The 70,397-nt window shown below is 37.6% G+C and overlaps 8 protein-coding genes and 4 long non-coding RNA genes across 13 annotated transcripts in view; 4 read left to right on the top strand and 8 right to left on the bottom strand.

The window, feature by feature from the left end:
- The window catches only part of LOC103524349 (COP9 signalosome complex subunit 2), a gene marked incomplete in the record, with an annotated part of 22,880 nt that extends 4,803 nt beyond the window's left edge, over positions 1 to 18,077 (bottom strand). Inside the window, 6 exon segments of the mRNA XM_026833475.1 lie at positions 1,118 to 1,292; positions 1,845 to 2,012; positions 2,258 to 2,383; positions 2,884 to 3,078; positions 4,027 to 4,230; positions 18,028 to 18,077. Coding sequence (XP_026689276.1) covers positions 1,118 to 1,292; positions 1,845 to 2,012; positions 2,258 to 2,383; positions 2,884 to 3,078; positions 4,027 to 4,080 — 718 coding nt within the window.
- On the bottom strand, positions 7,907 to 9,823 carry LOC113473934 (COP9 signalosome complex subunit 2-like; the record flags this gene model as incomplete). Its single annotated transcript, XM_026833463.1, has 4 exons — positions 9,791 to 9,823; positions 8,816 to 8,941; positions 8,281 to 8,448; positions 7,907 to 7,948 (listed from the first exon to the last, which is right to left on the bottom strand). Coding segments are annotated over exons 1-4 (369 nt in total), but the record flags the coding sequence as incomplete, so codon positions are not given.
- LOC103524362 (COP9 signalosome complex subunit 2-like) lies at positions 10,765 to 21,585 on the bottom strand. The gene is made up of 8 exons (XM_026833462.1): positions 21,418 to 21,585; positions 20,963 to 21,098; positions 20,504 to 20,571; positions 16,826 to 16,924; positions 16,637 to 16,756; positions 16,324 to 16,464; positions 11,773 to 11,843; positions 10,765 to 10,996 (listed from the first exon to the last, which is right to left on the bottom strand). The coding sequence occupies exons 1-8, from the start codon at positions 21,583 to 21,585 to the stop codon at positions 10,765 to 10,767; spliced, it is 1,035 nt and encodes a 344-aa protein (XP_026689263.1).
- Positions 18,394 to 19,459, top strand: LOC113473943. Its single transcript, XR_003395720.1, has 2 exons — positions 18,394 to 18,484; positions 19,329 to 19,459. It is a non-coding gene; the product is annotated as an uncharacterized LOC113473943 (long non-coding RNA).
- On the bottom strand, positions 18,905 to 19,554 carry LOC113473940. The gene is made up of 2 exons (XR_003395716.1): positions 19,473 to 19,554; positions 18,905 to 18,993 (listed from the first exon to the last, which is right to left on the bottom strand). It is a non-coding gene; the product is annotated as an uncharacterized LOC113473940 (long non-coding RNA).
- On the top strand, positions 19,559 to 20,962 carry LOC103524350 (ubiquitin-conjugating enzyme E2 N). Of its 2 annotated transcripts, XM_026833478.1 has the most exons (3): positions 19,559 to 19,779; positions 20,289 to 20,627; positions 20,806 to 20,962. In XM_026833478.1, the coding sequence occupies exons 1-3, from the start codon at positions 19,682 to 19,684 to the stop codon at positions 20,822 to 20,824; spliced, it is 456 nt and encodes a 151-aa protein (XP_026689279.1). In that variant the 5' UTR covers positions 19,559 to 19,681; the 3' UTR covers positions 20,825 to 20,962. The 2 variants fall into 2 exon arrangements, with proteins under 2 accessions (XP_026689279.1, XP_008487583.1); XM_008489361.2 differs by lacking the exon at positions 20,806 to 20,962 and having other exon boundaries at positions 20,289 to 20,780.
- A 3,111-nt stretch (positions 21,586 to 24,696) lies between the features above and the next one.
- Positions 24,697 to 26,147, bottom strand: LOC113473933 (amyloid-beta A4 precursor protein-binding family A member 2-like). The gene is made up of 2 exons (XM_026833461.1): positions 25,934 to 26,147; positions 24,697 to 24,747 (listed from the first exon to the last, which is right to left on the bottom strand). The coding sequence occupies exons 1-2, from the start codon at positions 26,078 to 26,080 to the stop codon at positions 24,697 to 24,699; spliced, it is 198 nt and encodes a 65-aa protein (XP_026689262.1). The 5' UTR covers positions 26,081 to 26,147.
- Positions 26,148 to 27,400: 1,253 nt separating this feature from the next.
- Positions 27,401 to 35,685, bottom strand: LOC113473939 (protein lin-10-like). Its single transcript, XM_026833477.1, has 4 exons — positions 35,556 to 35,685; positions 34,907 to 35,071; positions 33,439 to 33,621; positions 27,401 to 27,649 (listed from the first exon to the last, which is right to left on the bottom strand). The coding sequence occupies exons 1-4, from the start codon at positions 35,577 to 35,579 to the stop codon at positions 27,416 to 27,418; spliced, it is 606 nt and encodes a 201-aa protein (XP_026689278.1). The 5' UTR covers positions 35,580 to 35,685; the 3' UTR covers positions 27,401 to 27,415.
- Positions 35,686 to 46,810: 11,125 nt separating this feature from the next.
- Positions 46,811 to 47,367, top strand: LOC103524359 (amyloid-beta A4 precursor protein-binding family A member 2-like). Its single transcript, XM_008489370.3, has 2 exons — positions 46,811 to 46,850; positions 47,153 to 47,367. The coding sequence occupies exons 1-2, from the start codon at positions 46,827 to 46,829 to the stop codon at positions 47,360 to 47,362; spliced, it is 234 nt and encodes a 77-aa protein (XP_008487592.1). The 5' UTR covers positions 46,811 to 46,826; the 3' UTR covers positions 47,363 to 47,367.
- A 1,818-nt stretch (positions 47,368 to 49,185) lies between these two features.
- On the bottom strand, positions 49,186 to 58,136 carry LOC103524347. Its single transcript, XR_003395717.1, has 3 exons — positions 57,350 to 58,136; positions 50,758 to 50,800; positions 49,186 to 49,264 (listed from the first exon to the last, which is right to left on the bottom strand). It is a non-coding gene; the product is annotated as an uncharacterized LOC103524347 (long non-coding RNA).
- On the bottom strand, positions 51,279 to 52,212 carry LOC113473942. The gene is made up of 2 exons (XR_003395719.1): positions 51,951 to 52,212; positions 51,279 to 51,563 (listed from the first exon to the last, which is right to left on the bottom strand). It is a non-coding gene; the product is annotated as an uncharacterized LOC113473942 (long non-coding RNA).
- Positions 58,137 to 60,818: 2,682 nt separating the features above from the next.
- Positions 60,819 to 66,651, top strand: LOC103524357 (uncharacterized protein DDB_G0290685-like). Its single transcript, XM_017449574.2, is given in 3 exon segments — positions 60,819 to 61,064; positions 64,374 to 65,660; positions 65,662 to 66,651. Coding segments are annotated over 2 exon segments (2,193 nt in total). The 5' UTR covers positions 60,819 to 61,064; positions 64,374 to 64,457.
- The last annotated feature ends 3,746 nt before the right edge of the window (positions 66,652 to 70,397 follow it).

The following is a 70,397-nucleotide window of genomic DNA, read 5'->3' as shown; positions in this document are numbered from 1 at the left end:
CCACCGAGGTAGGTAGAATAGTAAGATTACAGAATAGAAAAGACAGATTACAGATGAAAACTTGACTCCTTTTTTTTCAATGGAGCAGTTGCAAATGGGTAAAAATTATTGATAAATGGTCGATTCCTATGTAAAAAGTTGTAAAAAATTTAAATCTGAGGTCAAAACTCCGAAAAAATAAATGTAAAAGCTCGAAAATTCAATTTTCATTTTCCGTTCAAATGAAAGAATTTAAAGATGTGTGACGTCAGACTTCAGGCAGTTGTCTCGCTAGGTAGCGCCAGTATGCAAGCACGCTGGCGGAGGAGCAGAAAGAAATGCGCAGAAACACAATAGTGTGCTACCTGCAAGGGAGCTTTGCTCGGGACAGTTGATGTGACGTCATCGTGTACGCGCGCGTATGCCGTGACGTTAGAGTTCAAGATTTACCGGTATATATTTTTTTTTTTTTAATCGAATTATCTCGGGATCTAGAAGTCGTAGAAGAAAAAGAAAAAAATCCGTTGTTCCTCATTTTTCCTGCTCTTTGACTTTAAAACATCACCCAAGTAAGCACAACTGTTCTATTAGGTTCGTCAACATTTCTGTGTCAATCGCGCCGATCACTCCTAGGTCAATTCTTTCTTTGAATAATGATGTGTGACGTCAGACTTCAGGCAGTTGTCTCGCTAGGTAGCGCCAGTATGCAAGCACGCTGGCGGAGGAGCAGAAAGAAATGCGCACAAACACAATAGTGTGCTACCTGCAAGGGAGCTTTGCTCGGGACAGTTGATGTGACGTCATCGTGTACGCGAGCGTATGCCGTGACGTTAGAGTTCAAGATTTACCGGTATTTTTTTTAATCAAATTATCTTGGGATCTAGAAGTCGTAGAAGAAAAAGAAAAAAATCCGTTGTTCCTCATTTTTCCTGCTCTTTGACTTTAAAACATCACCCAAGTAAGCGCAACTGTTCTATTAGGTTCGTCAACATTTCTGTGTCAATCGCGCCGATGACTCCTGGGTCAATTCTTTCTTTGAATAATCTTTATTGGGTCAATTTGAATCACTTCTCTTTTTTCCCTCAATTTGATTAAAAAAAGTGTTGCCCATTACGGGAATCGAACCCCGAACCCTCACCTCGGATGACACCCATGATGAGTGGATGAGGGATGGCAGACTTGATGTGTAGAGATTGCTCGTACAGTTTCTTGAGCTTCTTGTTATTTTTCTGTGCCGTGTACATTTGTATTTCCAGAGCATAGATTTCCAACAGCTGCGTACCTTTCTTCAGGTCATCTTCACCATCATCAGTCTGTGAGAGTAATATAAGACATTTGTTAGGCAGAGGGTAATACTAATGCTTGATTAAAAAGTAGGGCTCACTAAAAAAAGGGGCCTTTGTACGAAGGTTGAGATTCCTATTAAGCCTAATATCTAACAAGCAAATTTTGCTTTAGGTTTGAAAATGATTTAAAACCTAAAGCAAACAGCTGCGTACCTTTCTTCAGGTCATCTTCACCATCATCAGTCTGTGAGAGTAATACAAGACATTTGTTAGGCAGAGGGTAATACTAATGCTTGATTAAAAAGTAGGGCTCACTAAAAAAAAGGGCCTTTGTACAAAGGTTGAGATTCCTATTAAGCCTAATATCTAACAAGCAAATTTTGCTTTAGGTTTGAAAATGATTACCTACAAATTTTCATCAAAATCTGACTGATTGGGCAAACTTCAAAAGAGCTACTCAAAGGGCTCTGAAGGCTTAATTAGAGCTTTTTGGAGCCTGGCCTACAGGACAGGAGAAAAACAGAGCCCTGGTAAGATTTAAGTTCTACACCTTTGTTGAGATTCTATGCCCCTACTTACTTGACAAGATTGGTGCAGTTGTTTCAATATTCTTGACAGTTTGTTGAAGTCTTCACGATCAAAATATAACTTGCCCAGTTTGGTGTTGGTTTTAAACCAGAGCCTGTCGTTCTTAGCATCCTTGAGGGCTTCTAGAGTAGTTTCATAGAAATCTTGTAATAATTCCATCTGGAAGAGAAGAGAAAGTGGAAATTAATATTGCTGCAGAGCTTAGAGAAATAAAATCAAAATTTTGTTAACATTAATTCTGGTCAGAAATGTTATTTGTTGACTGGACTAAATTTTACAAACTCACTTGGACTTGAAGCAATGAACTCTGGATCCAAAGTCTATTGTATTGACTAGGCTGCACTAATAAGGTCTACCTATTACTAAATAAGGGAATTAAAATTGCAAGATTACAAATGACTTACATTTTTGGAGGTAGAAATATAATCTAGAATAGAATTGATTGACTTTTCACTATAGTTTCTAGTGACAGCACTCTTAATGTACAGAAGAAGTTGCTTGTAGCGGGACATCATCTCTTTGTAATTACTCTGTAACAAAAGGCAAGGTTTCAATTGTTTGTGAGATACTTCAGTTGTAACATTGTGAAGGTTATGTGTAGCAAAGTAGCAAAACTGTAACTGTTTTCTGGGATTTTCCTGAGAGAGCTTTTACACCCAACCACTATTGTTTTTCTTTCTTCAAGGAAATTATTTTCAGTGTGATTTCTCAATTATTTAGCCTTAAGATACCATGTTTTTCAAATCACAAGCTTTTTATTTTATTTCCCGTGTTTTAGTGTTAAATGTTACCGATATACGTGCTTTTTCGTTAGTGTTTCGTAAAATATTGACATATTTATCCACCTGATGATGATCCAATGATCGAAATGCGCATCATGTAATTGTAAGTAAAAAACATGGTATCTTAAGGCTAAATAATTGAGAAATCACACTGATTGATCTCAGGTACCATAAGCGTTGTACAAAACAATACAGAAATTATTTTACGAGGATTTTAAATAGTACTGGATTTTGTGGTTATGTCTTACCAATTTAAAATTGATTTTGATCATTTGTTTGAGAGCCTTGAAACCCCACTCTCCTCTCTCTCCACTCTCAAGGTCCAATACTTTCTGGAATGACTGTAATGCAGCTTTGGGGTCATCTTCTTTGAGAGCTTTTGAATTGTAGTATTGGTTCTCTAGATCAACATCAGGTTCCGAGTTACTATCTTCTGAATATTCCTGTGAACAAAACAAGATCAAAAGTTTGGTGTTGGATTGGAGAGATGCTGGAACTTGAATGGAACTCTTGAGACATTATTTCAGACACACACATTGGCTCATGAAATGTTTCCTTAATCAAAGCTGGTAAAGAAGTGCTCAAAAATAAATAAAAACTGATCGTGCAATATTTGTTTTGGTACATTATTATGCTATTACAACAGCAGTCCTTTGAGAAAGCAAGAACACCTTAACCCCCAAGACAGTCTCCTGTTCGGAGAAACTTTGAGCTTAGGTCCAAGGAGGTACAGCAGCCTTGAAATGTCTACAAATAGGACCAACATGGAGTAAAGATTTTACGAACTCTTCCTCTGAGCCTAGATTGTGAGAGAAGTAGGTATACGTTAAAGTGTTGCACCTATCGCTTTTAAAGAAGGTCATTGGTGAAAACAATTTCCTCTTCTCTCTACCATAAAAAGCTAGTTTTTGGACAGTGCAAAGTGTTTCTGTCATCTCCAAAGTGGTTTATGCTTGAAATGTCCACAAATGGGACCAACATGGAGTAAAGATTTTACGATCTCTTCCTCTGAGCCTAGATTGTGAGAGAAGTATACGTTAAAGTGTTGCACCTGTCAGCTTTTAATACAGAAGGTCATTGTGAAACAATTTTCTTTTCTCTCTACCATAAAAAGCTAGTTTTGGACAATGCAAAGTGTTTCTGTCATCCCCAAAGTGGTCTAGTTGTTCTGTAGTACCAGAGTTCACTTACCAAACCATAATCCTCTTCTTCATCGCACATAAAAGTATCCTCGCAGTCAGACATGGTTCACCACGAATTTTCCGTGATTTTCCTGATCCACCTGTAATAGCTTTTCCAATTTTCCGATGATTAAAATTCCTTCAAGAAGTTACGGGATTTCCGATTTTCTCATTTTTTGATTTTTCCGAGAAATTCCAGAGTTCACTTACCAAACCATAATCCTCTTCTTCATCGCACATAAAAGTATCCTCGCAGTCAGACATGGTTCACCACGAATTTTCCGTGATTTTCCTGATCCACCTGTAATAGCTTTTCCAATTTTCCGATGATTAAAATTCCTTCAGGAAGTTACAGGATTTCCGATTTTCTCATTTTTTTGATTTTTCCGACTTTTCCGAGAAACCAGAAATCACCTTATCGTCCCGAAATCGAAGAGAGAAGGAAGACAGGATAGGAAAAAGCCAGCCGTTCCGAGAACGAACATTATCCCAATCAGGATAAAATCCGCCCCGGGCGGGAATCGAACCCGCGGCCTAGCGCTTACAAGGCAGACGCACTACCAACTAAGCTAACTAGGCTGGTACACAAGACATTAATATTCTTATTCTTAGTTGTTTTATCATACCAAACTCAGTAAGATCGGTACTTTGTGTTAGTTTTTCCTTTTGGACCAATGGGATTTATAGGCAGCTTACAAAGATTCTTTGATATACCATGTACTATAACAGGACATATACATAGGTTGTTCAAAACTTTCAGAAGTTACTCTCAAAGTTTAAATCCTAGAACATGATGGTCTGAAATTGTAGCGAGTAAAACAACTAGGTAGCCAGCCTAGTTAGCTTAGTTGGTAGTGCGTCTGCCTTGTAAGCCCTTACTTTTTTACTTTCCTTATCCTATAGGAAGGAAAGTAATGTAATCGGGTCAAATTTTCGATGGTCAGTTTTTAGTGTCAAAATACTTTTTGAGGTCCCTAGAGCCTGATAGGAAGGGGAAGGAAAGTAATGTAATCGGGTCAAAATTTCGATGGTCAGTTTTTAGTGCCAAAACACGTTTTGAGGTCCCTAGAGCTTAAATCCAAAGTTTCAGCCATTGGTCCGTGTGTGTGTCTGTCTGTCTGTCTGTAAACAAAATATCTCGAGAACGGTAAGAGCTAGAGACTTGAAATTTGGTATGTAGTTGTCAAATGTGGCAAGGATGCGACACGAAACTTTTGGTTAAGATCGGTACAACGGTTGGCGGCATTTTACCGCTTTTTGGCGGTTTTCGGTGTAATTTAACAATATCTCGGGAACGGTATAAGTACAAGCTAGAGACTTGAAATTTGGTATGTAGTTCACAAATGTGACAAGGATGCAACACAAAACGTTTGGTTGAGATAGTTGCTACGGTTGGCGGTATTTTGTCCGCTTTTTGGCGGTTTTTTACCGTTTTTTGGTGGGTTTCAGCTATAGGTACCGACTAAACGGTTAGAGATATTGTAAAAGTTTGGCTATAAGGACAAGAACACCCAAAATAAGCATCATTCAATAGGATGAGGAAAGTCGTGTGATGTTCACACCAGATTTTTTTTAAATAGGTACAGAATTTACATAACTTCGGGACGATATTTAGCAAGGAATATAGAACTTACATATTAGCTAGGACCAGGTACTTCAAGCAGGTGGTTCTCCGCGGACTACCAGACTCATCATAGTTCTTGAACGCCTCAAAGAAATCCGTGTGAGCTTTCTCAAATTCTCCCTCCCTCAGATGCATCTTACCTCCACACTCTGGAAATTGAGAATGGTAAACTCATTATAGGTACCTTACACAATCATTAGTAATGCCATTATTTCCAAGTAATGATGATGAAAAATCAGAAAATCCGGAATTCCATCATTAGTAATGACATTACTAATGATCATGTAAGGTAGGTACCTATTAGGTTAGTATTGAATTCTAAATGAAACTGGTGCTACAGAATATCACGTGAGCTGATTCCATAGATTGAATAATAGAATAGTAAGATTACAGAATAGAAAAGACAGATTACAGGTAAAAACTTGACTCTTTTTTTTTCAATGGAGCCGTTGCAAACAAGTAATGATGATGAAAAATCAGAAAATCCGGAATTCCATCATTAGTAATGACATTACTAATGATCATGTAAGGTACCTACCTATTAGGTTAGTATTGAATTCTAAATGAAACTGGTGCTAAAGAATATCACGTGAGCTGATTCCATAGATTGAAGAATAGAATAGTAAGATTACAGAATAGAAAAGACAGATTACAGATGAAAACTTGACTCTTTTTTTTTCAATGGAGCAGTTGCGAATGGGTAAAAATTATTAATAAATGGTCGATTCCTATGTAAAAAGTTGTAAAAAATCCAAATCAAAACTCCGAAAAAATAAATGTAAAATGTTATGAAGTTTTGTACAAAAAGTTACACTATGTAATATAGTAGATGCTTCTGTGTTTAGGTACCTACCCTCATTAGACATAGGTAGATATTATTCATGTCATCAGTATTTGTATTTGTTGTGCATTCCACATTATACCTGTTGAAAATTTGCTACTATTTGGAACATATGTAGGTACTCCTATTATTTTGTTCAGTGGTGTTTTGGGCATTTAAGCTAGGGTAGCTGTGCTCAACATACATTTCTTTTTCCCCACAAGTAATACCTACTTATTGGGTTGGAGTAAAACCACCTTTGGAATTTTCATCATATTAGGGAATTTTAGGAAAACACAGACACCAAGGGTTCAAAAATGGTGTGATAGCACTTGTTTCAAGTTTAGCTACCTTAGATCCATCTTGCTATCTTCAGATCAAATTCAACGATTTAAGCTAGGGTAGCTGTGCTCAACATTAATTTCTTTTTCCCCACAAGTAATACCTACTTATTGGGTTGGAGTAAAACCACCTTTGAAATTTTCATTATATTAGGGAATTTTAGGAAAACACAGACACCAAGGGTTCAAACATGGTGTGATAGCACTTTTTTCAAGTTTAGCTACCTTAGATCCATCTTGCTATCTTCAGATCAAATTCAATAATATGGAACAAGCTGCACTTGATCCAATATAAAGTAATATGGAACAAGCTGCACTTGATCCAATATAAAGTAATATGGAACAAGCTAGACGTAAGGAGACGGAACGTATGCGTGACGGATAACTTCGTAAAGTTCATTATTAATCATTTCAGTTTGGATTTGTTATAAAGTTTGCATAAGGACATAAAGGGTTAACTTAACAATTTAAAACAAAGTCAGCATTGATTCATAGGGTTAACCAAAGCCTAGCTATTAACATGGCCTGAGACTGAGACAATCATGAATCTAATCTCATCTTGAAATTACCATTCCTAGAAGTTACATTACAATAAAATGGGAGCCTACCTTACAAAATTCCTACGTGTTTCGTTTTAACTTTTAAAACTGCCTTTCATTTTAACTTTTAAAACGTTGTTTCATTGTAACTTTTAAAACGTAGTTTCGTTTTAACTTTTTTTTGTCTCTTTGAGTTTTTTCTGTGGTTGTTCCAGCGTTCTATTTCCTCTCATTGGAAGAAAATTTCGGCTGGACAAGTAGATTTGTCAAAAGACATAGAGGTACATCAATCCACACGGCACTATAAAGATAGGCAGAAAAAAGATATTCTTTCTTTATTCTGCTATAACCATTCAGCTAGAGCTGAAGCTACAAAAACAACTCTATTAAGAACTGCCGGCCCTTATTTATGTTCAGCCAATATTTCTACCCCTTACATTAGGTTCAGCTAAGATTTCTACCTCTTCATCTTACATGAAAATATAGATTTTTTTTTACGATTCCTGGAATAGAACCTGGGACCTTCTGCTTATCAAGCAAACGGGTTCGTAGAATCAACCGCGTTACCACTGGATTATTTATGTCCCCTTCAATTTCATTCCCCTTGAACCAAAATTGGTGTCCAAAATAACGCCACTTCCGCAAGGTAGGGAAAGTCTTTCACGTAGGGAACATATCTCATTGTCCAGTGAGGTAGGGAACACATCAAATCATTCGGTTGTGTAGGGAACACAGTTGGTACGTCCTGTGCTGTAGGGAACATCAACAGCTGCGTACCTTTCTTCAGGTCATCTTCACCATCATCAGTCTGTGAGAGTAATACAAGACATTTGTTAGGCAGAGGGTAATACTGATGCTTCATTAAAAAGTAGGGCTCACTCGAAAAAAAGGGCCTTTGTATGAAGGTTGAGATATTAAGCCTAATATCTAACAAGCAAATTTTGCTTTAGGTTTGAAAATGATTACCTACAAATTTTCATCAAAATCTGACTGATTGGGCAAACTTAAAAAGAGCTACTCAAAGGGCTCTGAAGGCTTAATTAGAGCTTTTTGGAGCCTGGCCTACAGCACAGGAGAAAAATGGAGCCCTGGTAAGATTTAAGTTCTACAACTTTGTTGAGATTCTATGCCCCTACTTACTTGACAAGATTGGTGCAGTTGTTTCAATATTCTCGACAGTTTGTTGAAGTCTTCACGATCAAAATATAACTTGCCCAGTTTGGTGTTGGTTTTAAACCAGAGCCTATCGTTCTTAGCATCCTTAAGGGCTTCTAGAGTAGTTTCATAGAAATCTTGTAATAATTCCATCTGAAAGAGAAGAGAAAGTGGAAATTAATATTGCTGCAGAGCTTAGAGAAATAAAATCAAAATTGTGTTAACATTAATTCTGGTCAGAAATGTTATTTGTTGACTGGACTAAATTTTACAAACTCACTTGGACTTGAAGCAATGAACTCTGGATCCAAAGTCTATTGTATTGACTAGGCTGCACTAATAAGGGGACTAAATTTTACAAACTCACTTGGACTTGAAGCAATGAACTCTGGATCCAAAGTCTATTGTATTGACTAGGCTGCACTAATAAGGTAGGCTTGAGCCAAATTACTTGCTAAAAAAGTAAATCTACCTATTACTAAATTAGGGAATTAAAATTGCAAGATTACAAATGACTTACATTTTTGGAGGTAGAAATATAATCTAGAATAGAATTGATTGACTTTTCACTATAGTTTCTGGTGACGGCACTCTTAATGTACAGAAGAAGTTGCTTGTAGCGGGACATCATCTCTTTGTAATTACTCTGTAACAAAAGGCAAGGTTTCAATTGTTTGTGAGATACTTCAGTTGTAACATTGTGAAGGTATGTGTAGCAAAGTGAGCAAAACTGTAACTGTTTTCTGGGATTTTCCTGAGAGAGCTTTTACACCCAATATCCCATCAGGATAAAATCCGCCCCGGGCGGGAATCGAACCCGCGGCCTAGCGCTTACAAGGCAGACGCACTACAAACTAAGCTAACTAGGCTGGCAAGTATATCCTTAATATCCTATAGATACCTATCTAAGGTGATATTGCTACTGAATGTGATGATACCTTTGATATTTCCTTTTCGATAGCTTTTGATTAAGAACAAGTGGCGTAGCGTGGCCTTACTCCAATTGTAGGGCGGACACTAATTTCTATCACAATATCTATCTAATAAGAATACAATAATTTTTTAAAGTCAATATTTAAGGGTATTTGAGTGGAATTTTTGAGTGTATGGCCGCCATACACGCCCTACATGGACGCTACGCCACTGTTAAGAACTATTACTTGAACAACCGACCTGGTTGCTTTAGTAAGAGTTCTCAGCTTTCTGAACACGAGACAAACACGCCCTACATGGACGCTACGCCACTGTTAAGAACTATTACTTGAACAACCGACCTGGTTGCTTTAGTAAGAGTTCTCAGCTTTCTAAACACGAGACAACCAAGTTTGGGAACTAAGAAGGCCTAGCACCTAGGACTATTATAAAAAACTAGAAAAAGACTTTCAATATTTTTGTCAGGTATTAACGTCGTTCACAACGGTAGGTACCTTTTATGACTGGACTTGGACTCGAACCATTAACTTCCAAACCCGAGGTCCATCGCCTTAACCATTACACTCATAAGGTCTGGGACCATTGGATAGCTCATGGTAGTATGACACAAGGCACCTAGGACTATTATAAAAACTAGAAAAAGACTTTCAATATTTTTGTCAGGTATTAACGTCGTTCACAACGGTAGGTACATTTTATGACTGGACTTGGACTCGAACCATTAACTTCCAAACCCGAGGTCCACCGCGTTAACCATTACACTCATAAGGTCTGGGACCATTGGATAGCTCATGGTAGTATGACACAAGACATTAATATTCTTATTCTTAGTTGTTTTATCATACGAAACTCAGTAATATCGGTACTTTCTAGTTTGGTATTAACCTATCATTTGGATATCTATTGCACATTAATTTTGGTAACGAAGATCTTTGGATTTAGAAGAAATAAAATCGTTTCACTTCCCGAAGCATTTTATCTTATAATACTGGTGAAACACTCTTTTTTTTCAATCCTGGCTCTTCCTTAAATTAATCCTAGTTTGACCGTGGATTCCTTGGTTGTGGAATGTTGTCCTAGTCCTTAGAATACTGAAAGCTTACTAGTCCTTGGAATGATAAAGGTCCTTTTCAATTTGAATGAAGCAATGAAGACGTCTAAGCGTCTGTATAAGAGAGAAGGCAAGGAGGAAGAAGAAGAGCTATTACAAAGTGCGAAATTTTGTTGTGGAATCAGCCCAAGTATTATTCATTAGCACCAGCTTCCTCTAGGATTTCTGGGATTCAATTTTTAACCAGCCTAGTTAGCTTGGTTGGTAGCGCGTCTGCCTTGTAAGCGCTAGGCCGCGGGGTCGACTTCCGCCCAGGGTAGATTTTATCCTGAACGGATACTGTTCGTTCTCGGAACGGCTGACTTTCTCCTATCCTGTCTTCCTTCTCTTTTCGATTTTGGGACCATAAGACCTTAGCGGTTACAGTCCCCTTTATCAAACCTCTTGGAAAAAAAACAATAGGTACGTAAAACAATCAAACAAAGTCAATGATATAATACCTGGGTTCTAATATTTCTCAGCAAGTCCTCTATGTGTTCTCTAATGAAGGGATCGTCCATAATGTTCTGCCTATGTTCACGTAGGATAACTTCGAAAGCAGCGATGTCGTTGTTTTGATACGAGGATACCAGGTTGGTCATAGCCAAGATTTCCGGATCGTTCTTGTAGGGCTTGGCCTCTTGTGAGTCGAACGGGTTGATGCCAGACTTCATTAACCTGGGAGAGGGGGAGAAGAAAAGGACCAAACAAAGTCAATTCAAGAGGAGGATATTAATGATATCTGGTCAACCTTGTAAGCTTCGAGGGTAGAGCGCCAGTCTTGTACGCCAGTCTAGGTTGCGGGTTCAATTCCCATGTGGGGCTTTATTCTAAACAGATACGGTTCGTTCTCCGAACATCTAGTAAACTCCTAATCCTCTATCCTGTCCTTCTCTCTTCGATTTTTAGACTATAAGATGTCTCAGTAGTGAAGAAAAAGTACGGAAACAATTAATATAAATAAATAGGTACAGAATTTACATAACTTCGGGACGATATTTAGCAAGGAATGTTGTAGGGCTTGGCCTCTTGTGAGTCGAACGGGTTGATGCCAGACTTCATTAACCTGGGAGAGGGGGAGAAGAAAAGGACCAAATAAAGTCAATTCAAGAGGGTGATATTAATGATATCTGGTCAACCTTGTAAGCTTCGAGGGTAGAGCGCCAGTCTTGTACGCGCTAGGTTGCGGGTTCAATTCCCATGTGGGGCTTTATTCTAAACAGATAAGGTTCGTTCTCCGAACGTCTAGTAAACACCTGTCCTTCTCTCTTCGATTTTTAGACTATAAGACGTCTCAGTAGTGAAAAAAAAGTACGGAAACAATTAATATAAATAAATAGGTACAGAATTCACATAACTTGGGGACGATATTTAGCAAGGAATATGAAACCTAGAGGTTTTCTAGCTCGGTGTTTCTTTTACAACCAATAGAGCGGACACATATTTATATTTACCTTTCGAGAATTAGCACAAACACACATTTCGTATCACGTAAAAAGAAACAGAGGGCTCTTTTCTTCTTGAACTAAAACAGGAGAGAAACGTTTCAAAAAACGATAAAACACTTTTCAACTTGGATCACTAGGCCGATAGTTGGAAACTGAAAATTTCCCGACTGAAATTGGAGGATAAATAGGATCCAAACAGAAAATAACAAGCTTTAAATATGAGCTTTCTCAAGTGAAAAATTTATTTTCGTTTTGTCTCGTTTTGGGAAAAAATGGAAACTACACACTTTTGTTTTGATACGGGAAAATACGATGTTTTTTTTATCCTTCTTTTTCCTTTTTTTTTTCTTATATTTAAGGGTATTTGAGTGGAATTTTTGAGTGTATGGCCGCCATACACGCCCTACATGGACGCTACGCCACTGATAAGAACTATTACTTGAACAACCGACCTGGTTGCTTTAATAAGAGTTCTCAGCTTTCTAAACACGAGACAGGAGTCAACAAGATACCGGAATCTGCTAAGGAGAGTAGCACCTGTAAAGGAAACAGAAGGTGTTTTGTTAATGAAGCAGTGGACCACACCGTGCTCTCATATTTGGACAGCATTAAAAGAACCATCCGTAAGGGGAATTGCGTTTCGGATGGTTCTTTTCTGTTTAATGCTGTTTATTTCGACTTTTTTTGAACCGACCATTTTTTATAACCTTATCCAACGGTTGTTTTTACCCTAAATTTGACTTATTTTATCTTAAAAATACTCCGGAGATCGCACCTAGGACTATTATAAAAACTAGAAAAAGACTTTCAATATTTTTGTCAGGTATTAACGTCGTTCACAACGGTAGGTACATTTTATAACTGGACTTGGACTCGAACCATTAACTTCCAAACCCGAGGTCCACCGCGTTAACCATTACACTAATAAGGTCTGGGACCATTGGATAGCTCATGGTAGTATGACACAAGACATTAATATTCTTATTCTTAGTTGTGTTATCATACAAAACTCAGTAATATCGGTACTTTGTGTTAGTTTTCCTTTTGGACCAATGGGATTTATAGGCAGCTTACAAAGATTCTTTTATATACCATGTACTATAACAGGACATATACATAGGTTGTTCAAAACTTTCAGAAGTTACTCTCAAAGTTTAAATCCTAGAACACGATGGTCTGAAATTGTAGCGAGTAAAACAACTAGGGTAATATCGGACTTTGTGTTAGTTTTTCCTTTTGGACCAATGGGATTTATAGGCAGCTTACAAAGATTCTTTGATATACCATGTACTAAAACAGGACATATACCTAGGTTGTTCATAACTTTCAGAAGTTACTCTCAAAGTTTAAATCCTAGAACATGATGGTCTGAAATTGTAGCGAGTAAAACAACTAGGTACATAACTACATAGTTTCAAACATTGAAATATGTAAAACGAAGAATTGAAACCTAGAGGTTTTCTAGCTCGGTGTTTCTTTTACAACCAATAGAGCGGACACATATTTATATTTACCTTTCGAGAATTAGCACAGACACACATTTCGTATCACGTAAAAAGAAACAGAGGACTCTTTTCTTCTTGAACTAAAACAGGAGAGAAACGTTTCAAAAAACGATAAAACACTTTTCAACTTGGATCACCACTAGGCCGATATTTGGAGGATGACAATTTCCCGACTGAAATTGGAGGATAAAAAGGATCCAAACAGAAAATAACAAGCTTTAAATATGAGCTTTCTTGAGTGAAAAATTTATTTTCGTTTTGTCTCGTTTTGGGAAAAAATGGAACTACACACTTTTGTTTTGATACGGGAAAATACGATGTTTTTTTTATCCTTCTTTTTCCTTTTTTTTATATTTAGTATTTTAGGCGGGCCTTCGCGGGCCGCAAAAATGAGCTCGCGGGCCGCGGGTTGGACAAGCCTGACCTAGAGGGAAATTTTAAAAACGGAGGTCTTGATGTCCGGAAATAGAAGAGAGGAGAGCAAGATAGAGGAAAGAAAGAGTCGTTCCGAGCACGAACATTAACTGTTTAGGTTAAAATCCGCCTCGGCCGGGTGGGAATCGAACCCACAACCTAGCGTTTACAAGGTAGACTACCCTCCAAGCTAACTAGGTTGGCTATAGAGAAGTTTGAGAGAGGAATATGTGTGTACTAACATTCTTATCGAAGATCTTATCGTCTCGAAATGGAATAGAGAAGGAGAACAATATAGAAAAAAAGTCAGCCGTTCCGAGAACAAACCTTATCTCAAACCAAAAGTAATATACAAATACAAAGAGCTTGTAGGGCTTGGCCTCTTGTGAGTCGAACGGGTTGATGCCAGACTTCATTAACCTGGGAGAGGGGGAGAAGAAAAGGACCAAATAAACTCAATTCAAGAGGAGGATGCCAGCCTAGTTAGCTTAGTTGGTAGTGCGTCTGCCTTGTAAGCGCTGGGCCCGGTCATGGCCGAGGTACTCAGAGTATAACATGCGCGCGCAGTCCATACAGGGTTACTGCAACCAAAGCATACAAAACAACATGTTACTAGAGGATTACTAGAAGTAAAGCAAAGGTACTTGTCATGATCAGATTTGAGAATAGGTCTAATGCTTTTATGTCTAGGACTCAAGGGGCACTCTCCAGAAGTACGCATGGCCGAGGTACTCAGAGTATAACATGCGCGCGCAGTCCATACAGGGTTACTGCAACCAAAGCATACAAAACAACATGTTACTAGAAGTAAAGCAAAGGTACTTGTCATGATCAGATTTGAGAATAGGTCTAATGCTTTTATGTCTACGACTCAAGGGGCACTCTCCAGAAGTACGTACCTACCTACATAGACATAATTATACATATTATTCTACAATAGCTGAGTCTCATAGGAAGCAATACAAAAGTTTCTTGTAATATTCCGTGTCTCCAAATAAAGTTTGGTACTTTAAAATGAACCCTTCATTCTACAACCACATAATTATCTACAGAAATTTATTACAGTACCTACATATTTGTACACAAGTTGTAAAGTCAAACAAGACTTCTACTTCAGCAAGAACTTGTAACAATAACAATGAAGGAAAACAGCTGGAAAGTATCGCGGAGACATTGAAAGAAATAATCAATATCCCAAGCATCACATCACGCACATGGCTGTAAACATAACTCATACAAATGCTTTGAAACCTTGTAATTTATTTCCCCATTCAATATTTTCCCCTCCTCCTTCGTTTTTACTTTGATTGTTTTGTGTTCTTTATGGAAAGCTGAAGATTACAGAATCGAGTTATCCTTTGAGATAAACCTGCCATTCCTTTGTTTTGAGGATTTGTTTTATCCGAAATAAAATTAACCAGAGTCGTGCTGACGAGAGATGTAGGCGAAAGACATAAACCCTTTCCTTCTTCCTGTTCTTCTTTTTTTGGAGAGTTTTGATAGAGGGAACTGTAACTGCCAAGGACTCTTATCGTCCCGAAAGCGAAGGGATAAGGAAGACAGGATAGGAGAAAGCTAGCCGGGACCTTCTGCATGGTAAGCAAACGCTTTACCACTCGCGGAATCCGACTCACGGAAAAATCTAACAGCCTAGGGTTAGCTTGGAGGGTAGCGTGTCTGCCTTGTAAGTGCTAGAGGTCGAGGGTTCGATTCCCGCCTGGGGCGGATTTTTATCCTAAATAGATAAGGTTCATTATCATTATCAGACGGTTGGTTTTCTCCCATCCTGCCTTCGGTCTCCCTTCTTTTTCGGGACGATAAGATCTTAGCAGTTACAGTTCTCTCTATAGAAACCACTTGAAAAATAAAATGAAATCAAAACACCCTTGATTATCTTTATGTATTATCTGATCCACATTGTCTTATTCTTCTTATTAAAGTGTCACGATCCTGTTCATAAAACAGTATAAAAGTAAGAATGACCGAATTACAAGAGAGGTAGCAAAAAATTAAAAAATCAATATTAGTCTGGTGTTTTGTAAACTTCTGTTAACAAACCTACTACGTCAAGTATATCCTTAATATCCTACAGATACCTATCTAAGTTGATATTGCTGCTGAATGTGATGATACCTTTGATATATATTATCCTTTTCGATAGCTTTTGATTAAGAACAAGTGGCGTAGCGTGGCCTTACTCCTATTGTAGGGCCTGCCTTTTTGGTTCTCCTTATCAAGTTGACCCACAGAACTTATATATAATGACTGCTGAAACCCTCCAAGAGAAAAACACCGATCCGCGATCCCGTCATATAAACACACAACTTCTGCCTTCACTTCTCAAGCAGTAAAGAGAGAAGTAAATACAGCAGGACGAGTAGCAGGAGACAGGGCTGAATGTAAATGAGGCACGGATGGGGAACAAAAAACTCAGAACATACATTTTCTTATAAATGGTATACCCACCCGTATAAGCAGAGCTTGTGCCACGGATGGGGAATAAAAAACTCAGAGCATACATTTTCTTATAAATGGTATACCCACCCGTTGTTACAGTTGTCTCCATTAAACTTTAACAGAAATCATCCCTAAAGGGGATCAAACTTCCTCCCTAAAGGGAATTTGAAACGTTTCATACCTGATCTATACGGCCTCGTACTGTGTTGTCTAGAATTAGAGAGACAAGTAGAGATTCCACATCTGAAGTCTCGATGTTCAACTGCCGGGAAATGAACGGGATGTGAATCCGAGTGTATGGTTTAATGAGCTTGATCAGGACCTAAGGGGAGAGAGAATAGGGATTCATTAAATAAATGCCAAAACCAAATATCAGCCCAAAGCAACCAAATATCAGCCCAAAGCAATCCCTAGGCCTGATTGAGTGATTAACAGACTGATAAAAACGCCGATTTGATAAGGAGAACCAAAAAGGCAGATATATTTTGCAGAACTTCAAAGATATTTTGCTTTATATTTTGCAGAGATTCCACATCTGAAGTCTCGATGTTCAACTGCCGGGAAATGAACGGGATATGAATCCGAGTGTATGGTTTAATGAGCTTGATCAGGACCTAAGGGGAGAGAGAACAGGGATTCATTAAACATTAAATAAATGCCAAAACCAAATATCAGCCCAAAGCCCTAGGGAGAGATTCCACATCTGAAGTCTCGATGTTCAACTGCCGGGAAATGAACGGGATATGAATCCGAGTGTATGGTTTAATGAGCTTGATCAAGACCTAAGGGGAGAAAACATGGAATCATTAAACATTAAATAAATGTCAAAACCAAATATCAGCCCAAAGCAATCCCTAGGCCTGATTGAGTGATTAACAGACTGATAAAAACACCGATTTGATAAGGAGAACCAAAAAGGCAGATATATTTTGCAGAACTTCAAAGAAGTTCGAAGTTCTGCAAAATATAAAGCAAAATATCTTTGATGTTCTGCAAAATATATCTGCCTTTTTGGTTCTGCTTATCAAGTTGACCCACAGAACTTATATATAATGACTGCTGAAACCCTCCAAGAGAAAAACACCGATCCCGTCTGTATAAGAGAGAAGGCAAGGAGGAAGAAGAAGAAGAGCTATTACAAAGTGCGAAATTTTGTTGTGGAATCAGCCCAAGTATTATTCTTTAGCACCAGCTTCCTCTAGGAATTTTGGGACTCAATTTTAACCAGCCTAGTTAGCTTGGTTGGTAGCGCGTCTGCCTTGTAAGCGCTAGGCCGCGGATTTGGTGTTGGATTGGAGAGATGCTGGAACTTGAATGGAACTCTTGAGACATTATTTCAGACACACACATTGGCTCATGAAATGTTTCTTTAATCAAAGCTGGTAAAGAAGTGCTCAAAAATAAATAAAAACTGATTGTACAATATGTGTTTTGGTACATTATTATGCTTGAAATGTCCACAAATGGGACCAACATGGAGTAAAGATTTTACGATCTCTTCCTCTGAGCCTAGATTGTGAGAGAAGTATATGTTAAAGTGTTGCACCTGTCAGCTTTTAAAGAAGGTCATTGGTGAAACAATTTCCTCTTCTCTCTACCATAAAAAGCTAGTTTTTGGACAATGCAAAGTGTTTCTGTCATCTCCAAAGTGGTCTACCTAGTTGTAGTTCCAGAGTTCACTTACCAAACCATAATCCTCTTCTTCATCGCACATAAAAGTATCCTCGCAGTCAGACATGGTTCACCACGAATTTTCTGTGATTTTCCTGATCCACCTGTAATAGCTTTTCCAATATTCCGATTTTCCGATGGTTAAAATTCTTTCAAGAAGTTACAGGATTTCGATTTTCTCATTTTTTGATTTTTCCGAGAAATCAAAAATCACCGTCCGCCGGCTAGGATACAACACATGCGCAGTACGAATGCGCAGAACTTTGAAATAGATTGCGCAAGGAGGATAAAAGTTTATGGATAGCTGGAAGAGATGGAAAGTGAAGCTCAAAGCAGCGTCCACACTTTTTGGTCGATCGACAAGTCAACATTTATTTTATTTTTCAGGTGATTTATTTTGTATGAAAACCCGTATTGTGATAGTCTTTAAATACTTGGCACATACCAGTACTGTATATTTTGTAGATAAAATCAAGCTAAAACTTGGAACTTACTTCGTTCGGTTTATTTGGCTTCACTTTAAGTTTATCCACCCCGCAGAACTTTGAAATAGATTGCGCAAGGAGGATAAAAGTTTATGGATAGCTGGAAGAGATGGAAAGTGAAGCTCAAAGCAGCGTCCATACTTTTTGGTCGATCGACAAGTCAACATTTTTTATTTCATTTTTCAGGTGATTTATTTTTTTATAAACACCCGTATTGTGATAGTCTTTAAATACCTATTTGGCATATACCAGTACTGTATATTTTGTAGATAAAATCAAGATAAAACTTGGAACTTACTTCGTTCGGTTTATTTGGCTTCACTTTAGGTTTATCCACCTCATGTATCGTCTATTTTTCACCTCCTCGAGAACAAAACAGGGTGGCCAACAAAAAAAGGTTTTTTGTCTCTGTTTGGCAAGCCTGCTTATTTTTCTTTTTTGGAGAAAGAAAAACGAGAAAAACAGAAGAACGCGGCCAACAAAAAAAGGTTTTTTGTCTCTGTTTGGCAAGCCTGCTTATTTTTCTTTTTTGGAGAAAGAAAAACGAGAAAAACAGAAGTCAGAAGAAGCCTTGAAGAAATCCAGAAGTGAATTTTCTTTTCTTTTTCCTTTAAAGTTCAAAGTTGTCTTCAAAGTTCACTGTCCTTTTCTTTTAAAAGTTTAAAACAGAAGTTTCTCTAATGGTTCAGCTTCACCTGGCCAACAAAAAAAGGTTTTTTGTCTCTGTTTGGCAAGCCTGCTTATTTTTCTTTTTTGGAGAAAGAAAAACGAGAAAAACAGAAGAAGTCAGAAGAAGCCTTGAAGTAATCCAGAAGTGAATTTTCTTTTCTTTTTAATGTTCTCTAATATAATACCTGGGTTCTAATATTTCTCAGCAAGTCCTCTATGTGTTCTCTAATGAAGGGATCGTCCATAATGTTCTGTCGATGTTCTCTAATGCATTACCTGGGTTCTAATATTTCTCAGCAAGTCCTCTATGTGTTCTCTAATGAAGGGATCGTCCATAATGTTCTGCTCACCTGTGTTTCAGTTTCTGCAGATAAAGCAAACTTGATGTGTGTCTAACTAGCAGGAGTAGAGAAGTTCCTAGGTTCATTTTGTTTCACTTGTGTGATAGTAATACTGATATTAGATTAGAAAAACATGTCTGCTCTACCCAGAAGAATAGCTTCACCTGTGTTTCAGTTTCTGCAGATAAAGCAAACTTGATGTGTGTCTAACTAGCAGGAGTAGAGAAGTTCCTAGGTTCATTTTTTCACCTGTGTTTCAGTTTCTGCAGATAAAGCAAACTTGATGTGTGTCTAACTAGCAGGAGTAGAGAAGTTCCTAGGTTCATTTTGTTTCACTTGTGTGATAGTAATACTGATATTAGATTAGAAAAACATGTCTGCTCTACCCAGAAGAATTATAAAGGAAACCCAACGTCTCATGCAAGAACCGGTTCCAGGGATTAGTGCTGTACCAGATGAAAGTAATGCCAGGTAGGTAACAGAAGAACAGATAAAGCATGTTCCAAACAGGGAACAAAAGATAACGTACAGAACCACTCTCATTCATAGTAAGTTTGTGAGTGAAGTGAACTATATTTATGTAGTCATCTGACCAGGGATTAGTGCTGTACCAGATGAAAGTAATGCCAGGTAACAGAAGAACAGATAAAGCATGTTCCAAACAGGGAACAAAAGATAACGTACAGAACCACTCTCATTCGTAGTAAGTTTGTGAGTGAAGTGAACTCTATTTATGTAGTCATCTGGCCAGGGATTAGTGCTGTACCAGATGAAAGTAATGCCAGGTAACAGAAGAACAGATAAAGCATGTTCCAAACAGGGAACAAAAGATAACATACAGAACCACTCTCATTTGTAGTAAGTTTGTGAGTGAACTATATTTATGTAGTCATCCGGTACTCTTGTTGATAACCCCTAAAATATTTGCTGCTTTGATTGCAACAGTTCATCTATCATTCATTTAATTTCTTTTGTTTCAGATATTTCCATGTCATTGTCACAGGACCCGAAGATTCTCCGTTTGAAGGAGGTTTGTTCAAGCTAGAGTTATTCCTTCCCGAAGACTACCCAATGTCTGCTCCCAAAGTTAGATTCATTACTAAAATATACCACCCAAACATTGATCGATTAGGTAGAATTTGTCTGGATATTTTGAAGGATAAGTGGAGTCCAGCATTGCAGATAAGAACGGTACTATTGTCAATTCAAGCATTGCTGAGTGCACCCAACCCTGATGATCCTCTAGCGAATGATGTTGCCGAACTGTGGAAAGTCAATGAGGCGGAAGCAATTAGAAATGCAAAGGAATGGACACGTAAATATGCCATGGATAATTAAAGCTTAATTGATGAAACCAGGGACTATTCATTTCAAACAGAAAGGTTTGGCAGTTAATAATGAATTACGTATCAAAAGGGTTAATATAATATATCAAGCTATATGCTACTCCTGTGGAATTGATACATTACAGCTCACTTGATTTGACTTGAATTAAAAATATGCCATGGATAATTAAAGCTTAATTGATGAAACCAGGGACTATTCATTTCAAACAGAAAGGTTTGGCAGTTAATAATGAATTACATATTAAAAGGGTCAATATAATATATCAAGCTATATGCTACTCCTGTGGAATTGATACATTACAGCTCACTTGATTTGACTTGAATTAATTCGTACAGTTTCTTGAGCTTCTTGTTATTTTTCTGTGCCGTGTACATTTGTATTTCCAGAGCATAGATTTCCAACAGCTGCGTACCTTTCTTCAGGTCATCTTCACCATCATCAGTCTGTGAGAGTAATATAAGACATTTGTTAGGCAGAGGGTAATACTAATGCTTGATTAAAAAGTAGGGCTCACTAAAAAAAGGGGCCTTTGTACGAAGGTTGAGATTCCTATTAAGCCTAATATCTAACAAGCAAATTTTGCTTTAGGTTTGAAAATGATTTAAAACCTAAAGCAAATAGCCAATGGAAAAGCAGAATTTTGAATTTGGACGAATCATATTGAAATATGGAATTGTAAATACTTTTCCATACTTTGGTGATTTAGGGCACTGGTAAGATTTAAGTTCTACACCTTTGTTGAGATTCTATGCCCCTACTTACTTGACAAGATTGGTGCAGTTGTTTCAATATTCTTGACAGTTTGTTGAAGTCTTCACGATCAAAATATAACTTTCCCAGTTTGGTGTTGGTTTTAAACCAGAGCCTATCATTTTTAGCATCCTTAAGGGCTTCTAGAGTAGTTTCATAGAAATCTTGTAATAATTCCATCTGGAAGAGAAGAGAAAGTGGAAATTAATATTGCTGCAGAGCTTAGAGAAATAAAATCAATATTGTGTTAACATTAATTCTGGTCAGAAATGTTATTTGTTGACTGGACTAAATTTTACAAACTCACTTGGACTTGAAACAATGAACTCTGGATCCAAAGTCTATTGTATTGACTAGGCTGCACTAATAAGGTTGGCTTGAGCCAAATTACTTGCTAAAAAAGTAAATTTCATAGAAATCTTGTAATAATTCCATCTGGAAGAGAAGAGAAAGTGGAAATTAATATTGCTGCAGAGCTTAGAGAAATAAAATCAAAATTTGTTATGAAGTTTTGTACAAAAAGTTACACTATGTAATATAGTAGATGCTTCTGTGTTTAGGTACCTACCCTCATTAGACATAGGTAGACATTATTCATGTCATCAGTATTTGTATTTGTTGTGCATTCCACATTATACCGGTTGAAAATTTGCTACTATTTGGAACATATGTACTCCTATTATTTTGTTCAGTGGTGTTTTGAACATTTAAGCTAGGGTAGCTGTGCTCAACATTAATTTCTTTTTCCCCACAAGTAATACCTACTTATTGGGTTGGAGTAAAACCACCTTTGGAATTTTCATTATATTAGGGAATTTTAGGAAAACACAGACACCAAGGGTTCAAACATGGTGTGATAGCACTTGTTTCAAGTTTAGCTACCTTAGATCCATCTTGCTATCTTCAGATCAAATTCAGCCTTTAGATTTATTATTATTCATATTGGTAAATACAGAAAAGAGGATATTTGTGTTACCTGTTAAATATTAAATAATTATTATATTTAGGTAAGTAGGTACTTATTATAACAATAGCCCTAGCAGATTTCAGAATATTGTCTCTGCCTAAAGACAATTATTTTCAGAATACCAAGATGGATAGATGTGGGCTTTTGATACATCTGCCTTTTCCCTCTATTTATTCTTATTTTGTAAATAAATATTAAACAGCAGAGTATATAAAGAGAATATTCAAATAGATAGGTAATTATTATTTTTTACCATGCTTTGTATCAGAAATTGTTTTCACTTTCCTTTTAGATTGTGGAATGTGGTCGTTTGCCATTGGTTCATCAGCTTACTTTATGCAAGGAAGATACAAACTACCAGTCTGTTTTTGGTGATAGAAAATATCCTATGTTCATCAGCTTACTTTATGCAAGGAAGATACAAACTACCAGTCTGTTTTTGGTGATAGAAAATATCCTATTTACTCTAGCAAGAAAGCTCAATTGCTCATTTTAAAGGTCACAGTTTTACTCTCCTTTGTTAGCAAAACCCCATTTTTTCAGACAATGAAAGTCTGACCTGGACACGAATGTTGCTAATGGTGATGATCTACCAATTAATTTATTACCCATGCCAGGTCCAAATTTAACAGTCCATTTCCTTGGAATATCCTATTTACTCTAGCAAGAAAGTTCAATTGCTCATTTTAAAGGTCACAGTTTTGCTCTCCTTTGTTAGCAAAACCCCATTTTTCAGACAATGAAAGTCTGACCTGGACACGAATGTTGCTAATGGTGATGATCTACCAATTAATTTATTACCCATGCCAGGTCCAAATTTAACAGTCCATTTCCTTGGACCTTACCTATTGCTTCCTTGTTGATAGAGGAAAAAGAGTTTCCAGCATATTTCACATTCTTACGACTTCCCTCACTTTTGATCTGCCTAGCATTCTCTCCACTCTCTATTTCAATATTGTCAATCAGTCCAGAATTTTTATCTGAATATTTTGTCTCACAATTATTACCGTATGCCAACGCACCCCGTGCTTTTTTTCCTTTACCAAAAATATCCCCAAAAAAAAAAAAAAAAAAAAAAAAGCGGCTTTTAGACTCGAAATTCTGTATTTTAAACATTTTTTTTTTTTCCTCAAGATTCATACAGTGGTGTTGAATAAAAAACCAAATGATGGACTTTTTTTGTTGTACATAAATTTATGATTATATCTCTTTCTAAGTTATATTTTTAGTAAACTCAGTCTGGCGTGTTTTTATTTCCCATTCTTAGGGAATTCCGAGTGCCTTTGGCTAAGAAGAGTTTTTCATAGTTTTATATATCACAGGATTTTATCAAAAATTTGGAGCCAAGAGCCGAAAGAGTGCTGTGTGTTTCCGGTCGTTTAGAAGGTTTATGGATCACGGAAGTTAAGCAACGGTGTGTGTGGATGGTATCCAGGTGGGTGACCATCTGGGCAGTCTGCTGGCTTTTCCCGGTCACACTCATACTGGGTGAGGTTAGTGTGAGGTGGGTACACTCATACTGGGTGAGGATAGAGTGAGGCCGGGTAGCTTAACACTGAATGAAGGCTAAAACCACCGTCACTAAAAACCTTAATGGTTATACTGTGACTTCAAACCCTTCAGAAGAAGAAAAAAGAAAAGGCAAGAACTAATATTTTAAAAATTGCCGCCGGGACAGCTATCTCACGTCGTCCGAGCTCATCTCAGCCCTGTTCATAAACACAGCCTGACCCCCAAGAGAGTCTCCTGTTCAGAGAAACTTTGAGCTTAAGTCCAAGTAGGTACAGCAGCAAGAAAAGGCAAGAACTAATTTCAAACTCTCCACATGAGACAAGGAGAATTTTTGTTAAATAAAGGTTACTTGTTTTTTTATTGCAAATAAAATAAATAGGTAATTATCACACAGATAAAAAATATAAGAAACGAAACGAAGTAATCGAAAAAAAACTGACAAATGAAAAAGAAAAACAATTCAACAGATGACGAAACTTTGACCCCATTTCCACTGCCATTTTTGACTTGACAACTTTTTTCAAGAAGTTCACAGATGACGAAACTTTGACCCCATTTCCACTGCCATTTTTGACTTGACAACTTTTTTCAAGAAGTTCGAGAGAGAGAGAGAGAGAGAGAGAGAGAACATTAACAACGAAGGTTTTTATGGTCCCAAAATCAAAGAGAGAAGGACGGGATATGAGAAAGGAGGGGGCGTGAAAAAATGATAATATGCCCAAAGGGGGCGCCATGCAAAAAAAGTTTGAGAACCACTGATCTAGCGCTTACAAGGCAGGCGCGCTGTATCAAGCTAACTGGCTGTCTAGGCTTTAAAACAGCGAAGCTCGACAAAGTTTTACAACCGTTTGATTTTTGGAATTCTGAAACCAGACACAATGGAAAAAACAAGTTGTTAGAAAGTTAGAATGGACAATCCAAGTGAGATTAAACCCTAAAGCTATGTCCACACATAATCAACGACCGTCGATTGATGTCGACTGAAACCGTACACTGCCTCGACAGCATAGATTGATAGATGCACCTCGTCGATCGACCGCCGTCGACTATTATTGGCTCAATACAAGCAATAGAGGAGATGCAATTGGGAATATTTTAATAATAACAGGTTGATTCCTACGTAAAAAGTTGTGAAAAATTTAATCTGAGGTCGAAACTCGGAAAAAGTAACTTTGAAAGGTCCAAAATTCAACTTTTAATTGCCGTTCTAATGAAAAAGGTCGAAGAGTTGTGACGTCAGATTCCACGTCAAAATATATATGTTTATGTACATGACTAATGTGAGACTTGTACGTCACGTGCAAGATGGCGGCATTATGACGTCCCTATATTCTGTCACGAGTTAGGTCCTTTTCACTCTGCACTCCAAGTTCAGAAAAATAGTTATGATACTCCAATAGGACTGAATAGTCCATCGAATAGTCCCTTCATCTTAATAGTAGCCTGATAGTAATGTGGTCAAATTCTCAAATAGTATTGAATTTAGGACAAAATAAACTCAGTAGGTACCTCGTCTGCGAAAATGTTGATTTGAGGACGATATTCCTTGTCTGGGATTGAAACCAAGCTTTCCTGTTTACCAGGCGAACGAATTGAACGCTATATCACTGAGGCAGGCAAAACTTATTTTGTCAATTTTTCCTGAACGGGGAGTGCAAAGTGATCTATGGAATAGGCCCCCCAAAAATGTTGGACCTTTTAATATGAAATATCTGTTCTAAAGATAAATAATTTTTGTCTCTTCTTTGACCCTTCTTGCGCACAAACAAACGAAGCGGGAGTCATGAATTATGACGTCATCGCCTACGTGAGCGTATGCCGTGACGTCAAAGTTTACGATTTACCTGTATTTTTTAAATCGATCTATCTTGGTATCTAGAAGTCGTAGAAGAAAAAGAAAAATTCCGTTGGTCCTCATTTTTCGTTGGTCCTGTTCTATGACTTTGAAACATCACCCAAGTAAGCGCAACTGATCTATTCTTAGATTAAAGCGAGGGATTCTAACCTCAATACAAGTCCTAGTATACCTTAACACAGGTGATGATTTACCTTAATATAAGTCTGACATGTAGACAGAGGTAGACCCACTAGTGAGACTCCATTCACAGCTATTATCTGATCTCCTATGTTCAGTTGACCGCAGCGTGCTGCAGCTCCAGCAGGGGCGAGATTAGCAATGACGACAGTAGGGAGCATCGAACCCCAGCCTGACTCTACTATCACCACGCCCAGGATTTCACCCTTTGCCTTAGGAACTACCACCTGGAAGGGAGAGAAAGAAACAAATAATACAATTTCGGAAGTAACTGGATTCAGATGCAGCATTTCTGTTTGGATTATGTTTATGTTGTTTACAAATGTCGGGACTTTGACCATTAGGCCATTTTCTTAAAACTTCACGTATTGACACCTCACAATTTCTTCTCAGCTTTTTTCCAAGCGATTAGGCTGTCACTCTGTATAATACCAGCCACACACGCTCAGATCGTCTGAACGTGTGGCGGAAAAAGCATCAGACCGTCTGAGTCTGTTGAGCGTGAGTGGTTGGCATAAAATGATAATGCTGTTTATTTTATTATTGTTATTTTTTTATTTATTTATTTTTTTTTTTAGGTTCTTCCTCTGTAACATTTCATACTAATTTTTGCAAAATGCAAACCGTAAAGACCAAAATCTGCATCAGCCCTTGCCGAAAATCTACGACCCGACATCCCGACAACCATGCAGTCCTGGCACCAGTTACCATCCACTCTGACACACAAATTTCAACGCAAAACATGAATAAACAAAAAACAAACGTAATCAAAAATAATATTCAAAGTTCGAAAAATCATACGGTCTTAAAACTATACATACAGTAAAATAAAATATGATATATGTTTACGGAAGTAACTGGATTCAGATGCAGCATTTCTGTTTGGATTATGTTTATGTTGTTTACAAATGTCGGGACTTTGACCATTAGGCCATTATCTTAAAACTTCATGTATTGACACCTCACAATTTCTTCTCAACTTTTTTTCCAAGCGATTAGGCTGTCACTCTGTATAATACTAGCCACACACGCTCAGACCGTGTGAACGTGTGGCGGAAAAAGCATCAGACGGTCTGGTCTGTTGAGCGTGAGTGGTTGGCATAAAATGATAATGCTGTTTTTTTTTTTTTATATAATTATTTAGGTTCTTCCTCTGTAACATTTCATACTAATTTTTGCAAAATACAAAATGCAAACCGTAAAGCTTAGCCCTTGCCGAAAATCTACGACCCGACAACCATGCAGTCCTGGCACCAGTTACCATCCACTCTGACACACAAATTTCAACGCAAAACATGAATAAACATAAAACAAAAAACAAACGTAATCAAAAATAATATTCAAAGTTCATCGTAGAAGAAAAAGAAAAATTCCGTTGGTCCTCATTTTTCGTTGGTCCTGTTCTATGACTTTGAAACATCACCCAAGTAAGCGCAACCGATCTATTCTTAGATTAAAGCGAGGGATTCTAACCTCAATACAAGTCCTAGTATACCTTAACACAAGTGATGATTTACCTTAATATAAGTCTGACATGTAGACAGAGGTAGACCCACTAGTGATACTCCATTCACAGCTATTATCTGATCTCCTATGTTAAGTTGACCGCAGCGTGCTGCAGCTCCGGCAGGGGCGAGATTAGCAATGACTACAGTAGGCAGCATCGAACCCCAGCCTGATTCTACTATCACCACGCCTAGGATTTCACCCTTTGCCTTAGGAACTACCACCTGGAAGGGAGAGAAAACAAATAATAAATGTATATGTTTATGTACATGACTAATGTGAGACTTGTACGTCACGTGCAAGATGGCGGCATTATGACGTCCCTATATTCTGTCACGAGTTCACGAGTTAGGTCCTTTTCACTCTGCACTCCAAGTTCAGAAAAATAGTTATGATACTCCAATAGGACTGAAGAGTTCATCGAATAGTCCCTTTATCTTACTAGTAGCCTGATAGTAATGTGGTCAAATTCTCAAATAGTATTGAATTTAAGACAAGATAAACTCAGTAGTTACCTCGTCTGCGAAAATGTTGATTTGAGGATGATATTCCTCGTCTGGGGTTGAAACCAAGCTTTCCTGTTTATCAGGCGAACGAATTGAACGTTATACCACTGAGGCAGGCAAAACTTATTTTGTCAATTTTTGCTGAACGGGGAGTGCAAAGTGATCTATGGAATAGGCCCCCAAAAATGTTGGACCTTTTAATATGAAATTTCTGTTCTAAAGATAAATGATTTTTGTCTCTTCTTTGACCCTTCTAAAAATCATTACTGCACTTAGAACGACCAAAGTTGAAGCAGAGAAAATGATAATATTCTTGATAACTTACGGTGTCAAATTTAGATTTGGGTTTCAAATCAAATTATTCCACTTTATGTAAGTATTGTATAGGGTATCAAAGTTGTGTTGAGAAAGTAACGAAATAAGCAAAATATGTTCTGAACAAGCAGGCTGGCGAGCGATAGGCGTGCTGTGATAGCATTTCATTTGAGTGACCCAGTATACCAATTGTTATAAAGTGTTTTTAGCGTATCCCCAATTCAAGCTAGCCAGAGAAAAAAAACCTACAAAGCATAAATTCTGGGACACCCTTTACACAATATCCCATCTATAAAATCTGATATACATAAATCTATGTACGTAGGAAATGATAATATTGTCATACAAAAGATTACAACCTTGTTTGTGAGTACAAAATTTACGACGCGAGAAGATTTAAAAATATAATAAATCATTTGATCAAAACTCGTAGTCGCAAAATTTGAAATCCTGTAATAAAAATCACGTGTAGTTATAATGGCAGGGATCACTATCTGAGATTGAACTTGGTTTAATGTTAAACGATTTAAAGAAAATTGATTGGCTAATAAGTTTCAAATCAACAAATAGCTTAATCCAAGATTAACTTAAATCTCAAACACAAAAAGCTCACACTGAGGCTTAGGTGTAGGGGCAAACAGCCTTAAAGCTTGGGTTGAGCTTATACGAATCTACGAAGTAAAATCAATTTTAACCCCAGATTGTGGCCCCGACCAAAATTAGAGTAAAGAACAAAGCTTTGTCCAGCAGTAGACAAATTTTAGTGGAAATAATAGACTCAGTGGAAAATAACCACTAGGCGAGGTTAACACCTGAGGCGTTCTCTGCCACCTAACCTTCCGAGCTCTTTTCGCAACGTGACGTATTGAGCTGAATTTAGGAACCGTTTGAGTTTTAGATCCAAAAGAGAAAATGAGCTAAGGAGTAATTCAGTGATCGAGAGAAAAGAATGTAGAGTAGTAGTTACTCTTGGTAACAAACAGTATCTTTCTTCAGGCTATATCTAACCTTTTCTACATAAGGACATCATTTTTTCTTCTTTTTCGTACTCTTTTTTTCCCCCCCTACGCGTGTCTTTCCTGTACTTATAAAGGTTTCTTACTAATAAGAAAGGTAGGTAACAAAAATATTTCATGATCCATTTCGACATTTTAATCCTTTCGTGTACGGCAGACAGTGGGTCTTCCCACCTTTAATGTGATTCAGTAATCCTCATCCTTCTTAAAGTCCACGCACATTTATCTGTCACGGATATGTTCCGTCTCCGTTTCGTCACCTTACGTATAACTTGTTCCATATGACAGTCCATCTCCGTTTCGTCACCTTACGTATAACTTGTTCCATATTACCGTCCGTCTCCGTGCTGGATAAGAGTACGGTCGTGCATTTGATCCAATATAAAGTAATATGGAACAAGCTAGACGTAAGGAGACGGAACGTATGCGTGAAGGATAATTGTGCATGGACCTTTACCCACGATTTCAAAGGAAGATCTACTTCCCGCTGTACACGAAAGGGTTAAACAGGGCGATGAGAAACAAAAACCGAGTGAGTATTGTGAAGTACACCGTAGAGTTACTTCCCCACAGGGCGCGTTAGACTAGAATCGTATTGAGGATAGGTGACCCTGGTTAAATAAACACGGGGGTTTCCTGGCCTGTCAGTAACCTGAACATGGACGTAGGCATTGTCTTCATGAGAATCTGAAACGGGAAATAAATGGTAGGAAGAAATAATTAAAAGTTGAGTCAGCGCCAGCGGCGATAGCACTTTGAATGTGTTAGTTCCGAATAGATCAATCAAGTTAAGTTAAGCAACGGAGCTTGTGGTTAGTATCCGTACAGGTTATACTACGAGTATCTGCTATCTGGGCAATCACGAGCAGGCTGGATGAGGTTAACATGAGTAGGTGGGTAGCTTGTCGCCGAGTGGGGGTTAAAATCCCCATCACTTAACACCTTAGCAGTTATACAGTCACTCCCATGGCGTAGTGGTCACTGCGCTCGCCTTGCACGCGGGAGACCCGGGTTCGATTCCCGACGGGGTCAAGAAATTCGTATTATTCAAATGATTGATTCTGTGACTGGCTGTTGCGGGGCCCACTCAGCCTCGTGAGGAAAATGAGTAGCTATGACATATAAATGCGCATAGCGACCGGTGCCAGCATGGTAGGTAAACATTGGATTTTAGGATTATTGAGATATTGGGAAAATCCTACAATGCTGCAGTGAGCACCAAAGTTGTGGCATAATAACACAAAGAAACTGCATTTACATAATAAGCTAAAGCCCTAAGGCTATGAAATTTGGTGGGCCAATAGTATGGCGGAGTGCTTAAAATATATCAGCTGTTGGAAAAAAATGACTACAAAAAAGCCCTCATTTTTCGACCAAAACTTGGTATCAAATCCGGGTCTTCAAAGTCCAAGGCCGCTCACAGTGTTTTGCTTTGCTTCACCTTCACCAGAGTAATACCGCTCTGATTTTCGGCCAGTCAATTTTTCAAACCGCCCCGGTATCGAACCAAGGACTTCACACTTACCTCTCCCACTGAGGTTGCTAGTAGATTGACTATTTTCTCATGAGGTACCGCCACCACACTTTGATTATTGATCTCTATTATTCTATGGCCCACTCGTACACCCCCTCTTTCCGCTATGCCACCTCTTAGTAAACTACATATCTGTAATCAAATAATAGTTAGAATTAGTATAAATTCATTAGGCCCAACATAGGTTTGCTTTTTCAGGGGGGCACGGCTGGTCCAGTGGTAACGTGCTTGCTTGCCATGCAGAAGGTCCCGGGTTCGAATCCTATCATCGACAAAAATTTGTACTCATTTTTCGATTGCAAATATTTCAACGGGTTACTTTCTGGTGTTCTCGTGTTGACCCAGCACCTAAATGGGAAGTATTGTGTCTCTTCTCGCCCATCTGATGAGAGGCATACTACGGGATGGGCATGCTACGAACAGACCACAAGCGTCCAATGTAGCAGTTGTTTCATCGCTACGAAAAAAAAACGGGGGGGAAACACTCATCTTTAAAAAAAAAAAAAAAAAAAAAAAAAATTAAGCCTACCTACGTTTTCCAAATGTACAACAGTGCCTTATTCGTCACGGACATGGTCGCACATCCAATCAAAAAAGGTTTCGAAGCCCACGTTCTCCCTGATTGTGCACCAAGGCAGGTACAGGTACAGAAACTCGTTAATATTTATTAACCACATTATAAATGTCAACCTACCACTCAATTTGTACACTAAATCCTAATTGATATTTGGTATCAGTCGCTTAATTTAACTTTCTACAACGTGGAGCACAAGGAACAACCGTAAGTTTTACAACCGTTTGATTTTTTTTTGGAATTCTGATAACCAGTCACAATGGAAAAAAACAAGTTGTTAGGAAGATTAGAATGGACAATTCAATCGTGAGATTAAACCCTGCTTAAAGCATGTCCACACATAATCAACGACCGTCGATTATGCGACTGAAACCGTACACGCCTCGACAGCATAGATTGATAGTACACCTCGTCAATTCGACCCCCGTCGATCTATATTGCTCAATACAAGCAATAGAGGAGATGCAATTTGGGATATATTAATAACGGGTGACTCTGGCAATTCTCGTGAAAAAATTTAATCTGAGGTCGAAACTCGGAAAAAAGTAGACTTTGAAAGGTCCCAAAATTCAACTTTTAATTGCCGTTCTAGATGAAAAAGGTCGAAAGAGTTGTGACGTCAGATTCCACGTCAAAATACGCAGAAACGCTTTGCGCACAAACAACGAAGCGGGTGAGCATAATATGACGTCCATCGCCTCGTGAGCGTATGCCGTGACGTCCAAAGTTTAACGATTTACCACCTGTATTTTTTAAATCGATTATCTTGGTATCTAGAAGATCGTAGAAGAAAAAGAAATTCCGTTGGTCCTCATTTTTCGTTGGTCCTGTTCTATGACTTTGAAAACATCACCCAAGTAAGGCAACTGATCTATTCTTAGATTACAGCGAGGGATTCTAATCAATACATAGTCCTAGTATACCTTAACACAGGTGGTGATGATTTACCTTAATATAAGTCTGACATGTAGACAGAGGTAGACCCACTAGTGAGACTCCATTCACAGCTATTATCTGATCTCCTATGTTCAGTTGACCGCAGCGTGCTGCAGCTCCAGCAGGGGCGAGATTAGCAATGACGACAGTAGGGAGCATCGAACCCCAGCCTGACTCTACTATCACCACGCCCAGGATTTCACCCTTTGCCTTAGGAACTACCACCTGGAAGGGAGAGAAAGAAACAAATAATACAATTTTTTTTTTATTTGGATGTTTAAACGCATTAATTTTATGCAATTACATAAACATTTACATAGGTAGGTAGTAAAAATAATAAGAGAAAAAAAAAAGAAGAAAAAATGTTGTAAGATAGATAACAGAATTTTACAATGAAGTTACAATTAAGTAAGTTAGGCTATGCTAGGCCTACCTGGTCCCCTGTGAATTTAAACAAGACGGTCATGGTTCAAGATAATGGACTGACATTCAGGAATCAGGACTTAACATTCTTCTTCTTCGTCGCCTTTTCCCGTGTTCAGACGGGGTCGACGTTTTTCGTCAGGCCTCAATCAGCCCTGGGGTGATCGCTTTTGGGCTGACATTTGGTTTTGGCTGCAAAATTTACGCGCGGATGTCTTTCGCGCTCAACCTTTGCTATTTCTAGAGCAAGGGAAATTTCAGACTGGTATACTCCTTGTTTAAAGTCCCTCAACCAGACTAAGCTGGTCTACTCCCTGTTTAAAGTCCCCCGGCCAGACTACGTAGATATGAGTTTGAAAAGTGCAATCTAAAGAGAATTATCCCTAAAGGGGTTTTAGCTAAAAAGCACTAACTTCCATTTAAAGAGAATTATCGTTTAAAGTCCCTCAACCAGACTAAGCTGGTCTACTCCCTGTTTAAAGTCCCCCGGCCAGACTACGTAGATATGAGTTTGAAAAGTGCAATCTAAAGAGAATTATCCCTAAAGGGGTTTTAGCTAAAAAGCACTAACTTCCATTTAAAGAGAATTCTTTCGAGTATCAACTTCGGACAAATCAATTGTCGGCCCATCCAGTGGCTTAGTTTTCTACCACCACCCTCTTTCCCCTTGTATCAATCCCTAAAGGGGTTTTAGCTGAAAAGCACTAACCTCTTTCTGTAGCTCTTTCTTCGCGAACATCTGTAGCTCATCGCCAAATATCTCCTGTGAGTTGAGAACCTCCTGGTAGTCCATCTCCTTCACGAAGCTATGATCTTCTATACCGTTGGCTTTGAGAAACTCCATGTAGGCTACTTGGAATGCTTGACCTATTGATTGAGCAATGAACTGAGCCTGTCAATCAATAAATAAATAAATAAAATAGCCTTTATTGATGTTTTATGTATAAATATAAATAAGAATTTAGCAAGGGAAAAAATATTCAAACATCATTCAGTATATTAATAGCAAACAATACCTACAAAACAGTTCATCAAACTCTAACTACCTACACTTTCATAAATAGGAAACAATGATTCTATAGTTCATCCCTATAGAACATTGGTAAATGATTAGGGAGTTGTCAATCAATACGAGAACCAAATTCATTAGAACCAAAACACTTTGCAATTTGGACTTTAGAAGGTTCCTAGTTTGCTTGTGTTCTCTGATTGTTCTGAGGACAAACCTTATCCGCGTCCTATCGCTTACAAGGAAGGCGCGCTATTCTTCAAGCTCACTAGTATCTATGATAAAAAGGAAAAGAAGAAGAAGAAGAAGAAGAAGAAGAAGAAGAAGAAGAAGAAGAAGAAGAAGAAGACGACCAACAAGAAGAAGAAGAAGAAGAAGAAGAAGAAGAGGAAGAAGAAGAAGAAGAAGAAGAAGAGGAAGAAGAAGAAGAAGAAGAGAAGAAGAAGAAGAAGAAAGAAAGAAGAAGACGCCAAGAAGCAAGAAGAAACCAAGAAGAAGAAGAAGAACAAGAAGAAGAGAAGCAGAACGAAGAAGAAGAAGAAGAAAGAAGAAGAAGAAGAAGAAGAAGAAGAACGAAGAAGAAGAAGAAGAAGAAGAAGCAAGAAGGACAAACGTTTAGACATGACGAATAACACGTAAACGCAGAGAATAGGCAGGTCACGAAGGAGAGACGACGCAAAGAGAGGACCAGAACAGAACTACACACTTTTAAGAAGAAGAAGAAGAAGAAGAAGAAGAAGAAGAAGAAGAAGAAGAAGAAGAAGAAGAAGAAGAAGAAGAAGAAGAAGAAGAAGAAGAAGAAGAATAAGAAGAAGAAGAAGAAGAAGAAGAAGAAGAAGAAGAAGAAGAAGAAAACAGGTTTTCTTTAACGTCAGCAAAGTTACCAATTATGTCCATTAACGCATATTAACGGGTCAAGATAGGTGGAGTAAGTATTTGGCCATCCCATCTCTGTAGCCGAGTGGTCAAGAGCACTGACTCTTAACCCGGGGGTGCTGGGTTCGAATGCCGAACAGGACGGAAATTTTCTGATCAAACTTTTCTATTCTTGAATAGGCATGGATGTAAAAGAATGTGCCTCGAAGTAATGTAAATGTGGATCAGAGGAAGTGGTAACATAGGGTCAACATGGATGCAGTATTTGGTTCAGTTTGGTGTTTGGTCTTACCTCGTCGCTCTCAAACACATGGCATATCATCTTGGGTGTCCGCGAGATCTTGGGAGGTTCATCCGCTTCTTGTGATACAAATCGTCTCCTGGCCATCAACACTACAAGATCTCCTATATCAGCTATGTATGAGATCGTTCTTAGAGCATGGTCCATCATGATTTCCTGAGAATGAGAAGAGAGTAATAAGAAAATGAGAATAGCGGTAGCTCCATGTCGTCATAAATCGAAAAAAAAAAATATAAATTTTAATGGTACCAACATATTTTTCATATCTATTCAACTCGGAATTTAGAAGAGGGAAGTCGTGTTTTGTTCAGACCAGCTTTTTTATTGTGTGGCGCTCACAACAACACTCAACACAAATATAATCTTACATAGAAAACGCAGGTTCTCGTTTCTCCACAATTTCCATCTCTGAAGTTTAAATAACACTTCCAAACTCTTGGCCAGCACCTGAGAGCTATGTCTAACTGATGAGTTCTAATAAGAACGAAACGCGTCTTAGGCTGCTCACAGGTGTTACCGTCAGACAGACCCAAGTCGGCCATACCATGGTGTGTGGCGGTAAAAGCTTCAGACCTAGATGTGTCAGACAATCTGAGCGTGAGTGGCGAGTATAAGGGTCCTTATAGGTTTGGAAACATACCTTTAGGTCTGTGTTGAGGACCATGATCTTCTCTGTTGATATGAATAGGTCTACTTCTGTGCTAGGCTGAGTTTCTCCCTCGGGGGCCTACAAACGAGAATAATAGAAAATAGAACGATTAGATTATTAGAACAATTATTAGCAAATTCTGACTAGATATTAAAAAAAAAGCTGAATTCCGAACAGATTTACGGATTTTAAAAACGTGTGAGATGGGTGGTTCACATTTACGAATGACCCACGAATCCCACAATACAAACACGAAAAGAGAAGTTTTGCTTTTAAAAAGTAGTTCACTTACCAAAGCCTTTTTTAAGAGCCAAAAGCAGCAGGAAAAGAAAAAGCAAAGAGATCGTATTAGTTAAAACAAAACATTACAAAGCTCTACGAGGAAGCGGAAAATATGCAACAACAAATTATTATGTCATTGTAAGAAAATATGCAATTTGTTAATAGGTAATTAGAAAATATGCAGTGGAGGTGAACCATCAACTATTTTACGAATGACCCACGAATCCCACAATACAAACACGAAAAGAGAAGTTTTGCTTTTAAAAAGTAGTTCACTTACCAAAGCCTCAATCTGAGCGTGAGTGGCGAGTATAAGGGTCCTTATAGGTTTGGAAACATACCTTTAGGTCTGTGTTGAGGACCATGATCTTCTCTGTTGATATGAATAGGTCTACTTCTGTGCTAGGCTGAGTTTCTCCCTCGGGGGCCTACAAACGAGAATAATAGAAAATAGAACGATTAGATTATTAGAACAATTATTAGCAAATTCTGACTAGATATTAAAAAAAAAGCTGAATTCCGAACAGATTTACGGATTTTAAAAACGTGTGAGATGGGTGGTTCACATTTACGAATGACCCACGAATCCCACAATACAAACACGAAAAGAGAAGTTTTGCTTTTAAAAAGTAGTTCACTTACCAAAGCCTTTTTTAAGAGCCAAAAGCAGCAGGAAAAGAAAAAGCAAAGAGATCGTATTAGTTAAAACAAAACATTACAAAGCTCTACGAGGAAGCGGAAAATATGCAACAACAAATTATTATGTCATTGTAAGAAAATATGCAATTTGTTAATAGGTAATTAGAAAATATGCAGTGGAGGTGAACCATCAACCATTAACATAACTCAAGGCCGAACTTTCTTTTTACTCTTGTAGGCCAACAATGACTGCTACTCCATTGAAGTAGCTACTTGTTGTCCTCACGAGGCTCAGTGCCACTTTTTGTATTCAAGGACAGAGCCGAAAAAACAAACTGTGCCGGAACCCTACCATTGAACCCTGCCCCTCCGGTTTTAAAACCCTGTGTTATATCCACTCACCCACCAAGGTTCTCTCCTAAGAGCCCGTTCCCAACTGTCGTCAGTTTCATCCGATTTTTTTCCGAATGTCTTGTAGGTAGGCAATGTAATTTAAATGAAAGTGTTCCCACTACACACGACACGATTTTTTTCCTAACGACAAGTGGGAAAGGGCTCTTAGAAGAAAAGCAATCCTTGGGGATGATTCCCACATTTGGTTGATAAAATACTCGTGTAAATTCGTTGATCCTAATGTTTCCTAAGGTAGGTAGTTTCAAGTGAGAAAGGTTTACTTAGCAATACTTACACAGAACACACAATATCCAAAGCGAAAGCATGGAAAAGAAATCAGTTTGCATTGCATTATTGTTACTTGGTAAAATAACACTTAATTTAGGTAAAACAAAAGTATTTACAGAAGTTATTAAAAAAAAATAATAAAAAAATAAAAACATTATAGTAACCCTTCAAGGAATACCTAAACCTGATATTTTAACCCAATTTTGCCTTTTTGTATGCAAAATTTCTACAATCCTTTATTGTCTCATAAAAATAGGTTGATACTTGAGTGTTATTCAAATAAAGGGTTGCTGCATTTCGTAATCCTTTTGCGACAGTTCTCACCTTCTTTGTTTCTTCCTTTCTTCTTTCCACTCCCGTCTTTGTCCTGAAAAAATACAAACAACAATACAAAATTTTAGAAAAATTGCGAAAATTAATGCAAGTTAAGATACAACAATCAGAAACAGCGGGAGACAAGGTATTAGCAAAAGGGAAAATCTATTGAACATTTCTCGCGAGGAAATCTGATCCCACGGCAGTACATCAGGCCAAGATCAATGATCCTTTACAGCAGCATTTCATTTTGAAATATAAAAAAAAAGGAAAAAAAAAAAAAAAAAAAAAAAAAAAATAGCAACACTTTAATTTCCTTATTTCCTCCAAGCGTACTAGAAAACTAGAGACTCGTGGAAAACCTGCTGCAACAGTTAGAGAACAGTTAAGGCAAATGGTGCAACAAAAGAAAACACAAGATAATAAGTGCCAGAATAGAAAGAAGATTGCAATATTGAAGCAATGAGAAAAAATACAGCAGGATAGAAAAAAGCAATTGAAACAATCATCCTCACCGGAGCGTGTTGCCAAAAAACTTACTTTCTGAAAAGGAAACGACACGTTGGTGGTGTGTTGAACAACTTCGTATTGTAGAAAACGAAACTGCACTTGGGATTACACAAAACGGTGAAAAAATTGGAAATAGACTAAATAGCAATGAGGCAACTCTTTTTGGAAATGTAATCACACAAAATACCATCGAAAAGACGAACTCACAAAAGATCGACGCAGATCTGATTCTAATCAATGGCAACTTATCAATATGGAATTATAGATTCGGAAAAACAGATACAGATTACGTAGGAACGCCAATACTGGGCGAAGGAGGGGGGGTTTTAGCCATAGCTATAATAGCTATATGGTATTGAGGAGAGCAAGAGAGTGGAAAAATCGTGAGAGGCGTGACAGAAACACAGAATATCTATACCGATAATAATTTATATCTGAAACAACACGACGACAAGTGTTCCAACAAATGTGCATTGCTGATGCCCGGTCTTCTCACTTCTGCATAGATACCTACCGACTTGTCACAATATTTTGTCTCCAATCAATATGCGTGTATCAATAGTCTAATCAATATAGCAATATTGTAATTTATGAAACTAGAACCTTGGTGGTGTAGTGGTTAGCGTGGTGGACTTCGAATTTGACGGTTGGTGGTTCGAGTTCCAGTCGAGCCATGAAATTTTTTGAGGTGTATACATTGGGAAATGCTGATAGTGATAAGCATTCATCATACTCAAGGCCAGGCACTCAGACCGTCTGACGGACGGTCGGAACGTGTCTGACTGGAAAAGTTTCAGACCTGGATCTGTCAGACCGTTCTTCTATTCTACTAGCTGAATTCCCTCGCTTTGCTCCGGAATCCCGCTTGTTCATCCCGAGGCATGGCCGAACTTGTAGAAAACAATAAAAAATACGGTCGCGCTGCGCGCTCCCTATTAGCTGCAGTTATCAAACTAATAATCAATGGGACTTTTGGGGCTCTGTAGAGGGCCTTTTGTATGGCGTCAAGTAGCAGGGGTTTCTTGGAGGAGCTCCTCCACCCAACCACTTTTAGCTAAATTTCCTGCAAGGATGAGCCATTTTTTTCTGAATAAGTTCTACAGAAGAGCTTCTTTGGTTGTGTGGGTCCGCAATATGAATAAAATTGTTGTATTTGTTACGAAATAAGTGGGGGTGAAATATTTCTCTCTTTTTTTTTCGTCAAATAAGTAGGAGGATGTCTGTCTGAACAATTTGACGCAATAATATCGAGTGACATATGTTTTATACGGCTATTAGGAAACTAATAGCTGCTTAACGGGAACTAATGAGTGATGATCAAATAGATATGAGTACACAATGGTTGGATCTACATTACCAACACCTCACAGTCCAATGTCAGTCACGTCAGTGACGGATGCCTGTATGTCCAAGAGGAGGAGGAGGTAAGAGAGAAATGGATGTGTCTAATATTAAGAGATTGAATGAATTGGGCATTGTTTTTAATCAGCAAACAGCTCTCTTCTTACTCTTGCAGAATGGAATAATATGCGTGGTGCCCTCTGCCACTTAGATAAGCTGTTATGTATTTATGGAGCATTCTTGCACTTTGAACTTCACATTTTGTTTTGAAATGTCCAATCTCCTCTACTGAATGACATTAAGGAGAAAAATAAGAGCACCATTTTTCTGTTCCACAATTAGAGAGTTTATTGCACCGACACATCTTTTTGTTGTTTGTTTACCTGTTAGATTACTACCACTCATTTCAGCTTGTACAAACTTTTCAAGACAACTTTCTTCTGGTACAAATCAGATTTGTACCAGAAGAAAGTTGTCTTGAAAAGTTTGTACAAGCTGAAATGAGTGGTAGTAATCTAACAGGTAAACAAACAACAAAAAAATGTGTCGGTGCAATAAACTCTCTAATTGTGAACAGAAAAATGGTGCTCTTATTTCTCTCCTTAATGTCATTCAGTAGAGGAGATTGGACATTTCAAAACAAAATGTGAATTTGTGGAACAGAAAAATGGTGCTCTTATTTTTCTCCTTAATGTCATTCAGTAGAGGAGATTGGACATTTCAAAACAAAATGTGAAGTTCAAAGTGCAAGCAAAAACCAAACTGTGCTGAAATAGTGATAAAAATTGAAGTCATTCTTAATAACCATTATCATATTACTGAATGAAGTATATTGAAGCATCATAGAAAAGGTATGTGCCTAAATTAAGACGCCTCACAAGTTGTGAGTCACAAAATCTCTGATTTATGTGTGTAATTGGATGATTGGAAACATGTGTATTTACAGTCCCTAGAGTACCTGAAACTTTTTTTCTTCTTTTCTTTAGATATTATGTAAAGAGTTCTTTCTATATTCACAACATTACTCTATGAGAGCACATAAAAATAGGTGTGTCTAGTCTACATACATACGTACAATTTCACTCTATAACATGTAAAGATTTCCATTTACAAATCAATGACAACATATAACATACTCGATATTGTGAGCAGCACGTTTTTATGTTAAATAAACATATACAGGATAAAAATAGGTGTGTCTAGTCTACATACGTACAATTTCACTCTATAACATGTAAAGATTTCCATTTACAAATCAATGACAACATATAAAGATTTCTATTTACAATTCAACTCAATGGATATGTACAGTTTTTACAAAGAGGATATGTATTTACAAAAGTCACGATGGCAGGGTGTTGAGAAAACATTGACGCATTCTAAGCGAGCTTTGTGTGTTTGTGTCTGACCAAAGCCTTTTTGTACAGATAGACTCATAAGAAGGAAGCTTCATTCTTGTACACCTACCTTTTGGGATACGGAGAGACCTTTTACCCTTTTATTAGGGAGATTTCGCATCGAATCCTGATCCCCATAACGCGCAACCCATGTTGGCGCCATCTTGTTTACATCATGTTTTTAGATTTAGCACGGGATCGAAAACCGAACGAAAACCGAAACCGAAAACCGAAGCGAACCTAGCGGACGCTCAAGTAATCATACCTTTAATTTAAGAAAAGGCAAGAACTAATTTCAAACTCTCCACATGAGACAAGGAGAATTTTTGTTAAATAAAGGTTACTTGTTTTTTTATTGCAAAGAAAATAAATAGGTAATTATCACACAGATAAAAAATATAAGAAACGAAACGAAGTAATCGAAAAAAAAACTGACAAATGAAAAATTAAAACAATTCAACAGATGACGAAACTTGGATCCCATTTCCACTGCCATTTTTGACTTGACAACTTTTTTCAAGAAGTTTGAGAGAGAGAGAGAACATTAACAACGAAGGTTTTTATCGTCCCAAAATCAAAGAGAGAAGGACGGGATATGAGAAAGAAGAAAGCCAGCGGTCCCGAGAAGCCAAGAACAAAACTTATATGTTGAGGACAAAGTTCGCCCCGAGCGGAAATCGACCCCACAATCTAGCGTTTACAAGGCAGGCGCGCTGTATCAAGCTAACTGGCTGTCTAGGCTTTAAAACAGCGAAGCTCGACAGTGGAATAGGGTCCCTACATTCACTTCACATAAGACAAGTTAAAGTGAAGCTGCAGCTTATAACCTGAGTACATTGTACAGTCTGTTTTACATAATGAAATGCTATATTCCTGACTAGAGCTTAGAGGCGGAAGTAACCTACGACACAGGCCACAAGCGTCTAATGTAGCAGTTGTTCCATTGCTACGAAATAAAAACGGCGGTGGAACACTCATCTTTTTTTTTATTTTATTATTATTATTATTATTATTTTTTTTAAGCGCTACTACGTTTCCAATGTACAACAGAGCCTTATTCGTTCACGACATGCGTCACATTCCAATCAAAAAAGTTTCGAAGCCACGTTCTCCTGATTGTGCAACCAAGGCAGGTACAGTACAGAAACTTCGGTTAATATTGTTTTGAAAACAATTATAAATGTCAACTTACCACTCCATTTTGTACACTAAATCCTAATTGATATTTGGTATCAGGTCGCTTAATTTTAACTTCTACAACTGGAGCACAAGGAACAACCGTAAGTTTTACAACCGTTTGATTTTTGGAATTCTGAAACCAGACACAATGGAAAAAACAAGTTGTTAGAAAGTTAGAATGGACAATCCAAGGGAGATTAAACCCTAAAGCTGTTTGTGTCTACACATAATCAACGGTCGTCGATTGATGTCGACTGAAACCGTCCACACTGCCTCGACAGCATAGATTGATAGATGCACGTCGATCGACCGCTGTCGACTATCATTGGCTCAATACAAGCAATAGAGGAGTTGCAATTGGGAATATTTTAATAATAAAAGGTCGATTCCTACGTAAAAAGTTGTGAAAAATCTAAATCTGAGGTCGAAACTCGGAAAAAGTAACTTTGAAAGGTCGGAAATTCAACTTTTAATTGCCCTTCTAATGAAAAAGGTCGAAGAGTTGTGACGTCAGATTTCACGTCAAAATACGCAGAAACGCTTGCACACAAACAAACGAAGCGGGAGTCATGAATTATGACGTCATCGCCTACGTGAGCGTATGCCGTGACGTCAAAGTTTACGATTTACCGGTATTTTTTTAAATCGATTTATCTCGGTATCTAGAAGTCGTAGAAGAAAAAGAAAAATTCCGTTGGTCCTCATTTTTCGTTGGTCCTGTTCTATGACTTTGAAACATCACCCAAGTAAGCGCAACTGATCTATTCTTAGATTAAAGCGAGGGATTCTAACCTCAATACAAGTCCTAGTATACCTTAACACAGGTGATGATTTACCTTAATATAAGTCTGACATGTAGACAGAGGTAGACCCACTAGTGAGACTCCATTCACAGCTATTATCTGATCTCCTATGTTCAGTTGACCGCAGCGTGCTGCAGCTCCAGCAGGGGCGAGATTAGCAATGACGACAGTAGGGAGCATCGAACCCCAGCCTGACTCTACTATCACCACGCCCAGGATTTCACCCTTTGCCTTAGGAACTACCACCTGGAAGGGAGAGAAAGAAACAAATAATACAATTTTTTTTTTATTTGGATGTTTAAACGCATTAATTTTATGCAATTACATAAACATTTACATAGGTAGGTAGTAAAAATAATAAGAGAAAAAAAAAAGAAGAAAAAATGTTGTAAGATAGATAACAGAATTTTACAATGAAGTTACAATTAAGTAAGTTAGGCTATGCTAGGCCTACCTGGTCCCCTGTGAATTTAAACAAGACGGTCATGGTTCAAGATAATGGACTGACATTCAGGAATCAGGACTTAACATTCTTCTTCTTCGTCGCCTTTTCCCGTGTTCAGACGGGGTCGACGTTTTTCGTCAGGCCTCAATCAGCCCTGGGGTGATCGCTTTTGGGCTGACATTTGGTTTTGGCTGCAAAATTTACGCGCGGATGTCTTTCGCGCTCAACCTTTGCTATTTCTAGAGCAAGGGAAATTTCAGACTGGTATACTCCTTGTTTAAAGTCCCTCAACCAGACTAAGCTGGTCTACTCCCTGTTTAAAGTCCCCCGGCCAGACTACGTAGATATGAGTTTGAAAAGTGCAATCTAAAGAGAATTATCCCTAAAGGGGTTTTAGCTAAAAAGCACTAACTTCCATTTAAAGAGAATTATCCTGATACAATTGTATCACAAGCCTCATGTCCAGTTTTCCAATCTCAACATGAGCCTTTAATTATTTCTTAAGTCAAATTATACTTTTAAGATCTCATCATAAAATTATTTAGATCTCATCCTAAAATTATTTAGAACATAAAAAAATCATTTCCCAATATCTAAAATTAATATTAAAAGTTATCACGGGAATCGAACCCGGCACCTTCATTTTAAAATCCAGTACTGCTACCACAACATATCATGCAACGCACACAGTCAGTACATTTCAATACCTACATCGTTTTTTTTTTTTTTTTTTTTTTTTTTTTTTTTTTTTTTTTTTTTTTTTTTTTTCCTACGAGTATCTTTCCTGTACTTATAAAGGTTTCTTACTAATAAGAAAGGTAACAAAAATATTTCATGATCCATTTCGACATTTTAATCCTTTCGTGTACGGCAGACAGTGGGTCTTCTTCCCACCTTTAATGCGATTCAGTAATCCTCATCCTTGATTGATTGATCGATTAACAAATCAACGGGTAAAACCCATGCATCCTTCTGAAAGTCCACGCACATTTACCCGTCACGGATATGTTCCGTCTCCGTTTCGTCACCTTACGTATAACTTGTTCCATATGACAGTCCGTCTCCGTGCTGGATAAGAGTACGGTCGTGCATCCATAGCAGTTACAGTTCCCTCTGTCAAACCTCTTAAAAAAAAAAAAAAATCATTAGAACCAGACACTTTGCAATTTGGACTTGAGAAGGTTCCTAGTTTGCTTGTGTTCTCTGGTTGTTCTGAGGACAAACCTTATCCGCGCCCTATCGCTTACAAGGAAGGCGCGCTATTCTCCAAGCTCACTAGTCTCTATGATAAAAAGAAAAAGAAGAAGAAGAAAAAAAAGAAACAGGTTTTCTTTAACGTCAGCAAAGTTACCAATTATGTACATTAACGCATATCAACGGGTCAACATAGGTGAAGTAAGTATTTGGCCATCCCATCTCTGTAGCCGAGTGGTCAAGAGCACTGACTCTTAACCCGGGGGTGCTGGGTTCGAATGCCGAACAGGACGGACATTTTCTGATCAAACTTTTCTATTCTTGAATAGGCATGGATGTAAAAGAGTGTGCCTCGAAGTAATGTAAAAATGGATCAGAGGAAGTGGTAACATAGGGTCAATCAACATTTATATTTGGTTCAGTTTGGTCTTTGGTCTTACCTCGTCGCTCTCAAACACATGGCATATCATCTTGGGTGTCCGCGAGATCTTGGGAGGTTCATCCGCTTCTTGTGATACAAATCGTCTCCTGGCCATCAAAACTACAAGATCTCCTATGTCAGCTATGTATGAGATCGTTCTTAGAGCATGGTCCATCATGATTTCCTGAGAATCAGAAGAGAGTAATGAGAAAATGAGAATAGCGGTAGCTCCATGTCGTCATAAATCGAAAAGAAATATAAATTTTAATGGTACCAACATATTTTTCTTATCTATTCAACTCGGAATTTAGAAGAGGGAATTCGTGTTTTGTTCAGACCAGCTTTTTATTGTAATGCTCAGACCGTCACAAGTCGGCCATACCATGGTGTGTGGCGCTAAAAGCTTCAGACCTAGTGTAGGGTATTCTGATGTGCATGAGTTCTAGCCAGATCGTCCAATATGATTTTCAATTGAATCTGGCCAAACATCGGTCTATTGAGAAGGATTTCATGGTAGACAAGGGGCCCGCCAATCGCACTCCCCTTAAATATCAAGAATACAAAGACATTATGGATCCTCTGAAATCCATTTTTGAGGACCTCAATAAACAGTCTTCGGAAAAACTCTCTATCATCCACTCGAGTTACAACTCGAGTTGGAAAATAATCGAGTAGAAAATAATCGAGTTGAAAAATCTCACTCGAGTCCCATCACTAGTTTGAACTCCGATCCCCGTATCCAAAACCCCATAATGTGTGTCATGCGCAGAAACCAAAACTCGTCGAGCATCGTAACGATCCCCAAAAAAAATGCGTTGCGAAATCTGTCTATTGTTTCATCGGGTCCACAAAGTGAGTTTAAACTCGGTTCAAGTTTAACCCTCGTATTAAGCAATCTGATTGGTTGAAATAAATAATAATAATAAAAATGAACCGAGTTTAAACTCACTTTGTGGACCCGATCATTAAAGGTAAGCATATCGAGCGAAAACATTTACACACATGTCTGCTTCGGCCTGATTTCAATAGAAAGCTTTGGATTTGATATACAACACACTTGTACAAGTCATAGAGCATAAAACAGATTATTTTTGAAGGAAGAAGATTGTAATTGAAGGGAAAATAGTCTTTGGAGGGAGAAAAATCCGTTCACCAATGAAATGATTTCAATAGAAAGCTTTGGATTTGATATACAACACACTTGTACAAGTCATAGAGCATAAAACAGATTATTTTTGAAGGAAGAAGACTGTAATTGAAGGGAAAATAGTCTTTGGAGGGAGAAAAATCCGTTCACCAATGAAGAGCATAAAACAGATTATTTTTGAAGGAAGAAGATTGTAATTGAAGGGAAAATAGTCTTTGGAGGGAGAAAAATCCGTTCACCAATGAAGAACGACAAAAAAAAGGGGTTATTTCCGGTAAATTGCAAAAGATTTTGGAATTATTTCAACCGATTTTTACTTTATTCACTTTATTGCAAACGGTTCTGGGTTTGTTTCAAGAGATTATCCGTTTATTGCAAACGACTGAGGATTTATTTTGAACTCTCAAACGATTGTGTAGCTTGAAACTACCTACCTTAGGAAACATTAGGATCAACGAATTTACATAATAGATTTTTGGGCACAATAGTATAGGATCTTTAAAGGCCTCATGTAGGCCCCTTTTAGAGTTGTACATTGTACAGTACATTTGAAACACTAGTCATCTTTAGATTAAACCCTTGGTTATTACTATTTTCCATTCTTTCAAGACTCACCTATAAATCATGTATCAGTGAAAAATGCACTATATGCAGATAATTATGAAAGCAGTATCATAGCATGCGGAAATTCCAGCTCAATATTAACCCATTGCATTTCCCTTGTCCCCCCGCAGGCATGCCCCATGAACCTTCAGTCCTAATCGAAGGTGTTCTATTCCGGGCGAGGTATTTGGGGTCGACCCAACTGGTGTGCGAGGGTCAACCCACCAAGAGTACGAGGATGATGCAGGCAGAAGAGGCTGTGTCCAGAATCAAGGTCAGTATGATTCATATCAACAGAGAAGATCATGGTCCTCAACACAGACCTAAAGGTATGTTTCCAAACCTATAAGGACCCTTATACTCGCCACTCACACTCAGATCGTCTGACACATCTAGGTCTGAAGCTTTTACCGCCACACACCATGGTATGGCCGACTTGGGTCTGTCTGACGGTCTGAGCATTACAATAAAAAGGCTGGTCTGAACAAAACACGACTTCCCTCTTCTAAATTCCGAGTTGAATAGATATGAAAAATATGTTGGTACCATTAAAATTTATATTTTTTTCGATTTATAATGACATGGAGCTACCGATATTCTCATTTTCTCATTACTCTCTTCTCATTCTCAGGAAATCATGATGGACCATGCTCTAAGAACGATCTCATACATAGCTGACATAGGAGATCTTGTAGTTTTGATGGCCAGGAGACGATTTGTATCACAAGAAGCGGATGAACCTCCCAAGATCTCGCGGACACCCAAGATGATATGCCATGTGTTTGAGAGCGACGAGGTAAGACCAAACACCAAACTGAACCAAATACTGCATCCATGTTGACCCTATGTTACCACTTCCTCTGATCCACATTTACATTACTTCGAGGCACATTCTTTTACATCCATGCCTATTCAAGAATAGAAAAGTTTGATCAGAAGAGGTTGTTGAGCCTTGAAAATCTGTGTCTTGCTGGATCAAAACGTTGTGATACATATTTGGTATCGAACAGGTCGTGGAGGTAAAAGGGAAAAAGGTACAAGCAAGTAGACACTTTTCAGGAAGAGGAAAAAATGATCCTTTAAAGCAGCAGCATTTCGCTGTGGAAGGCAAAAATACCTTGATAGAAGAAAAACTATCTAAAAAGGGGATAAAATTTTTTTTTCAAATAATTCAATTCTACAAAACATCAGATCGCTAGTGCTCCTGACTAGCAAAAATCAAAAAAATTTCAACACTCAAAGAAGTCAAAGGTAAAGAAAAACATTATAGGGGGTCAAAACAAAAACAAAAGGTTATCAAAAAGTCAAATAAGTAGTGCAACATTATTCAAAGTATAAGAAGGAAAAAGAAGTTTATTCTAATCTAAGTACCTACTTAGCTACCTAGTGGTAGGTTACAAAATCAAAACGAATAGAAAATCGTAAAAAAAAGAAGAAAAATCCAATGTACAAAACAACCAAAGGAGAGGGGGGATCTGTCAAAATCTACTGGCTTAAAGAATATAAACAGAAGAAGGGATGAAGTAAAATTTCAAAAACTCATCCACTGCTACCTAGTGGTAGGTTACAAAATCAAAACGAATAGAAAATCGTAAAAAAAAGAAGAAAAATCCAATGTACAAAACAACCAAAGGAGTGGGGGGGATCTGTCAAAATCTACTGGCTTAAAGAATATAAACAGGAGAAGGGATGAAGTAAAATTTCAAAAACTCATCCACACTGCTAAAAGGAGCCAAAATTTTACGTAAGTTCCAAAGAAGATGTAAATAAAACCAAAAAATTTACACTACAGATAAAAAGGTTAGGAAAAGATTCAAAATAGATAAAAACAAACTAAAAATGTCAACCAAGTTGTAAGATGTAAAAATTCTAAACTCACCTACTAAAAGAAGGGCTAGAAAAAACATCAAAATTCCAAACAAATTTTCAAAGAGGTGCAAAAATTCAAATTCATCTACTACAAAAATCTTGGAGAAAAAAGAGAAAAGACCTACAATTCCACACAAATCTAAAAGGAGATGTAAAAATTCAAAATCCACTACAGAAGTACAAAATCAAAGTAAAAAAGGTGCCAGAAAAATCACAAAAATTGCACGCAGGTATTCCTACAAAATTTCAGCTTTCTAGGTGTTGTGGTTCTCGAGATAGAGCGATCAGTGTGTGAATATGAAATGTGAATGAGTGAATGGGTCTTGTTTTTATAATATAAGATTCTAGCAGGATCCTGAATCTTGTTCGAAATTTGAAAAGTCCTACAAGAGGTCCAGATTTTTGTAGGTTGTATGAAAAAAAAAGGTGTTAAAACTTCCGTTTCCCCTAGTAAAGTCTTTGTTTTTCGCAATACGGTTTGAAGTGTCTGAGGCATTGTTTGACCTATGTACCAATGTCTAAACATCTCACTTCAGTGATTAACTGATGAGTCATAACTATATGATTATAATGATTAGATTAACTAATGAATAACTAATAGGCAGAATATTGAAATGAGTAATCACTATAGAGGGTGTTTAAATAGCGCTGATCACGTTTAGTTCAGGGTCATACAGGTCATAGGGGCAGCAGTAATCAGTATCATAACCAAAGCTAACATAGATTCTAAACTTCAAACTCACAAATCATAAAATCATAAAACAATATGAACAGGTAGATTGGAATGACAGGTATCACACCAGTTGGGTCGACCCCAAATACCTCGCCCGGAATAGAACGCCTTCGATTAGGACTGAAGGATCATGGGGCATGCCTGCGGGGAGGACAAGGGAAATGCAATGGGTTAATATTGAGTCAGAATTACATCAAGCGATACTGCTTTAAAATGTGCATATTGTGCATTTTTCGGTAGTAAAATTGGACAGCATTAAACAGAAAAGAACCATCCATAAGGGGAATTTCCTTATGGATGGGACGGTCCTTTTCTGCTTAATGCTATCCAATTTTGTAAATCTTCAAAAATGGAAAATCAAGGATTCTTTAAAATGTGCATATTGTGCATTTTTCGGTAGTAAAATTGGACAGCATTAAACAGAAAAGAACCATCCATAAGGGGAATTTCCTTATAGATGGGACGGTCCTTTTCTGCTTAATTCTATCCAATGTTATAAATCTTCAAAAATGGAAAATCAAGGATTTAATCTAAAGATGACTAGTGTTTCAAAAGTACTCTACAACTCACGCTAAAAGGGGCCTACATGGGGCCTCTAATGACCCTATTGTTCCTAAAATCCAATATGTAAATTTGTTTTTCATGATTCCTAAGGTAGGTATAATTTCAACTGAGAAATGTTTACTTGGTAATACTTACACAGAACACACAATATCCGAAACGAAAGCATGGAAAAAGAAATCAGTTGGCTTTGCATTATTAAGTACTTGATAAAATAGCACCCAATTTAGGTAAAACACAAGTATTTACAGAAGTTATTTTTTCATTTATATTTATAAATAAAAAATAACTTCTGTAAACTTAAAAAAAAAAATAATTTTAACAATTTGCCAATACCTTAACCTCGATATTTTAACCCAATTTGACTTCTATACAAAATTTCAGAATACTCGTACGATTGTTTATTGTCTTTATTGTTAATTTATTTTGTAATCCTTTTGCGACAGTTCTCACCTTCTTTGTTTCGTCCTTTCTTCTTCCCACTCCCGTCTTTGTCCTGAAAAAAATACAAAAAATATGCTAAATGTCAGAAAGATGTGAAATGTAGAATATACATGGACGTAAAGAAACCATTTCATAAATAAATAGAAAGTTAAGAGGTTGTTGAGCCTTGAAAATCTGTGTCTTGCTGGATCAAAACGTTGTGATACATATTTGGTATCGAACAGGTCGTGGAGGTAAAAGGGAAAAAGGTACAAGCAAGTAGACACTTTTCAGGAAGAGGAAAAAATGATCCTTTAAAGCAGCAGCATTTCGCTGTGGAAGGCAAAAATACCTTGATAGAAGAAAAACTACCTAAAAAGGGGATAAAAAAAAATCTCAAATAATTCAATTCTAGAAAACATCAAATCGCTAGTGCTCCTGACTAGCAAAAATCAAAAAAATTTCTTTTTTTTTTTTCGAATGAGGCGCTTTAACATGTTAAATAATGTCGTTCGCGCCGGTCCAATACCTTAACCTCGATATTTTAACCCAATTTGACTTCTATACAAAATTTCAGAATACTCGTACGATTGTTTACTTATTGTCTTTATTGTTAATTTATTTTGTAATCCTTTTGCGACAGTTCTCACCTTCTTTGTTTCGTCCTTTCTTCTTTCCACTCCCGTCTTTGTCCTGAAAAAAATACAAACAATATGCTAAATGTCAGAGAGATGTGCAATGTAGAATATGCATGGACGTAAAGAAACCATTTCATAAATAAATTTGTGGAACAGAAAAATGGTGCTCTTATTTTTCTCCTTAATGTCATTCAGTAGAGGAGATTGGACATTTCAAAACAAAATGTGAAGTTCAAAGTGCAAGCAAAAACCAAACTGTGCTGAAATAGTGATGAAAATTGAAGTCATTCTTAATAACCATTATCATATTACTGAATGAAGTATATTGAAGCATCATAGAAAAGGTATGTGCCTAAATTAAGACGCCTCACAAGTTGTGAGTCACAAAATCTCTGATTTATGTGTGTAATTGGATGATTGGAAACAAGTGTATTTACAGTCCCTAGAGTACCTGAAACTCACTAGCAGGACGCAGTAGGATATAAGTTGCCAGTTGGATGGCAGGTAGAAGTCTACCAGGACGGGATCCAGGAAGGGGGATTTGCTAGGTGGCAGCGTCGGGGATGGAGGGCCTAGTCTGAGGCTCACATCCATGTCCTCACCACGAGAGGTGGAAGAGTTGCTTCTTTGGGAGGATTTGATTACTTGAAGACTTCGGTTCTTCTTTGATAAGAGGCTTTTCTTATTTAAGTTCGAGACGACGTTGTCCTTTGAAGCTGTTTTATTCTTCTTCTGACTAAACAAGTTACTGTGTTTTCGGAAATGATCTTTTTCAAAGAGTTGTAGTGACTGTTGTAGTTTAAGTGTTTAGGTACGTACTGAAATTTGGTTTCCCTTACATTTTTGAAAGGTGCAAATGACTATTAATCTAATAGCTATGTATTTATATATTTTGATATTTTTAATGGTGGGATTTCGAGATTAGCTAATTTCTTAGAAAAAAGTAGTTAAGGAAAATCAGAATTTTTCAGTAATTTTAATTTTGAGGTGAACAAAATCACCACGAATAAAATCATAATCGTCGTTGTGATTTGGATTGGAAACATAAATTCTATAATCCAACCTCGATATAAACTGTGTAATCTTCTGATCACATAGGTAGCAAGCGCGCGTTCAGGTTTCTTGTTATCACCACAGGAAACGAGGAAACCTGACTAGATTGGATCAGATACAAATATCTACTATCATGGACCTTAGCAACTTACCTATCATGACTAGATTAGGTCAGATTATTATCAGATATAAATAAAATGGTTAAAAAGCAAACCATTTGGTCCATGTTTAATACTAGATGTTGGGGTGTTAAATTAGCAGTCCAAGAACTCTATTTTTGCTATCACTTACCTACTAAACTCTTTGATTTTTTGAAAATACTAAATCAGTCCTAAATCCAAGTGAGAAGTATTGTGCCTTTTCCCGCCCATCGAATGAGATATACTACGGGATGGACATGCTACGACACAGACAATAGGACACGATACTAATTGACCAAACAAAGCGAGGTGTAAGATTTTCCTTGACAGTTTAGCGTTTTAGTTTGTTTGTTAGTCTGTCCGTCTGTCTGCTTGTCTGTCTGTCTCTCTGTTTGTTTAATAGTTAATAAGTGCTAACTTTCGAGAGTTAAATCAAAAGTTATTAAGTGCTAAGTTTCGAGAGTTAAATCAAAATTTGATTAAACCTGACAATAATGTTCATGAAGTGTTGGTTTTTGGACGTCATTAGGTGGTAGATCAAGGTGGTGGTCTACTAAGTGAGAGATCGTGGTTGCGAGTCTTTTTTGGGACAGAAAAATTGCCATAGAGGTGGATGCATTTTATTGATAGAATACTTATGTGTCATCAACATATTTCTAAACCCTTTCAAACTACTCATAAGATCATAATGTACTCCAAAGCATTATCTGAAAACTCCCTATACGCCCAACTCCTATTTCAATCAGAAAATCTTTACAATTATTTTCCATTCAATTATTTCAATTACATCCTCAATTTAATATAGCATGACCACATCATAACACTATTTTACATGTATTAAAATCAATATTAATAAGTACCTACCTATGTTATATATAAGTAACCAATGAAGAGGAAGAAGAACCATCTCCTTAGAGGTTGAAATCAGCCTAGGAGATGCTTTATTTGTACCTAATTATTCAAAAATAAAGAAATCTTATTCAAATTCAAATTCAATATAATGTAGCATGATGGAATTCATATGAATTCCATCATCCTGGATCAAATGATAAAACGAAGCAAGTTTTTTATTTTTGACTCTACGACTTTTCCTTTAGCTTGTCTGTTTGATCCAAAATAACTCTCGAACGGTTAAGTCCGATTTTGATGAAATTCGGCAGAAAGGTTCATCACACTTTATATGAGCAGAATAACCAATGGGACTTTTGGGGCCCTGTAGAGGGCCTTTTGTATGGCGTCAAGTAGCAGGGGTTTCTTGGAGGAGCTCCTCCACCCAACCACTTTGAGCTAAATTTCCTGTAAGGATGAGCCATTTATTTGGAAGTAAGTTCTGCAGAAGAGCTTCTTTGGTTGTGTGGGTCCGCAATATGAATAAAATTGTTGTATTTGTTACGAAGTAAGTGGGGGGTGAAATATTTCTCTCCAGCTTTCTAGGTGTTGTGGTTCTAGAGATAGAGCGATCAGTGTGTGAAATGTGAATGGATCTCGTTCTTATAATATAAGAAGATTTACATTACTATGAATGTATTAGATTTGGATACAAGCAGCAAAGAACCTTGTCTGGCTGAGGGACAGTATTAAACAGGGAGCAGACCAGCTTGGTCTGACTGGGGGGACTTTAAACAGAGAATATACGAGCCTGAATATTCCCTTGCTAAAGAACTAGCAAAAGATTGAGTGCGAAGGGCATCCACTCGTAAAATTTGTAGCCAAAACCAAACGTCCCCACAAAGCAATAACCCTAGTTGGAGTATGAATGATGAATCTCATTGGGCCTGGAGCTACTACAATTGAATGCTACTGATAAATAATCAGAGAACTCAATCACTGAATAGCCATTTCCGTTCCTTGCTACATCATCTGAATGACAATGCCTAATCCTTAAATTCAACTCTTTAATAGGCTCTCATTTTGTTGTCGACGGAAAGAGTAATAGGTACTCTAAGACTGTAAATACGTAAATAGTAGGAAGATAGGCACTCTAAAACGAAGATTAGTCTCAAATTTTTTTTGCGTCAACTTTAGCTTGAGATATTGGACATTGGTTGCGGAAAAGGCAAAAAAAAAAAAAAAAAAAGATAGAGGCAACTGTGATTTAAAGGTTACGGCACACTGCGCGTGACAACCTCATGTGGGAAAGAACTGTAACTGCCAAGGTCTTATCGTACCGAAAACGAAGGAAGACAGGTTAGGAGAAAGAAAGACCATTTGTACACGGGAAAAGGCGAAGAAAAAGAAGAAGACAAGCAGTAAAGAACCACATAGTGTATGTAGGTATATAGGTTCCAGATATACATATGAATGGAGATTTACATAGAAATAGCCATCTAATGATGTGGGTATAGACACCTCAAGATCACATTCAAACAACTTGGTAGACAGACCAACAAATCACCTTGATATTCAATGCAAAATTTTGAACAGAGATAAAATCCTTCTCAAGATTCAGACTAGGGACCTATTTCTCGAATATACTTTACAATCTATTAAGGCAACTTTATTCAAATGTTACGTAGGTAATACATAGCTAGGCTAGGTGTAATTTGATTATTTATTTTTTATTTCACTTATTTTGTAAAATTCTCGTTTTGTACTTAAAACACCGCACCGTATAGAAATCTTAGGAAATTAGTTATGAGGGGCATTCACACCTACAGACCTACACTATTTAGGTACCTACTCGTATTTGAAAGATAGTTTGGTAAGTGAAGAAAGAATTGAATACTGTTTTAGAATCAAATATAATCTGTGAGCTTCTAGCTTCTAGAAGTCACTAAAATAAAATTGGGAAAAAAAAATCCCTTATTTCACTGCACTGTCAAAAACTCGTTAAAACTCAAGTACCTAATACTCTCAATCTCTCATACATTACACTAATCCCACAATAAGGCACTTCAATTTCAATAGTTTGAACTCAATAAATACATTGGTCAACACACAAGTAAACAAAACCAACAAGAAAACTAACACAAATAAAAACACTAAGTACTTAGTGAATCTTGGCCAACACAAATAAAAACACAAGTTGATTAACACCTTAAAAAATTAATACAAATATTATACTTCACTAAACAGAAGACGAGCTTTTGTTTGACCAACACAAAACACTCATGTTCTGTTATTTATCACAAATTTGTAATTTCAACTTTATTTATTTACAAAACACAATAAACAACAGAAAATAGTCTGCCTTTTTCTTGAGTTAACTCAAATACATGTTCTACTCCTTCCCTCTGATGTATTGGACGGTACTCGAACTAGGTTCCTCTGTATCTAGGTCATAGTACAAAAGGATTCTGGTCCCTTAATGTGCCACTAGAACTCCGTCCTCCAAATATGTGTCTCACAGCACAAGAACTCTATCCCGCTAATGTGGCACTAGAACTTTATTCCTCCGATTCGGCAGTCTCTAGAACTCTTTTCCTCCTGACACAACGTACCTTAGCCTGATCATCAGCAACATGACAGCAAAAGTCGCTGTCCGTCCCTCTGATGTATTGGACGGTACTCGAACTGGGTTTCTCTGTATCTAGGTCATAGTACAAAAGGATTCTGGTCCCTTAATGTGCCACTAGAACTCCGTCCTTCAAATATGTATGTGTCTCACAGCACAAGAACTCTATCCCGCTAATGTGGCACTAGAACTTTATTCCTCCGATTTGGCAGTCTCTAGAACTCTGTTCCTCTGAGATGACACTCTTCACCGGAACTCAAACTCAGAAGAATGCATGAAAGAAGCACATAATGGCCAGCCTTTGGTAGACGAGAAAAAACAGCAGTTCCGACGACAGGGCAGAAATGGCCGGATCAAATAGGACCACGAGACCAAATGTGGCCGCGGTGTACACTAGCAGGACGCAGTAGGATATAAGTTGCCAGTTGGATGGCAGGTAGAAGTCTACCAGGACGGGATCCAGGAAGGGGGATTTGCTAAGTGGCAGCGTTGGGGATGGAGGGCCTAGTCTGAGGCTCACATCCATGTCCTCACCACGAGAGGTGGAAGAGTTGTTTCTTTGGGAGGATTTGATTACTTGAAGACTTCGGTTCTTCTTTGATAAGAGGGTTTTCTTATTTAAGTTCGAGACGACGTTGTCCTTTGAAGCTGTTTTATTCTTCTTCTGACTAAACAAGTTACTGTGTTCTCGGAAATGATTTTCTTCAGAGAGTTGTAGTGACTGTAGTAGTTTAAGTGTTTACGTACTGAAATTTGGTTTCCCTTACATTTTTGAAAGGTGCAAATGAGTTTTAGGTTTCAAGACTGTTAGCTCTTTATAATCTAATAGCTATGTATATTTTGATATTTTTAATGGTGGGATTTCGAGATTAGTTAATTTATTTGAAAAAAGTAGTTTAGAAAAATCAAAATTTTTCAGTAGTTTTAATTTTGTATAACAAATATACTACGGGATGGACATGCTACGACACAGACAATAGAAAAAAAAAAAAAAAAAAAAAAAATCCCTTATTTCACTGCACTCGTTAAAACTCAAGTACCTACTCTCAATCTCTCATACGTTACACTAATCCCACAATAAGGCACTTCAATTTCAATAGTTTGAACTCAATAAATACATTGGCCAACACACAAGTAAACAAAACTAACAAGAAAACTAACACAAATAAAAACACTAAGTACTTAGTGAATCTTGACCAACACAAATAAAAACACAAGTTGATTAACACCTTAAAAAATTAATACAAATATTATACTTCATTAAACAGAGCTTTTGTTTAACCAACACAAAACACTCATGTTCTTTTATGTATCACAAATTTGTAATTTCAACTTTATTTATTTACAAAACACAATGAACAACAGAAATTAGTCTGCCTTTTTCTTCAGTTAACTCAAATACATGTTCGACAATAGGAGAGTCTAATATAGCAGTTGTTTTGAATCTGATTTGCTTCTTAACCATTCATGTCATGGACAGGATGAGGAATGATCTTTACAAGGAATTAACAACAGATAACGTAACACAACAGATAGTGGCAGAGAGGCAGAGGAGATTATAAATGCAACAGACTCATCAACAGACAACGTAATAATCTACCAAGATAACCCACTATCAAATAACAAATAGAAATTACAAGAGTGCCTATGTAACTGACTACTGAAGTACTGAATGAAACACTAGTCATTGAAATTAATAAATAAGCGATTAAAAAAAAATAGCAACACTTTTATTTCCTTATTTCCTCCAAGCGTACTAGAAAACTAGAGACTCGTGGAAAACCTGCTTCAACAGTTAGAGAACAGTTAAGGCAAATGGTGCAACAAAAGAAAACACAAGATAATAATAGAATAAAAGAAGATTGCAATATTGAAGCAATGAGAAAAAAATACAGCAGGATAGAAATAAGCAATTGAAACAATCATCCTCACCAGAGCGTGTTGCCAAAAAACTTACTTTCTGAAAAGGAAACGACACGTTGGTGGTGTGTTGAACAACTTCCTATTGTAGAAAACGAAACTGCACTTGGGATTACACAAAACGGTGACAAAATTGGAAATAGACTAAATAGCAATGAAGCAACTCTTTTTGGAAATGTAATCACACAAAATACCATCGAAAAAAAAGACGAACTCACACAAGATCTACGCAGATCTGATTCTAATCAATGGCAACTTATCAATATGGAATTATAGATTCGGAAAAACAGATACAGATTACGTAGGAACGCCAATACTGGGCGAAGGAGGGGTATTTTAGCCATAGTTATAATAGCTATATGGTATTGAGGAGAGCAAGAGAGTGGAAAAATCGTGAGAGGCGTGACAGAAACACAGAATATCTATACCGATAATTTATATCTGAAACAACACGACGACAAGTGTTCCAACAAATGTGCATTGCTGATGCCCGGTCTTCTCACTTCTGCATAGGTACCTACCGACTTGTCACAATATTTTGTTTCCAAATCAATATGCGTGTATCAATAGTCTAATCAATATAGCAATGTTGTAATTTATGAAACTAGAACCTTGGTGGTGTAGTGGTTAGCGTGGTGGACTTCGAATTTGACGGTTGGTGGTTCGAGTCCCAGTCGAGCCATGAAATTTTTCGAGGTGTATACATTGGGAAATGCTGATAGTGACAAGCATTCATCATACTTAAGGTCAGGCACTCAGACCGTCTGACAGGCAGTCGGAAAGTGTGTGGCTGGAAAAGTTTCAGACCTAGATCTGACAGACCGTTCTTCTATTCTATTCTAGCAGGATCCTGAATCTTGTTTGAAATTTGAAAAGTCCTACAAAAGGTCCAAATTTTTGTAGGTTGTATGAAAGAAAAGGTGTTAACAACCTGCATTGTTTGACCTATGTACCAATGTCTAAACATCTCACTTCAGTGATTAACTGATGAGTCATAACTATATGATTATAATGATTAGATTAACTAATGAATAACTAATAGGCAGAATATTGAAATGAGTAATCATAATCACTATACAGGGTGTTTAAATAGCGCTGATCACGTTTAGTTCAGGGTCATACAGGTCATAGGGGCAGCAGTATCATAACCAAAGCTAACATAGATTCTGAACTTCAAACTCACAAATCATAAAATTATGAAACAATATGAACATATAGATTGGAATGACAGGTATAAAAAAAAGTGTTTTTATTTCGTAGCAATAAAACAACTACTACATTAGACTCGTATGGTTACTGATGAGTCATAACTATATGATTATAATGATTAGATTAACTAATGAATAACTAATAGGCAGAATATTGAAATGAGTAATCACTATACAGGGTGTTAAAATAGCGCTGATCACGTTTAGTACAGGGTCATACAGGTCATAGGGGCAACAGTATCATAACCAAAGCTAACATCAAACTCACAAATCCTAAAATCATGAAACAATATAAACATACAGATTGGAATGACAGGCATAAAAAAAGTGTTTTCATTTCGTAGCAATAAAATAAAACAACTGCTACATTAGACTCGTATGGTCTGTGTCGTAGCATGCCCATCCCGTAGTATGCCTCTCATCAGATGGCCTTAAAGCTACAAAAAACCTTAAAGCTTCAAAACGAAAAATAATGTGATCCTAAAAATAAAACAAAACAAAGTTCCAAAAGACTCCAAACTTCAAATTCACAGATAATAAAATCATAAAACAATATGAACATACAGAGATTGGAATGACAGACATAGTCGACTTAAAGCTTCAAATGTGATCCTAAAAACAAAACAAAGTTACCATAAACTCCAAACTCACGGATCATAAAATCATGAAACAATATGAACATACAGATTGGAATGACAGGCATAAAAAAAGTGTTTTTACTTCGTAGCAATAAAACAACTGCTACATTAGACTCGTATGGTCTGTGTCATAGCATGCCCATCCCGTAGTATGCCTCTCATCAGATGGCCTTAAAGCTACAAAAAACCTTAAAGCTTCAAAACGAAAAATAATGTGATCCTAAAAATAAAACAAAACAAAGTTCCAAAAGACTCCAAACTTCAAATTCACAGATAATAAAATCATAAAACAATATGAACATACAGAGATTGGAATGACAGACATAGTCGACTTAAAGCTTCAAATGTGATCCTAAAAACAAAACAAAGTTACCATAAACTCCAAACTCACGGATCATAAAATCATGAAACAATATGAACATACAGATTGGAATGACAGGCATAAAAAAAGTGTTTTTACTTCGTAGCAATAAAACAACTGCTACATTAGACTCGTATGGTCTGTGTCATAGCATGCCCATCCCGTAGTATGCCTCTCATCAGATGGCCTTAAAGCTACAAAAAACCTTAAAGCTTCAAAACGAAAAATAATGTGATCCTAAAAATAAAACAAAACAAAGTTCCAAAAGACTCCAAACTTCAAATTCACAGATAATAAAATCATAAAACAATATGTGAACATACAGAGATTGGAATGACAGGTATAGTCGACTTAAAGCTTCAAATGTGATCCTAAAAACAAAACAAAGTTGCCATAGACTCCAAACTCACGGATCATAAAATGAAACTCTATGAACATGCAGAGAAAGATTATGAAACAATGCCTGCGGCGCGGCGCAGACCAATTCCAATCCCAGACAGACCACAACTTGATGGATTAAACTACTGACCTAGACACCCATAGCAGAGAACAGAGAACAAGTTCAGAGATTTGAACAACCAGATATTTATAAGATAGGTACAATGTACCTATCTACATTAGACATACGATTATATGTAGATATACATTTACATTACTATGAATGTATTAGATTTGGATACAAGCAGTAAAGAACCTTGTCTGGCTGAGGGACAGTATTAAACAGGGAGCAGACCAGCTTGGTCTGACTGGGGGAACTTTAAACAGAGAGTATACGAGCCTGAATATTCCCTTGCTTAAAGAACTAGCAAAAGGTTGAGTGCGAAGGGCATCCACTCGTAGAATTTGTAGCCAGAACCAAACGTCCCCACAAAGCAATCACCCTAGTTAGGGCCGATTGAGAGGCTGACGAAAAACGCCGACCCCGTCTGAACACGGGAAAAGGCGAAAAAAAAAAAATGAAGGGGCGGCAGAAAAACACGCCCCCCCCTTAAAAACGGGAAAAAAAAGGAAAAAAAAAAAAAAAAAAAAAAAAAAAGATAGAGGGAACTATGATTTAAAGGTTACGGCACATTGCGCGTGACAACCTCATGGGAAAGAACTTGAACTGCCAAGGTCTTATCGTACCGAAAGCGAAGGAAGACAGGTTAGGAGAAAGAAAGACCATTTGTACACGGGAAAAGGTGAAGAAAAAGAAGAAGACAAGCAGTAAAGAACCACATAGTGTATGTGGCTATATAGGTTCCAGATATACATATGAATGGAGATTTAGATAGAAATACCCATCTATAAATGGAAGTGTTTGCATCCACAGGAAGTTCTGCAGAAGAAAATCCAAGCGATGTTGTCCCAAATGAGGAATTACAAACTACTGGCAGCTCTCAGGAAAACTTGAATCAGAATATTGAGGAAACAGGTAATCCTGAAGACAGTGGCTCCGTATCAAGTATTCCAGCGGTAGAAGACCAAAATATATCCAATAATAACGGTCAAAAGGAAGAAAACCCTGAGGCAAATCCTCAAAATACTGAAAGCCCTCAAGAGAACATAGGAGAAACTGGCAATCAACCGAGAGAACATCAGTTAGATCAATTAAACGAGGGAAACAATGAACCATTCACAACCACAAATAAAATAACACAATCAGCCGATTTTCTTCAGTTAACAGTAACACAAACGCTCTTTTTCACTTTACACAACAATTTTCTTGATTTTCTTGAGTTAATACAAATGGACGTTACTTTTCACTACAAATAAATGAAATCTCTCACTTTACACAACAATTTTCTCGATTTTGTTGAGTTAATATACAAATGGACGTTACTTTTCACTACAACTAAATGAAATCTGGTAACTACACACTCGTGTAGAGGATGAGTGCACTCAGAAACAAAGACTGATGTGATTAGGAGAGTAGCACTAGAGTTAGTAGAGAGGTAATAGGAGAAGACTGGAGTGCTATAGTATAGTATAGAGAGAGGTTACGTAAAAACTAAATGGACTAGCAAGAGAGGAAACATGGGGCAAAAACAAACGATAAGTACTATGATAATGTGATGGTACTGAGATGAATTGGTGCAATAAATCAAGGAATCATCCACGATACTAATTGACCAAACAAAGCGAGGTGTAAGATTTTCCTTGACAGTTTAGCGTTTTAGTTTGTTTGTTAGTCTGTCCGTCTGTGTGCTTGTCTGTCTGTCTCTCTGTTTGTTTGATTTGACAGTTTAGCGTTTTAGTTTGTTTGTTAGTCTGTCCGTCTGTGTGCTTGTCTGTCTGTCTCTCTGTTTGTTTGATAGTTATTAAGAGCTAAGTTTCGAGAGTTACATCAAAATTTGATTAAACCTGACAATAATATGTTCATGAAGTGTTGGTTTTTGGACTTCATTAGGTGGTAGATCAAGGTGGTGGTCTACTAAATGAGAGATCGTGGTTGCGAGTCTTTTTTGGGACAGAAAAATTGCCATAGAGGTGGATGCATTTTATTGATAGAATACTTATGTGTCAACATATTTCTAAACCCTTTCAAACTACTCATAAGATCATAATGCACTCCAAAGCATTATCTGAAAACTCCCTATACGCCCAACTCCTATAATTCCTATATGATTCAATCAGAAATCTTTACAATTATTTTCTATTCAATTATTTCAATTACATCCTCAATATAATGTAGCATGACCTCGTCATAACCCATGAACATATCTGCGGACCATCTCATAAACATTTCGATGATCAATCCCATTAACCTAACAGCCATCCAGCCCATTTATAAAACAACCCCCCATCCCATAAACATAACGACTCTCCATCCGATAACGACTGTAAACCTATTAAACATAACAAGCACTCTGTACACAACGCCCTCAACAAAACAGACGACCACGGCAATAACAAGAAAAATCGTGACGAGGAAATACGAAAACATGAAGAGCCGAAACTATTCGTCCATCGTACTGCAGATCTGCTCACAGGAATACTCCAAGATGGCAACGGACTACCAGAAAGTGTGGCAGATGAACCTGCCAGAAGGGACACCAATGGGTAAACCAAATGGAGGCAGTGGTGTGGAGATAAATCACAATATGCCTCATCCTGAGGTAACCATCAGCATCAGTGGACATGGAACCTGCCAGAAGGGACACCAATGGGGAAACCAAATGGAGGCAGTGGTGTGGAGATAAATCACAATATGCCTCATCCTGAGGTAACCAACAGTGGACATGGTAAACCAAACACTGGGAGTGATAAACCACATAATGTAGTTGATGGTGTACCCTCACAGCACATGGAAAAAGAACCAACGGAGAAGAAACATATGAACATACAGAGAAAGATTATGAAACAATGCCTGCGGCGCGGCGCAGACCAATTCCAATCCCAGACAGACCACAACTTGATGGATTAAAATTAAACTACTGACCTAGACACCAAGACACCTATAGAACAAGTTTAGGGATTTGGACAACCAGATCCAAGATATACCTAAATTAGACATATGTGATATGTAGTTCTAAATACATTTACATACTATGAATGTATATTTGGATACAAGCAGTAAAGAACCACATAAATGAGGGTATATAGGTCCCAGATATGCATAATATGCATATGAATGGAGATTTACATACAAGCAAATACCCATCTAACGATATAGGTAAATAGGTACCTCAAGATCACATTCAAACAACTTGGTAGACAGACCAACAAATCACCTTGATATTCAATGCAAAATTTTGAACAGAGATAAAATCCTTCTCAAGATTCAAACTAGGGACCTATTTCTCGAATATACTTTACAATCTATTAAGGCAACTTTATTCGAATGTTACGTAGGTAATACATAGCTAGGCTAGGTGTAATTTGATTAGGTATTTATTTTTTATTTCACTTATTTTGTAAATCTCTCGTTTTGTACTTAAAACACCGCACCGTATAGAAATTTTAGGAAAAATTAGTTATGAGGGGCATTCACAGCTACAGACCTACACTATTTAGATACCTACTCATATTTGAAAGATAGTTTGGTAAGTGAAGAAAGAATTGAATACTGTTTTAGAATCAGATTGACACAACGTACCTTAGCCTGATCATCAGCAACATGACAGCAAAAGTCGCTGTCCGTCCCTCTGATGTATTGGACGGTACTCGAACTAGGTTCCTCTGTATCTAGGTCATAGTACAAAAGGATTCTGGTCCCTTAATGTGGCACAAGAACTCCGTCCTCCAAATATGTGTCTCACAGCACAAGAACTTTATCCCGCTAATGTGGCACTAGAACTTTATTCCTCCGATTCGGCAGTCTCTAGAACTCTGTTCCTCTATTTTAAAAAAAAACGGAAAAAAAAAAAAAAAAAAAAAAAAAAATCCCTTATTTCACTGCACTCGTTAAAACTCAAGTACCTACTCTCAATCTCTCATACATTACACTAATCCCACAATAAGGCACTTCAATTTCAATAGTTTGAACTCAATAAATACACTGGCCAAACACAAGTAAACAAAACTAACAAGAAAACTAACACAAATAAAAACACAAGTTGATTAACACCTTAAAAAATTAATACAAATATTATACTTCATTAAACAGAAGACGAGCTTTTGTTTAACCAACACAAAACACTCATGTTCTTTTATGTATCACAAATTTGTTATTTCAACTTTATTTATTTACAAAACACAATAAACAACAGAACATAGTTTGCCTTTTTCTTCAGTTAACTCAAATAGGTATATGTTTTATTTCACAACCACAAATAAAATAACACAATCAGCCGATTTTCTTCAGTTAACAGTAACACAAACGCTCTTTTTCACTTTACACAACAATTTTCTCGATTTTGTTGAGTTAATAACATAGGAGAAACTGGCAATCAACCGAGAGAACATCAGTTAGATCAATTAAACGAGGGAAACAATGAACCAGCTACTGAAGGAAATATGGAACATGTAACTGAAGGAAATAATGAAATAAATAATGACCAAGTTACTCCAGGAAATAAGGAACAAGTCTCGGAAGGGAATAATGAACCAGCTACTGAAGGATATAATAATGAACCAGTTACTGAAGGGTATAATGACCAAGGTAATCCAGGAAATAATGAACATACCTCTGAAGGATATAATAATGAACAAGTCACTGAAGGATATAATGACCAAGGTAATCCAGGAAATAATGAACATGCCTCTCAAGGATATAATAATGAACAAGTCACTGAAGGGTATAATGACCAAGGTAATCCAGGAAATAATGAACACCCCTCTGAAGGATATAATAATGAACAAGTTACAGAAGGATATAATGAACACGTCTCTGAATTAAATAATGAGCAAGCTACAGAGGGATATAATAATGAACAAGTCAGTGAAGGATATAATGACCAAGGTAATCCAGGAAATAGTGAACACGCCTCTGAAGGATATAATGAACAAGTCACGGAAGGATATAATAATGAACAAGTCACTGAAGGATATAATAATGAACAAGTCACTGAAGGATATAATAATGAACACGCCTCTGAAGGATATAATGAACACGCCTCTGAAGGAAATAATGAACACGCCTCTGAAGGAAATGAACAAGTCACTGAAGGATATAATAATGAGCCAGCTACTGAAGGATATAATGACCAAGGTAATCCAGGAAATAATGAACACGTCTCTGAATTAAATAATGAGAAAGTTACAGAGGGATATAATAATGAACAAGTCAGTGAAGGATATAATGACCAAGGTAATCCAGGAAATAATGAACATGCCTCTGAAGGATATAATGAACAAGTCACTGAAGGATATAACAATGAACAAGTCACTGAAGGATATAATAATGAACAACTCACTGAAGGAAATAATGAACAAGTTACTGAAGGAAATAATGAACACGCCTCTGAAGGAAATGAACAAGTCACCGAAGGATATAATAATGAGTCAGCTACTGAAGGATATAATGACCAAGGTAATCCAGGAAATAATGAACACGCCTCCGAAGGATATAACAATGAACAAGCCACTGAAGGATATAATGACCAAGTTACTGGAGGAAATAATGAACAAGTTAATTCAGAAAATAATGAGCAAGCCACAGAAGGAAATAATGAACAAGTCTCGGAAGGATACAATGACCAAGTTACAACTCAGCCTGGATAATAATGAACAAGTCAGTGAAGGATATAATGACCAAGGTAATCCAGGAAATAATGAACACGCCTCTGAAGGATATAATGAACAAGTCACTGAAGGATATAATAATGAACAAGTCACTGAAGGATATAATAATGAACAACTCACTGAAGGAAATAATGAACACGCTTCTGAAAGAAATGAACAAGTCACTGAAGGATATAATAATGAGCTGGCTACTGAAGGATATAATGACCAAGGTAATCCAGGAAATAATGAACACGTCTCTGAATTAAATAATGAGCAAGTTACAGAGGGATATAACAATGAACAAGTCACTGAAGGATATAATAATGAGCTGGCTACTGAAGGATATAATGACCAAGGTAATCCAGGAAATAATGAACACGTCTCTGAATTAAATAATGAGCAAGTTACAGAGGGATATAACAATGAACACATCACTGAAGGATATAATGACCAAGTTACTGGAGGAAATAATGAACAAGTTAATTCAGAAAATAATGAGCAAGCCACAGAAGGAAATAAAGAAGGATACAATGACCAAGTTACAACTCAGCCTGTGAATGACGAAGTAGAACCGGTAAATTCAGATGTGACAAATAATGAACACCCTGATCTAACACCAGAGCCAGGATCTCTCGATGTGACTGCGAACCCCGATGAAGGAGCTACTATACAAGACCTTGAAAATGCTCAGAATACTGGAATACCAGATAATACACAAGACAATCCACTCGAACTTTTCTTATGGACCAAAACACTACTGACCAAATTGGACAAACCAATCAGGAACAATGGAAAAACAAAGAAAAGGTGTCATGAAACCCCCGAAGATCCAACGGGGTTCAAAAGTAAAACGGATACAGGAAAACCAAATAAGGAAGAAAAAAGTGATGCAAACATTGAAAATGTACACAACGGTAATGAAGGATTGAACAAACAGGACAATAACCTAAAATGTACGACACTGGGCTCTACAAATGACGAATGAAAACCAAACCCCTACGACTCGAAAAATAAGCCCATTTCATTTGGTGACGAAGTAAGATCAGGAGTTCGAACAGCTAACTAAAACTGTAAACCACTAGAAAACTGCAAACCAGATAACCTGCATTTGACTCGGACTTTTAAGGGAGTAGCTTTTGAAAAGCAGCGATAGATTTCATGAACTAGATACTCAGTTAACGTAACATTGCATCACGATGGAATTTCCAGTTCGCTTCAGATGGACTTTACTTTGGATATTGGTGTGCCATTTTGAAGCTATTTATGTAAGTACCCATTTACATAATATGGTCAACAATTTCAACGGTGCGTTTTTCTGGTAGCAGAATAAGTGCTCGGCGTAGAATGCAATTAGGTAAATCCTGACGAAACTGTGACATCTCCATCAAATGGTAATGGATCTGAACAAGTCAGTGAAGGTGCGAATAATCTTAATGAAACTGCAAATGCAGAAAATAGCACACCAAAGGTTCAACATAACGGTGAAAACTCAGCAGTATTACCAACAGAACAAAACAGAGATAACTTACAAAATGGACAAGAGGAAGTCACACTATCTCCTACCTACAAGCAAGTGATAGAACGACTAGTTGGCGTTCTAAACTATGAAGATGACGTTGCGCTTATCCTGTTACAAAGGAAAAGCATGTCGAAGTCTGGTTGCTAATCGTTATAGAGAGGTTCAGTTGTATTTTCTTTTCGAAATATCCTCTCTTTTTCCTATGGTTTACTACAGACGCTACCACATCAAAAGAGGGGAGACGAGCTCCAGAAGAGGGGAAATTGAGAAAGGAAAATACGGCTCTTCTTATTGTCTCACATCAAGTAACATTTGGCTTTCGTTTTCCTAATGGTTCAGAAGTGAATGCTGACAGTACTCCTAGTACTGAGGTCCTACAAAATGACATAGAACAAACAACAGAAAGCAATGTAGACAACTCTGAAGGCACCCAAAACGTCCAACCTCAAGAGAATTCAGAAGGTGTACAAAATACAGACGGTTCTCCAGTACATGAAACAGAAGTGACTACTCCACCTTCCGAAGGAGAAAACGTCGAGACAACATGTAATCCAGATGTAACGGAACAGATACAACATAATACCGATGAAACGGATACAGGAAAACCAAATAAGGAAGAAAAAAGTGATGCAAACATTGAAAATGTACACAACGGTAATGAAGGATTGAACAAACAGGACAATAACAACAATAATGTTCCCATGGATCTACAGACGCCTCTGAAATCATCTGAAGACAACAAGTTGAAAGAAGTAAACTTACAAACTACAGAAGCATCGAATCTAGCAAAACTAGAACAACCTACAGAAAAGAAGAAAACTATTGATGGTAATGAACCTGAACTGACGAAAAAAATATCAAATGATAACGACAATAAGGAGGCCTTACTGGGAGGAGAACCAAAAATGAAGAGCCAAGATGACAATTCCCATTCTAACAAAACAAGAGCCAGAATAACTTATCAAGATTCAATATCAGTCCTGGTTCCTTCCACCAACTTTCTTCAGGGTTATTTAGTTCCGACAATGCATTAGCGAACAAAGGTAAGTCCATGTTGAAGCCTCGTTCGTAACTCAGCTCCTCCTACAGGTACGCCTGGACGTCGTGACGTTGGTTGGGACTCGGACACCGGACTTATGTCCTCCGCCCTTCATGTTCCCTCTTCTATAAGACCTAGACCTCTATAACTAGAATACAGAGAGCTAGGACCACTTCATATCCGAAATACGAGAATAAATCTGCTCAAAATTTCAACGTTCCATCTTTTTTTATATTAATCCCTTAAAAGAGGAACGAAAGATGGTTAAACATCTAGGCTCTATTTAGTGTAACTTTTTGAATGGCCATTTAGAACTAGAACTGCAGTAATGTACGCGAGGGCATACGCTACGAAAGTAGAAAGGTATTCATGGAGGCAAATAGAGACAGTTTCCGCCCACGAGCCATCCCAATCGCGAGGAAGACACAATATAGAACTGTACTGTCTGAGAACCATTAAAAAGTAATCTTGCCGTTTCTTTAAAACCTAAAAGCTGGAATATTGGACACAGGTGTGTATCAGCGAGTCCGCAGTCCAGCTGCTCCTTTTCTCAACTAGATCAGACAAGGTCCGACACATACCAAAAACAGCTGCAAGTGATACAACACTACTACATCTTTCTTATTCTATCGCTAGATACCGTCTTCATTCAGTGAACTTTACGTGAGAACGGGATGTTGTTATCGTAGCCGCCTGGTCCAACTTGCTGGCCCGAAGTAAAAAAAAGTTCCGAGTTATACTTCAAGCAGTAGATAGAAAGATGTAGACACCGCCACGTTCGCGTACTTTACTCTATCGCGAACTTTTTTTTTTTTTTTTTACTTTCGGCCACAACAACATCACCGTTCTAACTCGCTTGGCGGAGTACAAAAAAAGTTTACCGAGTCATACTTCAGGCAGTAGACAAGAACCAGATGTAAGATACCAAACCTCTCGTATCGAAGGTTTCAAGGAGAGAAGACATAAGAGTCTACGCAACGTCACCGCTACCCAGTCCCTGCCACATCCCCCTGAGGACCATGCACTGGTGGGCGCTACTAGGGGGGCAAAGGGGGTGGAGACGGGATGGGTGGTGGCAAGGGAGGTGGTGCGGCGTAAGGTGTGGGTGTCGCAAGCTGCAGGCTCTGGAGCAGAGCTTCCGTAGGCCCATCTCCGCGTGAGTTCTGAGTGCGACTGTGACGTTGCCGTTTCTGGAACGCCGGATAGCTGTGTGGGGCCGACTCAGCGGGGACTCGAGCCAGGGGACTACGCTTGGCGTGTCGGGCCCTAGCAATACCCGAGCGTACTCGTCCCAGGCGCGGACAGACCCACGTTCCATTCTCTCAAGTTGGATAATGATTTATAGACGTAATCAAGGTACTGAGATCAGTATTAAAGACTCACCTTTAAACAGCTCTTTTGTTTTGTTTGCCTTAAACTTTGAACTTTAATTTATTAATTATTATTTATTTACTGTTTCTTATTGTTATTATTAAGTAATGACAAAACTTAACAAGCAAACGTCCTTGCCCTCCAAGACCGGGATCACGCCTACTTCCATTCAGAGGTATGACAATGGTTCAAGTTCTAAGCTCAGCGATAATACCTAGATAGTTTGGCTCCGACACTAAATGAAAAGATTCCTCTAACGAAGTAGGAAAATGACAATTTCCCGCCAATTTTTTACTAAAATAAAAAGTTATAGTCTTATTATATTTTGTACAAGCTTTTATTTAACTATAACAAACCTGAATTAAGGCTACTACGACTGTGACAAACACTCTGACTATCTGATGACCCTGTTGTTGCTGTTTGCTGCTCCCAATGACAACCTTGCTGTTTTACCATCCAAGTGGGGTCTACAATGGGGTGGAATGGATATGAAAAGAAATATGAACATGTAAAGTGGGACCAGACTTATCGCGTGTTCTGAACTTCGTATAAGCAATAAGACTGAGAGTATAACGTACCTCCCCTCACCCTCCACTCAACAACAACCACGAAAATAAAAAGAGAACAAAAAGCAACTCTTTGACCCTTCGAGCGACGGCTAACGAAAACATCACCCCCCGTCACACTTAATGTCGTTACTCACGCGTTCCAAAGTGTCTAACGTTTCTTCCCTACTTCAAAATACAAGCCTAAACCCCACTCAGCACCACCCCACTCTAAAATAGTTCGTCATCTTTCGCAC

Source organism: Diaphorina citri, unplaced genomic scaffold (genome assembly GCF_000475195.1).
Source record: "Diaphorina citri unplaced genomic scaffold, Diaci psyllid genome assembly version 1.1 scaffold95, whole genome shotgun sequence".
Classification (NCBI taxonomy): domain Eukaryota; kingdom Metazoa; phylum Arthropoda; class Insecta; order Hemiptera; family Psyllidae; genus Diaphorina; species Diaphorina citri.
The sequence above is the reverse complement of the archived record's forward strand: the minus strand, read 5'-3'. Positions and strand labels throughout refer to the sequence as shown.

What these genes read in the sequence shown, in the direction of transcription:
- LOC103524359 (XM_008489370.3), top strand. Translation starts at nt 46,827, where the DNA reads ATGGTCCTCAACACAGACCTAAAG. An exon ending in TCCTCAACACAGACCTAAAG is followed by an intron (nt 46,851 to 47,152) that starts GTATGTTTCCAA and finishes TCTCATTCTCAG; the next exon opens with GAAATCATGATGGACCATGC.
- LOC103524350 (XM_026833478.1), top strand. Translation starts at nt 19,682, where the DNA reads ATGTCTGCTCTACCCAGAAGAATTATAAAGGAAACCCAACGTCTCATG. An exon ending in CCAGATGAAAGTAATGCCAG is followed by an intron (nt 19,780 to 20,288) that starts GTAGGTAACAGA and finishes CTTTTGTTTCAG; the next exon opens with ATATTTCCATGTCATTGTCA.
- LOC103524362 (XM_026833462.1), bottom strand. Translation starts at nt 21,585, where the DNA reads ATGGAATTATTACAAGATTTCTATGAAACTACTCTAGAAGCCCTTAAG. An exon ending in ATGTGGAATCTCTCCCTAGG is followed by an intron (nt 16,757 to 16,825) that starts GCTTTGGGCTGA and finishes CTCTCCCCTTAG; the next exon opens with GTCCTGATCAAGCTCATTAA. An exon ending in TTTGTGCTAATTCTCGAAAG is followed by an intron (nt 10,997 to 11,772) that starts GTAAATATAAAT and finishes CCCCTCTCCCAG; the next exon opens with GTTAATGAAGTCTGGCATCA.
- LOC113473933 (XM_026833461.1), bottom strand. Translation starts at nt 26,080, where the DNA reads ATGCTCCCTACTGTCGTCATTGCTAATCTCGCCCCTGCTGGAGCTGCA. An exon ending in CATGTCAGACTTATATTAAG is followed by an intron (nt 24,748 to 25,933) that starts GTAAATCATCAC and finishes GTCTGGTTTCAG; the next exon opens with AATTCCAAAAATCAAACGGT.
- LOC113473939 (XM_026833477.1), bottom strand. Translation starts at nt 35,579, where the DNA reads ATGGTCCTCAACACAGACCTAAAG. An exon ending in ATGTGTTTGAGAGCGACGAG is followed by an intron (nt 33,622 to 34,906) that starts GTAAGACCAAAC and finishes ATTGATTGACAG; the next exon opens with GCTCAGTTCATTGCTCAATC. An exon ending in AGAAAGAGCTACAGAAAGAG is followed by an intron (nt 27,650 to 33,438) that starts GTTAGTGCTTTT and finishes TCTCCCTTCCAG; the next exon opens with GTGGTAGTTCCTAAGGCAAA.